Source organism: Canis aureus, chromosome 8 (assembly GCF_053574225.1).
Source record: "Canis aureus isolate CA01 chromosome 8, VMU_Caureus_v.1.0, whole genome shotgun sequence".
In the NCBI taxonomy this organism is placed as follows: domain Eukaryota; kingdom Metazoa; phylum Chordata; class Mammalia; order Carnivora; family Canidae; genus Canis; species Canis aureus.
The window spans coordinates 36,260,445-36,332,533 of NC_135618.1; the positions used below are offsets into that span (position 1 = coordinate 36,260,445).

A 72,089-nucleotide genomic window follows, 5' to 3' on the forward strand; every position below is an offset into this window, starting at 1 on the left:
ACCAACACTTATGGAAAAAGTGGAAGAAGAGGAGCCATGAGGAAGACTAAAAAGGAATAATACCAATGAGGAGAAGCAAGGTGGTTCAGTGCTATGGAAGCAAAAAAAAAATTAAAAATGGAGAAGTCAGGAGGGTAAAACCAAAGAAAAGGTTAGTTGGAGGCTGCCAATGGCCTCTGAGAGCCATCTACATATGGTTCTGGGATGGTGCCATAACAACAGGGTCCAAACAATCGTTGGTTATTGAAAAAAAAAGACTCTGTGAGGATGGAACATCGAGAATAAGGGAAAGTAAGGAAAGAGTAAGGTGGTACAAGGAAGAGGTGGTTCAAAGGGTTATGGGAACCTAAGAGTGTTTGTAGACTAAAGGAAGAGATGCACTGCTGAGCTCACCCTGTCCTGCCTACCGTTCTAATGCAGGAAATTAAGATCAGAAAAGAGAACAAGAGAAGGAGGCTGGATGGTTGCTGGACAAGAATATGAAGAAATTGATGTGAGTGGCAGAAATGGAGAGTAGGAGATGGCATATATAAACTCATCATTGAGAAAACAAAGGTTAATTACAAAATCGAATTGCCCAATTTTAAACTGAATACTGAATTGGTTAAAATATTTTATTTTTTATTTTTTTATTTTTTTATTTTTTATTGGTGTTCAATTTGCCAACATACAGAATAACACCCAGTGCTCATCCCGTCAAGTGCTCCCCTCAGTGCCCGTCACCCAGTCACCCCCATCCCCCGCCCTCCTCCCCTTCCACCACCCCTAGTTCGTTTCCCAGAGTTAGGAGTCTTCATGTTCTGTCTCCTTTTCTAATATTTCCTACCCATTTCTTCTCCCTTCCCTTCTATTCCCTTTCACTATTATTTATAGTCCCCAAAAGAATGAGACCATATAATGTTTGTCCTTCTCCGATTGACTTATTTCACTCAGCATAATACCCTCCAGTTCCATCCACGTTGAAGCAAATGGTGGGTATTTGTCGTTTCTAATGGCTGAGGAATATTCCATTGTATACATAAACCACATCTTCTTTATCCATCATCTTTCGATGGATACCGAGGCTCCTTCCACAATTTGGCTATTGTGGACATTGCTGCTAGAAACATCGGGGTGCAGGTGTCCCAGCGTTTCATTGCATCTGATAAACATTTATTCTTAAGGAACACAACTTAGATGATATCAAATATATTAAGAATGCTGGGTAGGCAAGGGGGAAGCAGTTTATGTTTCTCCAACACTGCCCTTGACCAGTGCTGGGTCTTTCTGAGAGTTACTGACCCCCCTCTGTCTCAGATTTTCATTTGTATAATAGGGTTGATTACAGTTACCAAGGTGGTTGCATTGTTGTAGGACTGTTCAGGAATCAGAATGCATGAGAGCTATTACCTCAGTGCTTTCCATGTTGTCAGCAGGTGAGCCGTAAATGCTAGTTATCATTACTGTAAGCTTTTCTTGGTTGTCTGTTAGTGCAGTCTTGGAGGGAGTAGTTGGGCAGTCAGGGCACTGGGATTTAGCTGGACAGATGCTAACACTTACCCTGGATAGATAAATGCAACTGGTGTAGAAGTGAAAGATTGTGTGTGACTTCACAAAAGAGAAAGGGGAAGAGAAGGGAGAGATTAGGGAAATAACAGAAGTATCTGTGTGAGTGTGTGAGTGTGTGTGTGTGTGTGTGTGTGGAGAGAGAGAGAGAGAGAGAGAGAGAGAGAGAGAGAGAGAGATAATAAAATTAGGGAAAGGCAGCATTTGATGACTGGTAGAAATGGGTTCCACTTCACCACTGCACAGTTAACTTCAGTACAGGAAAGCCAACCAAGTTGTGGTTTCCCAATTTGCATTTGTGAGTACTGGTGCCCCTTATCAGCTCCCCAGCCAAGGCTGCCAATATATAGTCCAGAGTCCCATTTTGACTTTGTAGCAATGTCTTTCTAATCAATGCCTATCTATTCCCCTCCTCCCCAGCCCCTACCTCAAGAAATGGGAGGAATACTGAGAGGATCAGACCCAAAGATTTGGTGTGGTTCAAATTCATGATCTATATTCTTCATGTGTTGGCTTTCTCCTCTCTGATGATGACCTACTATGTACCATTTTGAATGTCTACGGACTCACTAAACTTACCTCTCTCAGTATTTGGCTCAGGTGGGCACTCTTCTGGGATTTGGTGATCCAGTGTGCTTCGATCTCACCCAGAACCTTTGCTCTCATGCATTGTCATTGTCTTTTTCCAGTCCGAGGATCCCTTACTCTGCCTGGTGAGACAGCTTTTCAGTCTGGCAATATTCCTCCCTTCAGTCACAATATCAGAGTTCCTGAGCCCTGCCCCATGTGCATGAGGTCTGACCAGCAAGGAGGCAATAGAGTGAAAACTGTACACCAGGTGTATGTGGCCTGGCTTGCTACCCGCAAGATTATCTGTGGGTTATTTGGGGCCAGCTTTTAATCTCAGACTACTTTCCCTCTAACCAGCTTCCCTTTGCTATCTCTCTCAGAGTGCATGGAGGGAAATGCAATCTTACTTAAAAATTAACTCAAACATCTGCTAGTACTCTCCACTATAATATATCGTATGCATTTCAAAGTCTTAAAATGATATTTGGACAATCTTTTGTTTATCTCCAGCGTTTCTCCCCTCCACGAGCAGAAAAGATGTAGAATGGCTTGTGTATATCTACATAGATGTCTCTCTCTCTCTCCTCTGACACTTTCCACCCCTCCAACCCCCACATCCCCCCAAACTGAAGTGTTAATTAGTGGGGATAGTGCATGATTCAAGCTGACACAGGGTGTGATGAAGACAGACTGGAGATGATGTAAGCCATCAGCATTAATTCCATTCTCCAAGAGAGGTGGGAAATTCTTGCGTGCAAGAGAGTGCAATCACTTTATTTCGGTCTGTGCCACACACCAGGTTCCATGGGCTGCCCTAGGATTGAGTAATTCCAGATTGCTAGGGCTGCTCTCCCATGCATCAAATGAATGTGTGAGTAGTCAGTAACCTGTAAAGTGCTGTAAGTCCTTTTATCCTAGTTTCCCCCAAGAATATATTTTAGATTTGTTATATGTGAATTTATCTAATATGTAATGAGTGAATGGAGTTCTAGACAGTCCTGATCTTTCTTGATCTACTTGGAGTCAACTAACAATCCTGAAAAGGGGTGGGGATGCAGCATGGTGGTTACAGAATCAGTGTCTAAAAATATGCACAGAGTTCATGGGGGATAGGTCTCTGGTGATGTCAGGAGAATTCCTGCTTCCTTGTGAGATATATTCATCTCTCCATAAATCATTTGTTGAGGGCCATGTTGCCTGGTGACCTGTGTGGCTGAGCCATGTGGTAAAGCTGATGACAAAGATTTCCCTCTGCCAGGCTCCTTGCACTTTAAGGAAGGGCATCCCCTCGTGAGGCCCACCCTCTGCTTCCCAGCTCTTCACTCAGTCTGAAACTCGCCTCTGTCTCTCCCCATCTGTCTCATTCCATTTGAGATCACATGTCACCCAGACTTCCTCTAAGTTCCCTTTCTCTATTTACTATGCCTTAGTCTTCCCTGCTCTTTGAAAGCTAAGGGAGCGTTGAGTTGCTGTGGCAACCCCCACCCCCACCTCTTTTCTGTTTCTCAACAATTTTTCTACATTTTAATAAAATCACTATTTATAGTGCGCTAAGCTTCATTCCCCTCCACCGCAGCTCTGCAAGGGAGGTTTCCTGTCTGACCAGAATACTAATGACTAAAACACGGCTTTCGAGTGAGGTAGTGAGGGGGCCTTCCAGGGCAAGGACTTTGGTAAACATATGAGTTCAGGACCAGGGTTTGAGCTGTATACATGAAGAACCGGGCTGAAGTGTACAGGGCTGAGCACCCAGCCTTGTAAAATATACCATGCATACATATAAAATATACATGTTGAATTTGGCTGGAGGGGGAAGAAGCACAAGATAAGGCATTCTTTTTTTTTTAAGATTTTATTTATTTATTCATGACACACACACACAGAGAGAGAGAGAGAGAGAGAGAGAGAGAGAGAGAGGCAGAGACACAGGCCCAGGGAGAAGCAGGCTCCATGCAGGGAGCCCAACGTGGGACTTGATCCCAGACCTCCAAGATCACGGCCTGGGCTGAAGGCAGCGCTAAACCGCTGGGCCACTGGGGCTGCCCGAGATAAGGCATTCTTACCTTTGTTACACTGACAAAGGAAACTGAAGTCTTGGACTCTGAGTGCCAACTGGGATATAGCCAGCCTGTTAGGAATGGTTGGGATTTGCTATATAGAAGGTGGTTCAAAGCCAGCATGGAATCATGGGTGGCAAACACTGAGGCTTCATCATTTACTAGCTCTGAGACCTCAGTGTTCTCAACTGCATACTATCTATCTTGGAGGACTGCTGTGAGGGGTACAGATATCGTACCCCAGGCCTTTGGGGATAATATGGCTGCATGGGTAAGTGTCTGGGCTCTAGAGTAGGCTTCAGATCCCCACTCTGCCAGCCTCTAGGTTTTTTTGTTTTGTTTTGTTTTGTTTTTAAGATTTATTTATTTACTCGAGAGAGAGAGAGAGAGAGAGAGGCAGAGACATAGGCAGAGAGAGAAGCAGGCTCCTCCCTGGGAGCCTGACATGGGACTCAATCCCCAGATGCCAGGATCGTGCCCTGAGCCAAAGGCAGACGCTCAACCGCTGAGCCACCCAGGGGTCCCCCAGCCTCTAGTTTTATGACTTGAGGCCAGTTACTTAACCTCTCCATCAACCAGATTCCTCATCTCTAACATGGGGACAATAGAACCTGTCTTTTAGGGATATTTTGAGAATTCAGTAAGTTAATATGGTAGAGACTTGGTACAGTGCCTGGTAAAGTATCTACTGTCATTGATTATTGGCATTTGATATATAAGAACTACTATTTTACCAGTTTATCAACACTCATGAAGACTAGTTCAAACCTGGGGCTTTACCAAGAGTTTATATCTATTGAGGTATAAATTTGGTGGAGGGTCATTTCATTATGGAATGAAACATTTAGACTACATTAAGAAGTAGAATCTGATCCTAAATGGAAAAATACAGTAGCTTTTCTATTCTTAGTGTTTATGAATGAAAATATTCATTTTTGCCATGTTGTTTTCGGACTTTATAAAAACAAATTTATATAGATGCAAGATGGATTATTTTAATTTAAATCTGATTTGAATTTAAAATACTGTTAGCCACTCTGATGGCTCACAGGTAGAAAGTCTCTGAGTGAGGTTATGTAGTAGCGCACGGATGGCACTGCTTTTAAACTCTCATGTGCCTCTGATTTTATATTTATCTTTTGCCTCTGATTTTATTTTATTCATTTTATTTTTTTAAAGATTTGACTTCTTTATTCATGATAGACAGAGAGAGAAAGACAGAGACACAGGCAGAGGGAGAAGCAGGTTCCCCTTAGGGAGCCCGATGCAGGACTTGATCCCAGGATCCTGGGATCATGACTTAAGCCAAAGGCAGATGCTCAACCACTGAGCCACCCAGGTGCCCCCACCTATGATTTTATTAAAATCGGATTCTAATTCAGTAGGTTTGGGGTGGAGTCTGAGATTCTGCATTTCTAGCAAGCTCTTAGGTGATGCTGATGCCACTGGTCCTCCGGGACCGTTTACTAGTGAGATTATGAGGTTTTTGAGTCCAGCATTTCCCAAAGATGACTTTTTTTCCCTCTCAAAGATGACTTTAAACAGAAGTGTGGGTTTAGAGGAAGGGCTTCCTCCCATTTCCTACCACATACAAAGCTGGAATCACCCAATATTAATAGAGCTGGGCCCTCATGAAGGTATGAGATTAAGAATGATCTGTGGAAGCTAGAAGCTTCCTTTTTTCCCCTGAGATCTTTTTGACAAAGGAAGTAACACTGTATGCAGTTGTCTGGCTTTTGGCCAGAAAGTTCAGAGGTGCCCGACTGCATTATGTAAGTGCTTTCCTCTTGCTTACAAGTGTGATTACTCACTTTGTTTTGTTCTTAAAGTGTTTTCAGAACCCAATAAAGCCCATAATTTTTAGGGTGGCATTTTAGGATGGGGGTATTGTTTGATTTCTTTGAAGTATTTTGAAGGATGACTATTGGACTGAAACCCAAGTGAAATTGAGCCAAATAAAGACATAATTATTAAAACATTTCAACTCCTGCTTAAAAGCACTGCTTTCCTACTATAAATCTCTGGCAATCTGTTATTTCAGTTAAAGCTTTATTTAAAAAAAACACCTCAAAACAAAACTCTTGACATGCTTGTAACAACTAACAATAATGGTGATATGTAACAGCTGCAAGCTCACTTCCGAATTACCAGTGGAGGAATTAAAGGTCCGTGTTATAAAATGAGAGGTTTTGCTACTTTATAAGATGAATCAGCCAGTGACTCACAATTATCAGTTGTGTGACTTAAAAATCCCAGTAGTTGTGAGCTTCTCTTTGGAGAATGGGCAGTCTTTGAGGAAATATGTGACATTAGAGAAAGAAATACGAAGTATACTTCTTTAAATTCGAGACTGACCATGATTAGAGAGCACAGTAAGACTATATATGTGCATTTCATTAAAAAGATCATCTCAGTTGGACTTAGGCCCATAGATTGAGGCACCTGGATGATGCGTTTGGTTGAATGTCTGACTTTTGGTTTTGGCTCAGTTAACGATCTCAGCAGGGTCATGAGACGGAGCTCCAAGTTGGGCTCTGTGCTCAGTGCAGAGTCTGCTTGAGTTTCTCTCTACCTCTCCCTCTGCCTCTGCCTTTCCCCTTCATGCTCTCTCTCTCTAAAATAAATAAATAAGTCAATGTTTTTTTAAAAGGTTCACAGATCAAGAGATGTTGATGCCAACTAAGGGAGAATTGCCCCTTTAATGTCATATTTAATCCTTGCAGATGCCAATCTAGTCAGCTAGTAACAACCCAGGCAGGAGATGGGCATATATGGCAGAGATGGACAATAATATATATTTCAAAATACAAAGTTGTTTTTGCAGCATTGGATGTTAAGACTCTCTTCAAATGGAAACCACGCAAATACGATTCTAGCTTAAAGTTTCCTCAGCATATAACCACTGGGAAAAATTAAATGAGATTTATCTGAGAATTGCTTTTATGACCCATCCTTAAAACAGAAGAGCTTTGTTTCTTCTGAGCTAGTGGGAACCTGTTACAGTAGCAGCCTTATAATTTGTCACTGAATAAATCACCAACACCAAGTTACATTAATTATATCTTACTCTTTGGTTCCCTAAATTCCTCTTTAATATGCCTGAAGGAGTTGCAATGAATAATATGGATTGAGACCCATTTGCAATCTTTAGTTTTTCCTTTCCTGTAAATCTACATTCTTTCTCTTTTATCACTAGTAGGAAAATCCATAATTTGAAGTTTTGTTAGGAAGTTAGCTTGGAATTATCGGTAACTAAACTCTTTAAATTAATGGTGCTTGGTGACTGTAATGATCTAAAGTTTGGTGCCTTCTGTAGGCTTGCTCCAGGAGATTCTACATGAATAAGAGAATGTGTATATATTTTTTAACAAGGAATCATTTTGGGTTGACCAAAATTGACCAAGGGTTTATAGAGATATCAAAAGGCAAATTCTGTACAGTTTAAACACAAGAGTTCTTGTGCTAGTGGAATACTTCAAAGGCTTGGGGATTGAAGTAACTCTCTGATGAAGTCTAGAAACTACTGGAAATATTTAAGTGCTGAGGTTAAAATTACACTTGAGATAAAATCTGATTTCCTGTTTCTAAGTCTGAAAACTTACAATAAGGACCTTGAAGGTTCCTGGAATAATAAACAGTTATTCTAAAACAGCAACAGGATGAGGTAAGTGTGGCTGACTCGAGAGTACAGATTAAGTTCCTCAACACAACTCATATGTTTCAAAATTAAAAGGGAAAATTTCCAAGAGAGAGACATATTTGGAGTTTTATTGAATCCAAAATATTCTTAAGTACTGCAAAATTTTGACATGTTTTTTAAAGGGTTTCCACTGCTAAGACAATTATCTAGTTTCTGCAGAGTGTTTTACACTCTGATTTGTTTTACAAATCTAGAGTTGAGAGCCTCTGAACAGTGGTACATCAATGTATAGTGGCTTTTTCAATTTGTGGAGGACAAGTAGCCTTCCTGGGCTGCAAGGAGCTGAACACCATTCCCTTCCTCATTTGCTTCACTCAGTTCTTTCTACTTATTTGCCAAGCTTAAACTTCTGTTTTGTTTTCCAGAAAGCCCCAGGGCTGACCTGATAGTCTTCTTCGTCTTTTTCATAGTACCTGGAGTACCTGGTATAGAACTTGTCACCATGCCTTAATCAGAGGCTTTCTCATTTCCCACTAATTCTGTGAAGTCTTTGAGGACAAAAATTATGTCTTCCCAGTGTCCTATTTATTCAGCAAATGTTTATCAACAGCCACTGTATAGCAGGCCCTGTGAATACACTGATGACTAGGACATAGGGTCAGTTTTCCAGCTGCTCACAGTTTTGAAAAGGAAACAGAACAGTGGACAGTTATATTTTGTATTAGGTTCTTTGACAGAGTCAATTGAAGGTATGTCAGAAGGACATTTACCTGAGGTCTTCCAAAGTAGTTATCACCTAAAAAGTAAGTCTTGAAAGATAAGCAGCGATCACCCAGCTGAGAAGAACAGTGTATATGGGTGGCATGGGGCAGAAAACATGTGGGCAGAGGGAGCAGCAGATATAGAAGAGAGGCCATATTACATACAAGGAATTCACAGTAACTCTGGGTAACTGAAGTGAAGAGCACCTGTTACAGAGTGATAAGTAATGAGGTTAGGAAGGTCAACAGGAGCTTGATGATGAAGGGCCTTGGATGTCATACTAAAAAGTTTGGGCTTTATTCTAAAAGGGCAAGTCATTGAAGTATTTTAGGCAAGAGAGTCGTTAGCATATTTTTGGTTTCCAGAAATCATTTTGGCTGTAGTGTGAAAAATTTACAAGGCTGTGGCAACAAAATAGGCAAGAAATTACAAAACACAGAAGCAACTCAGAGGTGGAGGGGGTGGAGGAAGTTGCGGGAAGAATTTATTGGCTGTAAGGAGTGAGCAAGAAGAAGTCTGAGATTAGGTGATCCTCAGACTTCTAAATAGTAGCATTAAGGAGAAGTGGTTCTGTTTTCCAGATTATGGAATACAGTTAGGGTGTGATGTAATGCTGAGTGTGGGAAGTGAGTCATTCTGTCTTGGACACGTTGACAGTGAAGTCCCTTGGATAGTCCGGAGACTACTCAATAGGATATTTCTAGCAAAGAGATTGGTATACAAAAGATAAATTGTCTGTGTGGGTCAGAAAACTCCATAAGGCTGGCTAACAAAATCTTGGCTTGTTGGAAGGTTGTAGAAGAATCTCACTGAACCCAGTGGCAGAAGGTAGAGTTGGGGCTGCCACATGCTGGAAATTTATCTGTAGCTACTATCTACCTTTCATTTTTTTTAATTTATTTTTTATTGGTGTTCAATTTACTAACATACAGAATAACACCCAGTGCCCGTCACCCATTCACTCCCACCCCCCGCCCTCCTCCCCTTCTACCACCCCTAGTTCGTTTCCCAGAGTTAGCAGTCTTTACGTTCTGTCTCCCTTTCTGATATTTCCCACACATTTCTTCTCCCTTCCCTTATATTCCCTTTTACTATTATTTATATTCCCCAAATGAATGAGAACATATAATGTTTGTCCTTCTCCGACTGACTTACTTCACTCAGCATAATACCCTCCAGTTCCATCCACGTTGAAGCAAATGGTGGGTATTTGTCATTTCTAATAGCTGAGTAATATTCCATTGTATACATAAACCACATCTTCTTTATCCATTCATCTTTCGTTGGACACCGAGGCTCCTTCCACAGTTTGGCTATCGTGGCCATTGCTGCTATAAACATCGGGGTGCAGGTGTCCCGGCGTTTCATTGCATTTGTATCTTTGGGGTAAATCCCCAACAGTGCAATTGCTGGGTCGTAGGGCAGGTCTATTTTTAACTGTTTGAGGAACCTCCACACAGTTTTCCAGAGTGGCTGCACCAGTTCACATTCCCACCAACAGTGTAAGAGGGTTCCCTTTTCTCCGCATCCTCTCCAACATTTGTTGTTTCCTGCCTTGTTAATTTTCCCCATTCTCACTGGTGTGAGGTGGTATCTCATTGTAGTTTTGATTTGTATTTCCCTGATGGCAAGTGATGCAGAACATTTTCTCATATGCATGTTGGCCATGTCTATGTCTTCCTCTGTGAGATTTCTGTTCATGTCTTTTGCCCATTTCATGATTGGATATTTGTTTCTTTGGTGTTGAGTTTAATAAGTTCTTTATAGATCTTGGAAACTAGCCCTTTATCTGATACGTCATTTGCAAAGATCTTCTCCCATTCTGTAGGTTGTCTTTTAGTTTTGTTGACTGTATCCTTTGCTGTGCAAAAGCTTCTTATCTTGATGAAGTCCCAATAGTTCATTTTTGCTTTTGTTTCTTTTGCCTTCGTGGATTTATCTTGCAAGAAGTTACTATGGCCGAGTTCAAAAAGGGTGTTGCCTGTGTTCTTCTCTAGGATTTTGATGGAATCTTGTCTCACATTTAGATCTTTCATCCATTTTGAGTTTATCTTTGTGTATGGTGAAAGAGAGTGGTCTAGTTTCATTCTTCTGCATGTGGATGTCCAATTTTCCCAGCACCATTTATTGAAGAGACTGTCTTTCTTCCAATGGATAGTCTTTCCTCCTTTATCGAATATTAGTTGCCCATAAAGTTCAGGGTCCACTTCTGGATTCTCTATTCTGTTCCACTGATCTATGTGTCTGTTTTTGTGCCAGTACCACGCTGTCTTGATGACCACAGCTTTGTAGTACAACCTGAAATCTGGCATTGTGATGCCCCCAGATATGGTTTTCTTTTTTAAAATTCCCCTGGCTATTCGGGGTCTTTTCTGATTCCACACAAATCTTAAAATAATTTGTTCTAACTCTCTGAAGAAAGTCCATGGTATTTTGATAGGGATTGCATTAAACGTGTATATTGCCCTGGGTAACATTGACATTTTCACAATATTAATTCTGCCAATCCATGAGCATGGAATATTTTTTCCATCTCTTTGTGTCTTCCTCAATTTCTTTCAGAAGTGTTCTATAGTTTTGAGGGTATAGATCCTTTACATCTTTGGTTAGGTTTATTCCTAGGTATCTTATGCTTTTGGGTGCAATTGTAAATGGGATTGACTCCTTAATTTCTCTTTCTTCAGTCTCATTGTTAGTGTATAGAAATGCCACTGACTTCTGGGCATTGATTTTGTATCCTGCCACGCTACCGAATTGCTGTATGAGTTCTAGCAATCTTGGGGTGGAGACTTTTGGGTTTTCTATGTAGAGTATCATGTCATCGGCGAAGAGGGAGAGTTTGACTTCTTCTTTGACAATTTGAATGCCTTTAATGTCTTTTTGTTGTCTGATTGCTGAGGCTAGGACTTCCAGTACTATGTTGAACAGCAGTGGTGAGAGTGGACATCCCTGTCTTGTTCCTGATCTTAGGGGAAAGGCTCCTAGTGCTTCCCCATTGAGAATGATATTTGCTGTGGGCTTTTCATAGATGGCTTTTAAGATGTCGAGGAATGTTCCCTCTATCCCTACACTCTGAAGAGTTTTGATCAGGAATGGATGCTGTATTTTGTCAAATGCTTTCTCTGCATCCAATGAGAGGATCATATGGTTCTTGGTTTTTCTCTTGCTGATATGATGAATCACATTGATTGTTTTACGGGTGTTGAACCAGCCTTGTGTCCCAGGGATAAATCCTACTTGGTCATGGTGAATAATTTTCTTAATGTACTGTTGGATCCTATTGGCCAGTATCTTGTTGAGAATTTTTGCATCCATGTTCATCAGGGATATTGGTCTGTAATTCTCCTTTTTGGTGGGGTCTTTGTCTGGCTTTGGAATTAAGGTGATGCTGGCTTCATAGAACGAATTTGGAAGTACTCCATCTCTTTCTATCTTTCCAAACAGCTTTAGGAGAATAAGTATGATTTCTTCTTTAAACATTTGATAAAATTCCCCTGGGAAGCCATCTGGCCCTGGACTCTTGTGTCTTGGGAGGTTTTTGATGACTGCTTCAATTTCCTCCCTGGTTATTGGCCTGTTCAGGTTTTCTATTTCTTCCTGTTCCAGTTTTGGTAGTTTGTGGCTTTCCAGGAATGCGTCCATTTCTTCTAGATTGCCTAATTTATTGGCGTATAGCTGTTCATAATATGTTTTTAAAATCGTTTGTATTTCCTTGGTGTTGGTAGTGATCTCTCCTTTCTCATTCATGATTTTATTAATTTGAGTCTTCTCTCTCTTCTTTTTAATAAGGCTGGCTAATGGTTTATCTATCTTATTAATTCTTTCAAAGAACCAACTCCTGGTTCTGTTGATCTGTTCCACAGTTCTTCTGGTCTCGATTTCGTTGAGTTCTGCTCGAATCTTTATTAACTCCCTTCTTCTCTTGGGTGTAGGATCTATTTGCTGTTTTTTCTCTAGCTCCTTTATGTGTAAGGTTAGCTTTTGTATTTGAGTTCTTTCCAGTTTTTGAATGGATGCTTGTATTGCGATGTATTTCCCCCTTAGGACTGCTTTTGCTGCATCCCAAAGATTTTGAACGGTTGTATCTTCATTCTCATTAGTTTCCATGAATCTTTTTAATTCTTCCTTAATTTCCTGGTTGACCCTTTTATCTTTTAGCAGGATGGTCCTTAACCTCCACGTGTTTGAGGTCCTTCCAAACTTCTTGTTGTGATTTAGTTCTAATTTCAAGGCATTATGGTCCGAGAATATGCAGGGGACAATCCCAATCTTTTGGTATCGGTTCAGACCCGATTTGTGTCCCAATATGTGGTCTATTCTGGAGAAAGTTCCATGTGCGCTTGAGAAGAATGTGTATTCAGTTGAGTTTGGATGTAAAGTTCTGTAGATATCTGTGAAATCCATCTGGTCCAGTGTATCATTTAAAGCTCTCGTTTCTTTGGAGATGTTGTGCTTAGAAGACCTATCGAGTATAGAAAGAGCTAGATTGAAGTCACCAAGTATAAGTGTATTATTATCTAAGTATTTCTTCACTTTGGTTAATAATTGATTTATATATTTGGCAGCTCCCACATTCGGAGCATATATATTGAGGATTGTTAAGTCCTCTTGTTGAATAGATCCTTTAAGTATGATATAGTGTCCCTCTTCATCTCTCACTACAGTCTTTGGGGTAAATTTTAGTTTATCTGATATAAGGATGGCTACCCCTGCTTTCTTTTGAGGACCATTCGAATGGTAAATGGTTCTCCAACCTTTTATTTTCAGGCTGTAGGTGTCCTTCTGTCTAAAATGAGTCTCTTGTAGACACCAAATAGATGGGTCCTGCTTTTTTATCCAGTCTGAAACCCTGCGCCTTTTGATGGGGTCATTAAGCCCGTTCACATTCAGAGTTACTATTGAGAGATATGAGTTTAGTGTCATCATGATATCTATTCAGTCTTTGTTTTTGTGGACTGTTCCACTGAACTTCTTCTTAAAGGGGAATTTTAAGAGTCCCCCTTAAAATTTCTTGCAGAGCTGGTTTGGAGGTCACATATTCTTTTAGTTGCTGCCTGTCTTGGAAGCTCTTTATCTCTCCTTCCATTTTGAATGAGAGCCTTGCTGGATAAAGTATTCTTGGTTGCATGTTCTTCTCATTTAGGACCCTGAATATATCCTGCCAACCCTTTCTGGCCTGCCAGGTCTCTGTGGATAGGTCTGCTGTTACCCTAATACTCCTTCCCATAAAAGTCAGGGATTTCTTGTCTCTTGCTGCTTTAAGGATCTTCTCCTTATCTTTGGAATTTGCAAGCTTCACAATTAAATGTCGAGGTGTTGAACGGTTTTTATTGATTTTAGGGGGGGATCTCTCTATTTCCTGGATCTGAATGCCTGTTTCCCTTCCCAGATTAGGAAAGTTTTCAGCTAGAATTTGTTCAAATACATATTCTGGCCCTCTGTCCCTTTCGGCGCCCTCGGGAACCCCAATTAAACGTAGGTTTTTCTTCCTCAGGCTGTCGTTTATTTCCCTTAATCTATCTTCATGGTCTTTTAATTGTTTGTCTCTTTTTTCCTCAGTTTCCCTCTTTGCTATCAACTTGTCTTCTATGTCACTCACTCGTTCTTCCACCTCATTAACCCTCGTCGTTAGGACTTCTAGTTTGGATTGCATCTCATTCAATTGATTTTTAATTTCTGCCTGATTAGCTCTAAATTCTGCAGTCATGAAGTCTCTTGAGTCCTTTATACTTTTTTCTAGAGCCACCAGTAGCTGTATAATAGTGCTTCTGAATTGGCTTTCTGACATTGAATTGTAATCCAGATTTTGTAACTCTGTGGGAGAGAGGACTGTTTCTGATTCTTTCTTTTGAGGTGAGGTTTTCCTTCTAGTCATTTTGCTCAGTGCAGAGTGGCCAAAAGCAAGTTGTATTGGGAAAAAGAGAAAAAGAGAGGAGAGAAAGAAGGAAAGAAAAGAGAAAGAGAAAAAAAAGGGAAGAGAAAAAAAAAAACGAAAGAAAAAAAAGAAGAAAAAGAGAAAGAAAAAGAAAGGAGAAAAAAAAGGGGGGTGGGGGAGGAAACAAATCAAAAAGCAAAACAAAACAAAACAAAAAAAAAACAAGAAAAAACAAACAAACAAACAAACAAACAAAAAAGAACCACAGGGGAGTATCTTCTGATTCTGTGTTCTTTAAGTCCCTTGGCTTCTCCTGGAAGTTGTCAGTCTAGCTGGTGTTCTGGGGGAGGGGCCTGTTGTGCTGATTTTCAGGTGTTAGCAGTTGGGGGAGCTGCTGTGCCCCTGCCTGGTGCTGGGCTCGGTGGGGGTTGTTTACCCCGTGAGGCCGCAGGAGGAACAGCCCCAGTGGCGGGGCCAGCTCTGGAAACCTGGATTCAGCTCCGGCAGGAACTCTGTCTGCAGGGCCTGGAGGCTCCGGGGCGGGGCCGCTGATCTGCTCAGCTGGGGCAGGAGCGTCCTCACTGTCCTGGGCCCTCCCGCTCTCTGCCAGTCCCGGGGGAGGCGGGATCCTGGGCTGTGTCCCGGCGCCCTGTGCTCCGGGGCCTGCGCTGGTGGATTCGCGCTCCCGGGCCGCAGCCCCCTCCGCGGAGCCGCCGCCCGAGCCCCCCGAGCTGCTCCGGGTCCGCCGTGCGCGCTGCAGCCCTTAGGGAGCTCGGCGCACTCTCCTGGGCGCGCAGTTGCTGTTACTGTCCCCGGGAGCCCGAGGGCATCCCCGCCCTCCTGGGTCCTGCTCCAACTCCCTGCGAGCCCCTTTCCGCCCGGGAAGGTCCGTGCAGCTCCTGCTCCTCCGGGACGGGGCTCTCCTGTCCTGGGGACACTCGCCCCGGCCTCAGCCCGGCTCCTCGCGGGCCCCTCCCCCTTGGAGGCCTTTGTTCCTTTATTTCTTTTTCCCCGTCTTCCTACCTTGATAGAAGCGCGAACTCTTCTCACTGTTGCATTCCAGCTGGTCTCTCTTTAAATCTCAGGCCGAATTCATAGATTTTCAGGATAATTTGAAGGTTTTCTAGGTAGTTTGGTGGAGACCGGTGATTTGGGGACCCTACTCTTCCGCCATCTTGCTCCTCCCCCCACTATCTACCTTTCAGTGAGGCAGCCTGATTGTACCACTTCATGTCTGTTTTATCCTCTTTGCGTCCCTACTAGGCTTAGTGGTACTTCACCAGAACATGGATTACGTGCGTTTAGGGTGGTCAAGAGACAGACCTTGCCTCAACTCCATAAGACCTAGATTTCTGTTGAATTGTTTCTGCCTATAAATCTTCAAGTCTCAATTGCAAATTCCAGGGGGAGACAATCTAATTGGCTCAGTGTGGGTACTTACCTGGATACAGTAAGAATAGTACTCAGCTAGTGAAAAGGATTTAGGGAAGCAGTTAAAACTAAGATATTAGTTGAGATAACCTGGGGAAGAGGTTATCTGACCCAAGAGGTCAGGGCTGAGATCAGAACCTAGGGGAGCAGCAGGATTTGATTAGTGACAAGAGGAAGACAGGTCAGTGAACATGACTAGGAAGAGATGGAAAGAGAGGTAAGAAGAAGGACAATATCACAAAATAGAAGGAGGGAGGTGTCAACAGTGTCAAATTCTACAGAGATTGGGTAGGACGAGAACTGAAGGCTGACAAGGAAACCCGGAGTGAGGGACTATCCAATGAGGAGGTGGAGATAGAAGCCAGTGACAGTGGGATGCTGTGATAGTAGAATGTAAAATGAGGGGCTAGGGGCAAATAGGGCTGAAGATGGACACATGGAGGAAGCATTTATGTAGTAATCCAACATCCCAGCATGGAGAGATATTGACATGGCCAAGACAGACAATATTTGATGAAGTCAAGTTTGGGAGGAGGTTGAATGGGATGAACCAGAGCTCCAGAGGTTGGGACACCGCTTCCCCAAAGTGAGAGGGAGAAATGGCATAAAATACTGAATAGGGGGCATCTGGGTGACTCAGTCATTTAAGCATCTGCTTTTGGCTCTGGTCATGATTCCAGGGTCCTGGGATCAAACCCTGAGTCAGGTTCCCTGCTCATGGGGAGCCTGTTTCTCCCCCTCCTTCTGCAGCTCCCCCTGCTTGTATGCTCCTTCTCTCTCAAGTAAATAAATAAAATCTTTAAAAAGAAAGAGGCACTGAATAAATATTTTTAAATAATAAAAGAACAGACTCATAGAGTGGTGGTTGAGCCAGTTTGCAAAGCTTAGGTTTCTATTTCCCTTGGGATCTCACTTTCAGGCAAGGGGATTGGGTCTTGAGAGCATGCTGGGCAGGACAAAGCTTGCCAGCTTGATGTGTGTAGGACAAATACACTGGAAAAGCTTCCTTCTGCTCTTCCTTAAGATCCCCCAGTGATAACTCCCTCATCTGCCTCACTCTTAGGGCAGCTAGAATCCAAGATAGTAGGGGTGTGAGGGATGGAGAATGTGCACAAGAATCCTTTGGTTCAGGACTCGGAAAACTTTGGATTCTAGTCACTTTCTGAAATTTCCTGATCACATGAACTTAGACAAATTCCATAATTATGCATCTAGTTTCTTCATTTGTAAGAAGAGTGTGGTAATACTTTCTCTGCCTATTTTATAGATTTTACAGATTGCTTTTAATCATAAATCTATGTATCTACTTAAAATATTATAAATATTATAAAGCACAGTACAGTAACAAGGCCCCATTAATTAATTCTCCAGGCAGTCAGAAGATGTGGGCTGCTGGTGCAGTGTGCTCTGCAGAGCTGTCTGATCATATCTAACAACACATACATGTAGAGCATGGCCGTGGAGTACTGTTTGCTAGGTGCCTTTTGGGCTACTACATATGTTGAGAGCTTCGCCTGAGTGCAGTGCATTCCTGCGGGTATAGAAAGGGCCTGGAGGGAGAAGCATATTAAAATCACAAACTCATTACTCTCTCAAGACTAGACATATAAAGTTCAAACAGCTTTATAAACTGCCTCCAGAGATTATAAGGCAAAAATGAACTCTGCCTCAAAAATTTGCATCCAATATTATGAATGTCCCTTCTCTCTTTCTCCTAATGATTTCCATCTTCATCACCACAGACCAAAAGGCAACACAAGCATCTTCCTCTGCAGAGTTCCTCAGCTTCTCTGTAGAGATAAATGAAACCTACAGACATCAGCTATGTTTATCATCATTTAATCCAGCTTCTGGATTCCTATTTGGCCCTTGGACTAACTTCCCTCACACAGTACCTGATTGCTTTTAGATTCAGGTCATGTGGAAATTTTTTTTTTGTTTGTTTGTTTTGCAGGCGTAATAAATTGAACCAGCAATACCTGGCATCTACTTCTCACCAACATTGTAAAGGTTAATGAGATGTGCCTGTGAATCAACTTGTATTCTTCATCCTCATCTAAAAGCATTTATTTTGCCAAGTCGGACCAGACACGGATGAGGGAATATCCACATACACTCACTTCCTTGTCACTTATATGCTTTGGAATCAGATTTCTGGCTTATTTGCTTTGTTTCACCTCTTGGGGTTTCATTTCCAAAACAATTATGTCACTGACCTTAAATTTTAAAAGACAGTGTCATCCCCAGAGGGTTTAGTTCTTCATTTGGCTTTTCCTCCTCTGCCATGACTCAAGGCATCAGGTACTATGTCGAGAGAATGAAGAAGGATTTAAAAAAATATAATGTAACTCATTGGGCTGTGATTAATGGAATTTATAAATACATGATATATGAGCCTAAAGGAGAGAAAGGCACAATATTGATAAAGTTTGTAATACAAAAGAAAGTATAGAAAAGTGTACTGAGGATTGAGTATAGGCCCTAACCTATAGATGGTGCACAGCAATAATAATTATGCACTAATTTGTTTCTGCTGAGTCCAACAGAAAAGTGGACATTCTCATGGAGGAAGGCATGGTTCAAAGAGGGTATCTGTAATCCTGCATCTCTTTTTTTTTTTTTTTTTACCTTTTTTTTTAATCCTGCATCTCTTAATTCACTCTGTAAATGTTTACAATGGATTTAAAGATTTAGTTCCTTAACACGAAATACAAATTATGGCTCATGGAGTCCATCACCAAAACTACATGACCAGAAAGTTTAAAAACAGTTCTTTCTTATATCAACCAGAGGCCTGGAAAAATGTTTTGCTCCTTAGTAGCTAATTACTACATGTGTAAGGCAGCCTAAAGCTGCACTTTTTTTTTTTTTTTTTTTTTTTAAGACAAAGTAAAATTCCAGATGGAAACAAGAGGGCCTCTGTTTTGGTGATGTAGCATGTGTTGACATTCCAAAAGCAAACACGTTTGAGTAACTAGCTGCTATTTAGAAAAAGAATTAAGATCAACATTGCTAAGCACAAAATAACAACAATGGGTATGTACAGGCTGATTAGTAGAAATTATAGTCTGTCATGGTGCAAAAAAATACTGGACATAATAGTGAATATGTATGGAAAACAAAATGTCCTTATTTAACACTTGACTGTTCTGGATCTAAAAATGAGAATCTTCTCCTATAGGCTTAGAAATATGAATAGACATCACCTATTAGGCTCTAAGCTTCCTGAGAGCAGGGGTACCTTTGTATTCACCTTCATACATTTGTTTTGCTTCAGTTTTCTTGTAATACGGACACAAAGTATGAATGTACAGACTTATTAAAAAAAAAGAACATGTTATGGATAGCAAGAAAAAAAAAAAAAGAAGATGAAGACTCCTAACTCTGGGAAATGAACTAGGGGTGGTGGAAGGGGAGCAGGGCGGGGGGTGGGGGTGAATGGGTGACGGGCACTGAACACCAATAAAAAATAAATTTAGTATATAAAAAAATACATTTTTTTCTTCCTTGAGATTCTTCTGGGTCCTCAACAATGTACGATAGGGAACAAGGGAAGAAACTCAGGCAAAGTTGGCAACCACAGGATTACTAAGTGTAATGCCCAAAGTCCTTACCACAGTCATGCGGGAAGACACAGGACAGTCTGTAAAGATCAGTGATGCTTAAGCTGCTGACAACAACTCAGGTTTTGATGTTTCCTCTTTTGCAAAAATAAAACAGGAAAAAGCAGACAGGCAGACAGAGAGAAGAGAAAGAGTTTGAAACTCATATGAGTAATGGGATTTTTTGGGGGGGTATTTTATTGAATTCTGCACATAACATTCGCAAAGAAAACACTTTAAAGCCAATGACAAAATTTAAAAAATGGGTCAAAGAAAAAAAATCACATAATCAACTCACAGGTATTTACTGTATTTACTTAACAGAAGGTTCAAATTTATTATGACAAGAACATTAGGGAACACAGCATAAGAACTTACTTAAACTTTACATTAATAAGTGACAAATTAACATAATTCAATATTATTCAAAGAAGATGAATACAGCAAAAATGTTTGATTTTACATTTTATTAAGAATTCCATTACTTGTTATTATGCCATTATTTGAGAATGATTATTATTTCATTCCATACAAAATAATACCTGTTTGACTTAGCTGTTTGACAAAGAGAACTAAATTTAAGGTTAGAAAATGTTAGATTCTGACATAATATAGCGTATGTGCCACTTAATTATACACAGGAACACCGCACTGCTAGTCAGTAAAAGTACAGAATGTATCACACACTGTTGATTTACAAGGGAAAGCAGTAACAGTACCTCTGTGTTGTTTCAAAAAAGGATAAAAACGTATTCTATCATGAATTAGCCCGTGAATCTTCTCCATGCTCAAAGTGAGCAGCATCAGATTTTAATTTTATCTGGGAAATTAACTAGTTTTTAAATATGTGGATGAACTTTACCCTCTACTTAAACTATGACTAAATGATAATAATACTGCTATTTAACATTTGGTAACCAATTCTTTTTGAATAGTTACAAGAAATAAGGAGTTTACTTAAAATGAGTCCTTCTCCCAGTGCCCCCTTGCCTGTCTTCTGCTAATCACAGAATACTTGTGATGAGAAACAAGAGGCTGAAAGTCAGGGACTCTGGTCCATCTGACAGTATGTTTTCTCTAAATCAGAATGTCTGCAGTTTCTTGGATTATTGCTTCTTTCAACGGGTCAGTCATTGTGGTAGGTTTTGTAAAAAGGAAATTACGTCAGTGAAGAAGATAACTTTTCAGTCTAGCATTCTGACATCACATGTCAGATTTGGTGTTTGTGGTCAGGGTTTAGGGACTTAATATGTTCTAGATGGGAAATGTTTGGCTCTCACCCTGTGGGAGGACTACTTTCTGGAAGTATCCAAGAAGTTCTGACAATAGCAGAAAAATACCTTGTCCCCCAAACCTTATATTTCCCAACATATCAGTTAGAATTATATTTTAGTTAAGGTTTTAAAGATAATGGCAGTGATGGGGGCAACAGAACATGACAGATGGAGAACAGGGTAAAGAAAATGAGACTTGGAGCCATTTGCTGGCCAAATGATCTTGGACAAGTCACTTGCTCTTTCTATCGGTTGTTTAATCTCTAAACTTCAGATGGTATTATTACTTCATATAGATATTTTAAATAAGGTTAAATAAGATGTGAATGATCCTTGCAAAGTATGACACAATAAACAAATGATAGACATTGCTATGAAAACACTGCAGTTGGCTATCTGCATACTTACTATTTGTATAAGATTTCAAAAATGGATTGCTTATTATTACATTTAACATGCTACATAGAAATACTACATATACTGTTTGCTTTCCCTTGTAGGAACTTATAACTAAAAACTATATCGTATTATGGGGTAGTTCCAAAAATGGCCTACACTGAAAAAAGAGGAGTATATTCCTATTTGGTTTACAGTCATACAATTTATGGCATATAGGAAAAACACTTTGACAAGTAGTTTTAAATTAACTAAATACTTAACCTTCCCACCCCAAACCCAGCATTAAGACATCACACCATGGATACAATTTACTGGAAGAGATACTACTATGGTTAGTTTCTGTATGGTAGTTCACAAATTGTTGCAAGATACAATATTAACACAATTTGCTAGAATCACCACTGAGCAAATTTCATCAACTTTAAAATAATGGATACAATTACTTTTCACAAATATCACTAACACGAATATATAAGAGACTCAATTACACCTAAAGTGAAAATTCAGATTCACAAAACCAAAACCCATCAGATTAAACGTTTTAATGAATTGCTCAGCTAGTCAAAATATACATTTCCTACTATGATAGAGGCCTTTAAAAACTGCCCCCTCTTCTGAATGGAAGGATACAAGACTAAACCTCTGCACAAATAATATCATTATGACAAAATATTTCTGTATTACTTAAATGGACTGTTATCATTTTAACAATTCCCCTAGTGTCTATATTTTAGCATCTTTCTATCCTTTCTTCCATAAAACCAGCAACCAGAATATATTCTTATTTTTCAATGGGTATAATCATCTCTTATCTATGTTGTACAAAAGCTATAACCTTTCTTTTTTCCAACTGTCCACAAAAGCCAAACAGAAGCATTTGGGTTATCCCTGAATTTTGTTTCTCACTCCTGAGCAAAATTAATTATAGAATGGCTCTATCAGGCCACTTTTGTATTCACAAAAATTTACAAAATTTTGTGAATGTTACTTCAAATTATAGCCATTGATTCCAAGACCCAGATGGCATTACCTCTTTAGTGTGACGAAAAAAAATGCACCCTGCCATCAGCTACAGTTCATTGGCAAGGATTATATATTTAATTCTGGTTTGTCGAGTGTTTATAAACTACAAAAATTTAAACAGAGCGTTCACTTGAACAGAAATTTTGTTTAACTCAGCATTGAGAGATGAAATAAGTCATAATAGGTAAGCCATGGTCAAAATTAAAAGTAAAAGCTACATTTTCTAAGGTCTTGCTGAGGGTCAATCAGAAATATGAACGTTTGGATTTGTAGTCTATTCAGTCACGTGAACAGAGATCTGCGGCATCCTGGCGCCTGGAGAGGGGCAACAGGTACACATCTATGTGTATCAGGACATTCTGAAGATGTTATAGAATTTTCAAAAATGTAAAGAAACCAGGTTACTAAATTTAAAGTCTTCATTATACAGATAGAGAAGTTGGGGGGAGCTCAGAGAGGTCAAAGGGACTTTCCTAGGGCACATGAGTTATTAGCAGAGCCAACACTGAAGCACAGACACCGCTTAAGCTCTACCAAACTGCCTCTCGTGCAAAAAAGATCAAGAGATTGTAAGGTAACCACTCCCATCCCTCCAAGCTTTCCCCACCTTCTACTCTGGGATTATGATGTTGAGTGTGCAGTAAAGCTCTGGTACTGTTCTTAGCATATACAATTTCAAATCACATTAACATCTAATTAAATTTAACAAATAACCTCCCCTCCTTTCCAGTGATTTCATTAATCTGTTTCCATTGTGCAGAGTGCTTTTTCTACTTTTTCATGATCCCATTATAGGCCAGTGACAATTCTTAGAGGAGAAAAAAAAAAAAATCCTATTTCTTCTTCTCATACTCAATTTGAAGAATGGTATATTTATGACACTTTCAAGGTTTAAATCTTATTTCAATTTACTCGTTCCTTTGGAGATGCATAAGAAAATCTGAGTGCTTTAAGTATTCTTCAAAGCCTTTTTAAGGTATATAAATGAGGATTTGGGGGCTGGGAAAGGGCTTGGAGGATTATTTAACCCAGCATACCCATCTTGCAATTCAGGAAACTGTAGCCTAGCAATGCTAAGTGACTTATCTAGTATCCCACAGGTAGAAAGTGGGTAAGCACTCTGGTCTCATGCTATCTAGACCAGTGCTAGATTTTTGCTATACATTCGGTGAAGCATATTGGGTATGACAGTTTACTCATCTGGTGCCACTCTGAGCTTTTATCGCAAAGTCCAGGTTTTGTCTTTATTTGAAACTGTGGCCTGCAGCAATAATGCAGATATGATACTAAATATTCATAATGCTTAAAGTTATGTCATTAGTGTTTCCAAGGTAGTACTTATGTCTATTTTTGTAATGTCTACTGATACTTACCAAAACATCTGAATGTCTAAGACCTCTTCTAGGACAGTTAATGGGTCTGTTTCAATCATCCCAATAGCTGATATGAATTACTTTACTGCTGACCAGTCTATGATCATTAGTTATGAGTATTAGGTGGCTAGAATGGATTGATAATTCTCTGAGCTAGTGTCCCTCCTATGTGGGCTAACATAGAACAAAAACATAGTAGTGGCTTTGGCTATGTTTTCACCTCAATTACAAGTCATCCAGATGACAGGTTCATATTGCTCAAATCTGAGATACTTATCACACTCTTTTACTTCATTTTTACCTAGAGTGTCTGGTCTCAAAATTCTCACCATAGAAAAATTACCAGCAAATTGTACAGAATTCATTGTAGACACTGCCTCAAAGAAAGTTACTTAAATTATCTCCTACCCATCTGTTGCTGCTACTAGCTATCAGATTGTTTCAGTTACCGATTCTTATATATTAACAATGAAACTCATCACCTGTATTTCCTTCTACATGGCATCAAAAAGTATTATAATCTTGGCTTTGCTACTGAAATATTTTGATAGTAATTAAAATTCTACAAGCCCTCTTATTATAACAGCATCATTATACATTTGAATAACAGGAAATTGGTTATTTATGCACTTGTTCAGGTATGTTTCAAAAATAAAATATGAGAATGAAAAAAGTCTTCATTATACCAAATGTTCACAGTTTGACTTTCCATAAGGCTTATTAAATAATATACAAATAGCTACCATTCTGCTGAAATGTCACAGTAAATACATTAATAATGGCACAAAAGTGAAATGTTTCCCAAATGGGAAATCATCTTCATGACCTCCTTAATCTCTTTTCCAACTAAAACTTTGCTCTTTTTTATTGAAAAAAGTTCCATTTCTAAAGGAATAAAATACAAAAATAGAAAATAAGTCAAGAAATCTTTTACAGATATAATTTTGAAGGAAATTCTATAAACATTAGATGAAATATTATATCTTTAAGAATGTGCTTTTTCTCACCATACCAAACCACGTGAAAACTAACTTGAATGAGGATATTATATGTAAAATGCTGCAAACTATAACTAAATATTAAAATTTTAGTTAAAATAGGCAACTTAAACATATAATAAATACTAATATATTTTTAGGTTTACATTCAGCTAAAACCTACCTATGAGGCTAATTGTAAATCTATCATTTTGATCAAAAAATAAAAGGATGTTTAATTAAGCAAGGCACATTTCTTTTAGGCCAGTCTGTTTAATACCATTCATCTGGGCACAGTGTAGACTTCACTTATTTATGTGTAAAATGGGCCAATCTATGTAGGAGAGCCTTTGGTACAAAACACACCTTCACAAATAAGGTTGCACATAACTCAGAACACAGAAGATAACATTACTAAATCTCATGATTCAACATAGTCCAGTGATTAACTGAATGAAGAAAACAGTACCAGTTGGCTTGTTACAAACAAACATTCAGATTTTCTTTATCAGCAGTACCTGATTCGTTTTTGAGTGATTTGATTTCAGTAAAATGTCAAAAAAGTTGAAATGATCTCTTAATATTTTTTCATGTTTTTCTTTATCTCTTTATCACTATCTTTAATATTGCATACAATTTGAAGAGAATCCTCCAGCTTTAGAGCTGTTTCCTTTATATAAAGCATTCATTAAAGACAGGTTATTTAATGTCAACTCAAACAAACACATGTACTGGCAGACAGATCACTGCCCGTCAGTGATAGAACCAGCACTGCAGTCTTGATGTAGGCAATTTAGAAATGAACATCCTGTTGTTTAGTGCAGCTCTACAGTTCTCTATGGGACTCTTCAGGTATCTGTTAGACAAAGTAAACACAATAATTTACTATATATTTCGTGTTTAAAAAATCATAAACGTTATGCTAATATATTCTATTCAATATACTTTTCAAAACTTTTTTTTTTTTTACTGGTATCCTGAAAAGTTCAACCAATTTAATTTTCTAAATTTATCAATAATATACCAGAGCTTTTAGTTTATAAATTAGAAAAAGTTTCAGGGTATGCTTAAATTATGAACTTTTTGTTCTTACTAATATCCACTTTCAAATGTAGTCCAAATCAATGTGATTGTTTGCCTTTTGAACATAAAAAATTATCTTCACCTTTAGAATCATCTGAAAGGTTCCAAGTGCCTACCATTTTTTAGAAAAATATATGTATTGATTTTTTCAATGCATTTCCATGGGTTGGTTTCTTTACTGGCAGTACATCCCACTGTGGTGACCTAAGATGAGAACTCTTGAAGTGAATGGAACTCCCATGCTCAGATAAGTGTTATGGAGAAGAGGGGAGGGTAGGGGTGGGGGAGGCAGAGCGAGGGTGGGAGAGAGGCATAGGGAGAGGAGGAGAGAGGGAGAGGGAGAGGGAGAGGCAGAGGGAGAGGGAGAGGGAGAGGGAGAGTGGGAAGAGAGAGGGAGAGGGAGAGGGAGAGGGAGAAACAGTCTCAAAATGAGTATGGTGGTGAAAACTATGTTCTAGTTATTATGCCTATACTTTATCTTGTCATTACACAAATAACTTTTAAATCTATTGATCCTTTAAAATATAAACTCGACATAGTTATGTATCACTTCAAGAAATCACAAATTAAGACAATAACTGCTTGACCAGGGTCTGTGGAGTACCAAGAAATAAAAGTTCAAGGTTTGGTGTTCTCCTCTGCTAACTAGAAAAAATTTGTTAGAAATGCTGACAGTAAAAGTGTTTAAAAATTGCACAGGGATGGGCCGCCTGGGTGGCTCAGCAGTTGGGCATCTGCCTTTTGGCTCAGGGCATGATCCTGAGGTCCTGCAATCGAATCCCACGTCAGGCTCCCTGCTTTTTTTTTTAGAAGAATCATCCACTTACTAAACCTAATGTTGTATGCCTACTGTGTGCTGGGCAATCATCTAGTGAAAAGTTTTCCTTATTGGCCTGGATGATACTTGACCATCCTTCATGGAAGATACAACTTCTTGACAATAATTTTTGGCCATACACCAAGAGTATACTTTTGTATCACAGTATCCTTAATTTTTATTATGAGAATTTGAAAATTACAATGGTCAAATTGCTGATAATGACTACTAATTACAGGAAATTACAGGTAACATGAATGATCTGGCACCCATTTCATTTCCTAGGTGCTTAGCTTCTGCTCATTGCTACTGCAGCTCTGGTTACCTGGAGATGTTCCTATTAAGCTGTTCTTGTCTTGCTACTATTATATCCTTTTTATATAAGAAGCTGAGCCCCTTTTTGTCTTTAACCTCATGTATCAGTAAGACTCTTGGCGCTAATTAAATAAGTATGGTATATAGCTCAGCATCCACTGTAGATGTGGAGGAAGCTCCAAGTTAATAGCAACAAGTAATCAAACTCATATTTGGATGGTACATTAGTGGCTAGGAAATGGCTTGAAGGGCTTAGAAGAATAGATACTGACTTAAGCATCAAAATGTACTCTACAAAAATAGAGAAAGGAAGTGTCATAGAAAATGGTGAGACCTATAATTGAAGATATTTGACCAAATAAGTGTTCTAACATATGAAGCAAGAAAAGAGGATAAGAATGGTTAAATTTCTATAATTATGAAGCTTATGAAGAAGTAACACCTTCACCAAGGCCTAAACAAAAGAGGTACAGAAACCCAGTTTAATTAACTGCCAGCCTCACTAATTTGTATTTGATGAGAAAAGAGGTTACAGTCATTCCACAACACGGAATTTTGTGGGAACTTTGTTTTGATGTGTCTATACTTTGACATCTATTAAATAACTTAGAGTTGGCTGCACACCAACAAGCTCGAGAAATTCTGCCAACTAAATGGTAATGAATTAGCCCAAGGACTAAAAAAATTTCTCATTCAATTATGTATGATTCTCTGATTGGCCTCTTGGAAATTATGTATTCCTGGCAAGCAAAAATATTTAAACTCACTCAGTAATTAAAGTTAGTAACATGCTAGGATGTGAGCTTTGTCAAAAATCTGAAAGTCATGAGCTTGAGGTAAGTCACAGCTACTTTGAGCAGTATTTGGGTCTACTAATAATAAACATCTTTAATTCACATTGTGGTCTGGTAAAATAAACTGATCTTTTGAAATCAGTTAAAATGGCTACAGGTTAAAGATTTATAGAATATAGATATGAAGTAATTCAAACATAGTTCTTACCTGGTGAAATTATTTCTGTCTGTGGTGTTTAGTTTCCCACTACATTTTGAAATCTAACACAGAGTCACTCTTGTTTAACATACTTTTTATTATAATCTAGTGTGAGAAAACAAAGCTGAGACAGATAAAAGGGAGTGCTGTGGGGGCTGCACGTTTAAACAGAGTGGTCAGGGAAGGGCTCATTGAGACAGTGACACCTAAGGAGGTGACGGAGCAAGCCATGCAGACAGCAGGTGGAACAGCAAGTATACAAAGACCTGAGGTGAGGAAGAGCAAGGAGGCTGGCACAGCTGCTGCACAGGATTAAATGGGAGAGAAGTCAGAGAGGAAGTCAGAAGGGTATGGTGACGTGGAATAGGCAGGGCCCTGCAGGATGTCAGGCCTTTACCGTGGAGCCTGTGTGAATTGGAAAGCCAAATGAGAGAAAAAATAATAATAATAAAAATAAAAAAAAAAAAAGGAAAGCCAAATGAGGGTTCTGACCCAAAGAAGTGACATGATCTGACAAATGTTTTAAAGGTTTTCTCTAGCTGCTGTAAATGAGAGTAGTTTCAGGGTACTCTAAAAATCCAGGTGAGAGATAATGATGGCTTAGAACAGGTGGTTATAGAAGCTAGCCTCTGCAAACACTTTAAGAGTGGAGCCAACAGGATTTGCCAATGGCCTGGATAAAGGGTATGACAGAAAGAGAGGAATCTAGGATAATCCCAAGGATTTTAGCTTGCAACTGGAAAACTGAAGTTGCAGTGATACAGAGGGGAAAAAGGGCAGGAGACATAGGCTTGATGGTATGGGTCGGGGAGGGGTGGGGAGAGGGAAGCTCAGTTTTGGACATATTAAGTTTGAGATATCCATTCTATATTCAAGTACAGATGTCAAGTACATAGTAGAAATTCAATCTGAATTTCAGGGGAGAGGTCCAGATGGGAGAGAAAAATCTACATATAGATAGTCTAAAGCTATGAGGAAAAGACCTAATGCAGAATGAAGAGATCTAAAGACTAAGCTGTGGTCCATAGGGCTCTCAAACATTAAGACTCTGGGGAGATGAGAAAGACCCAGTAAAAGAGGCTGTGAAAGAGAGGCCAGAGAGAGGTAGTAAGAAAATACAGAATGTCATGCCCTGAAGTCAAAGGAAGAAATTCTTCCCAGGAGGGAGGAAGTATTCCACAACGCTAAATGCTTCTCATGGGTCGAATGAAATGAACACTGAGAAATGACCACTGGGATTATTAGCCTTAGGAGGTCACCAGTGACCTCAAAAAGTGTACTTCTGGTGAAGTGATAGGGGTGAAAGTCTGTTTGGAGCAGACTTGGGAAAAAAATGGGAAGGGATTCAATGAACAGTGACATAGTCCCTACTCTCACAGATGAGATAGACATTAATCATATAATGAATATAAAATGTCAAGAAAACATAGTATATTCAATTCATTCTAAGACATACTTTTCCAGATTAGAGCACCCATGAAATTGTAATTGACCTTAAAGTCACAGTACTTTCCCTTTAAAATTGGCAGTTTTTCTTTTTTTAATGGCACACAGAATAATGATGGTCCTTATAATAGAAGGTACCTTAAATTTGATGAAATGTGCCATAACAGGAGAATTGATAAAACCAGATTTTTCATGATAAAAATCTCGGAGGGAATACTGAAGTAAAAATAGAAGTTAATGAAGTGAGGAGAGGGCTGGCAGTGGGAACATCTGCAAAAATCCGCATAGATGAAGGCAAAAGGGAACTTATCCTGTAACTAGAAGAAGAGCAGGGCGGAGACAGATCATGTGGGGTCATGAAGGCTGTGTTAAGCCTTTGGGTCTCAGAATTTTATAAAGAGGCAGGTGATATAATCAGATTTGAGCCTCAGAATGATGCTTTTGGCTACCAGGTGGAGAACGGGTCAGACTTGCCACAGGAAATGTAGCAAGGCCAGTTAAGAGACCTTCATACATACCCTAGATAGAGATGTAGCAATGTGGATTAAAGTGGTGATGGCAGTGATGTTGAAAAGTAGATTATTTTTATGGGTATTTAGGAAGTAAAATGACTAAGCTCAGTGATAAACTGAATGTGTTTATTGCTTTTATGAATCCACTATTACATTAATAAATACATTGAGAACACTAGGCAATAAGTCTGCCTTTTAAGCAAGGCTATAAAAAACTAAAAATGTTTTGTAAATGTCTATGTAGCACATATGAATGAAAACCAGTATTTTGGAAATTCACCAATTTTAGACTTTTTAGATCTGTAGACAGAAAGTAAATATATCTTAGGCTAGAAAATAACAGGGGAGGTAGGTGTGTGTGTGTGTGTGTGTGTGTGTGTGTGTGTAACAGATTACCCTCACTGGCTTCTCTTCCTAATTAAATTATATGTTTTAATTTAAGGAACAAGTTTAAATGTATAAAAATAAGAACCTTAGGATTTAGAGAGAATTTCCATAAAGAACAAGAGTTTAAAATAAACTTAACAAAAAACCAGTGAAATAGCAGTGCTGATTGACATGTAACACATACGTGCAATGCTAGCTTTCATTCTAAAAAGTTAGTGGGAATCTCAACCAAGAGACTTTGTGCTTTGATGAAAGGGGGAGGGTGATGTTGGGGGTTCAATAGAAAAGAAAAAGCTTCTCTTCACTCTTTACCACCATGCTGGGGGTACTATCCCTGTATCTGCAAAATCAGAGCCTTGCATGCACAAATTTATTCATAATGTTCTTCAGATATGATGAATCATCATTTTTTGTTGTTGTTGTTCATTTAGGTGCTACCTTACTAACAAAATCCCAGGATTTACTTTTACAGAATCCCAGGATTTACTTTTTAGGCTAGAGCTTCTATTCTGCACTATTACAACAATAGTAAAATGGCTTCCAAGAAAATGATGGAGCAGCTTCTCCAGATCTCCTCTTTAATATATTTGATACTTAATGATTCAAAATTTGAAATGTACAGAATAACACATCCAGTACAAAAGAGGGGGGCAAGAAGAGAGAAAAACCATGAAAATGTTTCTGTGTAAGACATCTTGTCTTTACAATTCTGAAGACAAAATTAGTTTACAGCATCACTGAAGACAAAGACAAATATTTGAAAACTTTCTAGCCTGTTTGAATAATTTAAATTAAATCTGCAAGGTGAATATGAGCATATAGAGAATATTATTATCCTATACTCTAAGCAATGGCCATTTTCTGGCAGGAGGTTAGGAGCTGAGTCATGATAGCACAGGGTTTGGGTTCTGCATGGCTTCCCTCCCTTCTTCCTGCCTCCCTTGATTTGCCCTCTCTCAAAGGTTTTCTACTACTCCCTGCAAGTTATAGAAGACAAGGGATTTCATTAATAAGTATAAAATTGTCAAACAAAATATAGGAAATTACTAGCACAAATATAATAGTCTTATCTTCCGTTTAAAAGGTGAAATAAAAAACAGAAAGAAGAGCCCCACCCTAAAATGCAAGCCCTGAATGTCTTCTGCTCCATTCCTATGCTCCTCACCTCTGTCTCACAGTGTTTCCATAAGTCTTCAGATTTGGGGGGGAGGGGGATGTGTACTTTTCTTTATTTCTTAGTGGGAAGGGTTATCAATTCTAGTCACAACTGAGAGGTGTGGAACTGCTGTAGAAAATGTTGAAGTTTTAAATGTATGGAAGTCATTAAATTATAGTTATGGCTCTTAAAGGAAAAAACTATTGGCTATATATATATATATAATTTACATACTCTGACCAGAGCAGTTGCTTGAGTACGTTTTATGCCAAAGGTAAATAACAAATTTGATGTAAACAAACCATAACTTTAAATCTCTTCATAGTCTGCATTTAAAATTTCAATCCCAGAAATTTTATCTCAAAATTCAGAAATAACTGATAGAATGCTTCCTCTTATTTGTAGCTGTTTGTGATTACGTCAGCATAGTTGGTGGGTACTAAAGTTTTGTATAATATCAGTTTAAAGCACCATAAAATAAATAAATGACAATGTTATTTTCATCTCTGGATTCACCAGCTGTAGGGTATATACATTTTCCCCAGGGTGTTGGTAGACATGCACGGATCCAGTCACACCTCCTCCCATGAATCTTCTTCTGTACACACAGACATATGCATACCTTTCAACATCCAAGATGTGCAGTTGAGCTCAACAACGAGTCTTTGTTTTGGCAAAGCTAAATGGTATGTGTAAACTTAGACTCATTTGTATCTTGCTGTAAGCCCAAATCACTATCCATTTTAGTTTTCTAAATGATTTAGGACCTCAGAGAAGGGGCTACAGCTATTATGTGGGACGAAATTATATTCTAAAGTGTTTCTGAGCACAGATGCTCTTAAAGATCCATAGAGTGATTGGGTAAAGCAATAATGTCACAAATTTCAATGAGCTGGCAATCTCCTGTTTTCAGGCCTTTTGTTCTAAGTAATTTCTCCTTTCTTAATAAGGGAGAGTCAAAATATTTACACTATTTGCTGGCACGGTTCTTTGGTAACCTAAGCAAAGTATAAGGAGATGGAAAAATAACAATTTGAGTAATACTATTATCTATTGTGGATTAAAACACATGAAAATAGGAAATTAATCTTAAAACTGAAAAATATCTATTGTCCTAGCAGGTATCACTGCTATGACTGATTATGCTTTCAGAGTATAATATTAAATGCAGACAAATCAAACATATAGGAAAATAGTCTTTTATTATTAGAAAAGTCAATCTCTTTGTTCAATTTAAATACCTTATATTTGATCCCTATGTTTAAAAACTCTGATGATTAGGAAAGGGTTAATTTTCAATATACTGCATAAAATAGGTTTCTGGAGATATATTCATTACAGGAATTCATTAATTAGTAACATGGGATGAAGTAAAACCTAAAAGCAATAAGAGATTTATTTTTTCAATCTCTTTCAAGTCACCTAATAGAAGGAGCATGGGTTTGGGGGCCAGAATGACCTGGCCTTAAATCATAGCTGGGTTTCTTGCTAGCTGTGAAGTCTTTGGGAAATCACTTAACCATAACCATCTATTTTTTTTAACCCTCCTAAAGTGGGGTGAATACCACTTACCTTGCAGAACTGAGAAGTGAGGACATGGTAATTACATGGTAATTATTATAGTTACAGAGAAAGTAAATAGGAAGATACTGATTACTTATGTATTTCATTATCATTCACAAAGCTTCATATTTATCATACAATGCTTGTAAGTAATGATCACAACAATAATGTAATCTCTTAGCAAAATCTCTGTTGCATATCATGCAGCCAGTTTTTCTATTATACCTGTACCAACATTTAATATTCACAGCAACTCTATGAGGTACTATTTACTATCCTCATTTTACCAATAAGGAAACTGAGGCACAGAGAGGTTAAGTGTTTGCTCCAGTGTCATACAGCAGAGTCAGGATTCAAACCCTGGCAGTGTGACTGCAGAGCTTATGCTTTAAATCACTTCATTAAAAACTGGAAAATAACATTAATGTAAGATTATAGTTATTCACTCATAAAATATATCTTGAATACATACAAAGTGCTACAATTTGTGTGAGGCACCAGTATCCAAAATCTGTATTTGTCAAAATACAGAACCTATAACCTTTAAGGAGCTTATAATTTGACAACCAGAGGCAATTATACTATCTCAGTATAGAGATAGTATACAAAAATACTGTATTTTGAAATACAAAAAGCTGTATTTCTCTGGGTTGAAAACAAGGTCTTCTTCATAATAACTAATAACCATATAGTTCTAAAAATTATGGTGCAACCATTATTTACCTATAGAACTAAGCAGGGCTTCTATAGCTTCTAAATAGAAGTGAATAAAAGTGACACTGCACTTTGTTCACCTTCACGTCAAGATCTTTTAAGAACAGATACAGAAGTTATTCTTCCATTATTACTATAGTGTATCTAACATATTACCACCAAAATGGGTCACAAAAACAATGTCTGGTCATTAAGAATACTAAGAATTTGATCAAAAGGTAGGCAATGGTAAAAGTAACTCAAACAAGTAGTAAAGGACACTAGATGAAGGAGTCCTATTTTGATGCACAGAGATAAAAGCAGTGACCCATTACCAGGTATATAGATTTCTTGCCTCTATTACTTTTTTGTCTTTTCCTTCCTCTTCTCCTTCTAGAAGTCTTCACCATTCTTTTTCACTGTATTAGCTACATAAATGATAAAGTACGGTTCTGATTATCTGAAAATACTTTATGAGTTTTAGATAGTTATATCCTATCAAAATCAAAACACAATTGTGCACAATGTATAATTGTGGAAAATATAGTATAATATATATAACATATATAAAATAAAATGGTTTTGTTCAAATACAGTGTTACCCTTGTTGTAAGCTTAACCATTTTTGTTTAAAACAACTGTGCTACTGCATACTATAATTATGTAAATTAAAATTGGGCCAATAATCTAACAGCAGTGGGTTCTGCCTTTTATCTTTTTTTTTTTTTTTTAAAGGGGAAACAGGTTGCTCAGAAACTGAGAATGTTAGGAAAAGAAAGGGAATCATTTTCAGTTCAGTTTGGGTGAAGGTTATTCTAAAGAGCCATGACTCCTCCCACCTACCCATCCTTTTGCTATAAAGAACAGAAACCAAGGGACAGTTTACAACTTGGAAATCAAATGGAAAAGATGTTGTAAGTGATCTTTAAAAGGCATTTGCATGTAACTAATATGAAACTATTGGTTTTGCAAGTATCACCAATCTAGACAGGAACAGCATTTCCCTGGTTCCCTGTACAAAGAGGGAGAGCTCTCAGTACCCCCACACAGTGCTCACCTGTTTCTGTTTGTCTTCTGGCAACCCCTGGTATATGGCTGAAACTTGCAGGTATTTTCCCAAGATTTGGTTACTTCCCGTCCCTCCTTTCTATTGATTGTCTGCAATTCCCTTAGTTAAAAAACACGTATCCTTTATATTTTTAAAGTTTATTTAGCTTTTCAAGTGCTGTTGTGGGATCTGGATTTTTTTTTTTTTTAAAGAGGAAGTCTGAAGGTCCCTTGTAGTAAGGTTTCAGGTACACTGATTGACTCTTTCATCTGCTTATGTACAGAACACTTTTACATTTGCTTTTAAATTTCACTTGTTAGCTTGAAACTTCTTGGAGGAAGAAAACAGTATCCTTTTAAATTATTGCCTAATTATTGGCATTTAATTCAAATCATGCCTTATTGTAGTATAGATCTAACATCCCAAAGGCAATATTTTCCTTTCCGATTCAGTCATTATGAGATGATGTCAATGATTTTCTGTAGTAAAAAAAATATGCATTTTGTGATTCATTTCACCACCTCAGATTTTCAGGCATAACTTTATTTGTGCGGTTTATCCAAATAGTGGTTTTCCTTATGAAATCCCGTAAGGAGGAACCATCTGGAAAGGTTATTGTGGAAACGGCAGGGGCTTGGGGGTGGGGCTAGAAAGCAAGAGATGCCATGACAACCTTTTTCGGGTTTCCCAGGAAACATGGGTTGCTATGGGAACTGCATCAGTCAGGTCCGAATTAGTAACTTCCGCTGGAAGGAGTGTCTGCCACTTTAATCTTCTTGTGATACTGCAGAAGCTTATCTCGCAGGCGCATTAGAAATTTTGTTTCTCTCAGCGGCACTGAAAACATGTGTTTCCACACTTTGATAGATGTTGCCGGGAACACACACACACACACACACACACACACACGGAACATCACAGGAATCTGCCTGTCCATCTCTTTTGAAATGCTGAACAAGCCCCAGAGAGTTCAACTAATTAGATCGGGACACCTTGGGCACTTCCCTTTGTTCACAGTTGTAGAAATCTTTAAGATTCCAGGAAGGGGTTCGAATAGAACTTCCAGTCAAAAACCAAATACCCTTACGGTGGGTTTACAAGTCATTGCCCTAATCAGACTTCTCATCCAAGTATCCACAGCATAGGCAACTGAACTAAAGATTCAATAATGTTCAAAGGTCCAGCAAACGGAAGCATCCTTTATGCATGTGCCTGCTTTACTTAGTAAAGAACAACTGTCTTTCAATTCCGAGGTTAGGCAGTTACTCTAACTGTTCTTTAGTTTCGTTTCCTCCCAGGATGTACAGTTTTTTTTTTTTTTTTTAGAGGATGTGTACTAGAAATCAAGTTTAAAGTAAGTTTGTTCTTTGCAATATTCGAGGGAGGGGGAGGAAAAAATGGAGAGCTGAGAGAATGCAGCCCACTTGCAACACAGACACCTGTTTCAGTATGAAGCAGTAGGGCGAGGGAAAATGAAGTGTGCTTTCCACTTCTTCATGTCCTTTCTTTGATGAGTGGTCTGGAAATGTATAAAACGAGGGCATACACAGACCAAGGGGGCACGGTCCACGCAGTACTTGAGCACAGCATGTCACTCGTAGCATATATTAAACGTCAGTAAATATCTTTTTGATGTTGACACAGGAGTTGGGATTATTGTTCGTGGTGCAGGTGGCAGTGGAATTGCCCGTTTTGAAGGGGGTCTGGGGGAAAGCGCTATGGTTCATGCCCCCCTCTTCGATCACCATGTAGTCCGACTTACTCAGAGTCGAGTTACTCCTTGCTTTTCGGAGCTCCTCGGCCGAAGAGGAGAGGTGCTGGCAACTTCCCACGTGCATGTACTGGGCTTGCTCTTCCCCCTCCGTCTCCCGGTGGTAGAAGTAATTGAAGTTGGAAACGATCACGGGCACCGGCAGAGCGATGGTCAGGACACCAGCGATGGCGCAGAGCGACCCCACGATCTTGCCCCCTATGGTCACCGGGTGCATGTCGCCGTAACCTACTGTCGTCATGGTCACCACTGCCCACCAGAAGGCATCCGGGATGCTGCTAAACCCCGAGGTGGGGTCGTCTGCCTCGGCAAAGTAGACGGCGCTGGAGAAGAGGATGACCCCAATGAAGAGGAAGAAGATGAGCAGCCCCAGCTCCCGCATGGACGCCTTGAGCGTCTGGCCCAGGATCTGCAGCCCCTTGGAGTGCCGGGAGAGCTTGAAGATGCGGAAGACCCGCACCAGCCGGATGACCCGCAGGATGGCCAGGGACATGGCCTGCTGTCCGTTGCCCTGTCGCTCGGCCAGTTCGGTGCCCAGGGTGATGAAGTAGGGGATGATGGCCACGATGTCTATCAGGTTCATGATGTTCCGCGAGAAGGTGGCTTTGCTGGGGCAGGCGAAGAAGCGCACGAGCAGCTCGAAGGAGAACCAGATGATGCACAGGGTCTCCACCACGAAGAAGGGGTCCGCGAAGCCGGCGGCGGCGGGGGGGCCCGACGTGCCGTTGCGCGCCGCCTCGGGCTGCTCCTGCGCCGCCGCCGCGTAGTCCTTGTCGTCGCGGAACTCAGGCAGCGTCTCCAGGCAGAAGATGACGATGGACACGAGGATGACGAGCACCGACACGATAGCGATGCCGCGCGCCGGCCCGGAGCTCTCGGGGTACTCGAAGAGCAGCCACACCTGGCGCTGCAGGGCGCGGCGCGGCAGGGGCCGCTCCTCCTCGCGCAGGAAGCCCTCGTCCTCGCGGAACTTCTCCATGGCCTCCTCGCCCAGCTGGTAGAAGCGGATCTCCTCGGAGAAGACGTCGATGGGCACGTTCACCGGCCGGCGGATGCGGCCGCCCGACTGGTAGTAGTAGAGGATGGCGTCGAAGCTGGGCCGGTTGCGGTCGAAGAAGTACTCGTTGCGGAGCGGGTCGAAGTACCGCACGCGCCGCCCGGGGTCGCCCAGCAGCGTCTCGGGGAACTGGCCCAGGGTCTTGAGCTGCGTCTCGAAGCGCAGCCCCGAGATGTTGATGACCACGCGCTCCCCGCAGCAGCCCTGCTCCCCGGCGGCCGGCGGCGCGGGCGGCAGCGGCTCGTAGCGCTCCCGCTCCCGCTCCCAGCCGCCCGGGGCCGGGCTCCCCGCGCCGTCGGCCGCCTCGGGCTCCGGCAGGTGCTCGCCGGGCACCACCGTCATGGCGCGCTCGGCGGGGCCGCCGCTCGCGGGGCGCTGCGCAGGGAGGGCGCGCGGGCGGCCGGGGCCGGGGAGCTCGTCCATGCGGCGGGACCGGCGGCGCCGCGGGCCGGGCGGCTCCTCCTCGCGCGCCCCGCCCCGCGCCGCCCCGCCCCGCCCCGCCCCCGAGCGCCGCCGCCGCCTGTTGCCGCCGCGGCCGCCGCCGCCGCCTGGCTCCGGGGGGGCCCCGCGAGGTGCGCCTGGCTCCCGAAGGGGACGCCGCCGCGCCGCCGCCGAGCCGCCGCTGCGCCCGCTCCCTCCCCTCCCCCTCCCCTCCCCTCCGCGCCGACCCCCTCCCTCCCCCCTCCCCTCCCCCTCCCTCCCCCCTCCCCTCCTCCCCCTACCCTCCCCTCCGCGCCCTTCCCCTCCCCTCCCTCCACTCCCGGGGCGCGCGCCCGCCTAAGCCCCGCGGCCCCTCGCGGCCCCTCCAGGTGCCCGCCCACCGCGCGGCCGCGCGCCCCGCTCCCCCGCGCCCCTGCGCTGCCCGGGCCCTAGCCGCCCGCCGCCTCGCCCCTCCCGCGGCCCCACGGCCCCGCTGCGCACCGCCGCGTCCTCCGCGAACCCCCGCCCGGCTGAGGCTGCTTCCGGGGAACCGGCCCCCGGGCCCCACCAGCCCCTGGCCAGCCCCCCGCCCCGGGACCCGCGAAGCCACGGCCCAGCGCCGGGCTTGTGTCCCCGCCACCGTCGCCCCGCACCCAGCGAGCGGCGGCCTCCTCGCCCTGCAGGCACCCCCGGGGCGCGGCCGGGGCGCGGGTGTCAGCGGGTCGGGGCGGGCGAGGAGGGGATGGGGTGCGCTGCGGGCCGGGAGGGAGGGCGGGAAAGGCCAGGTGGGCGCCCTGGGGCGGAGGCCAGCCCCCTGCCCGCACCCTGAGCCCCCCGCGGCTACAGGCCGCCGCCCGGAGCGCTCTAAGCGGAGTGGCTCCCGTGTCCCCGAGAAGCCCACGGACTCAGGGGCGCTCGGGAGTCTCGCACCTGGGGGCTGGGGACGCTGGGTCAGTAGAGGCCCTCGGGACTTCGCTCCTGGAGCGAACAGTTCTCGCGGACTCTAGCCGTCGGGAGCAATCGAGGGCCAAGTTTCTGGCTGGGGTTGGCGACAGCAGCCGGGTCTTTTCCCAAGCGCCAGGTTTCCTGTCGGTGGGAACCTATGAGGAAAATGAGAGGGGATATTCACCTCCCCCGCGAAGTCCGTCCTGGGAGGACCCCCGACTTCAGGGCCTGCTGCTGGCCTAGAGGTAGGGTTGGCCGCGCTCTGGCTGTGAAGCTGGGAGACCGTCCAGCCAGCAGCCCGCATCTCCGTTGCTGGATTTGGGCCTACAGATAACAACTTCATGCCCTTTCAACCTTAACTGTTTCTTCAAACTGTTGTGGTCATCTTGAACGCAATTTGTTTCTAGACATTTTAGCAACTCCACGGGCACCCAAGAGCCAAACCCAAGGCTTTAAAATGCATCTTCTACTGTCTCATTCAAATCATTTACAAAAGAAGAAATGTTGTCTGGACTACTCCCTCGCCCGTTGTACCTTAGCTGACAATTCCACCGCAAGTAACTGCAGTTTGTGGTCACTGTTTCCAACCACCACTTGCAACCAAGGCTCTCTAGGGCAGAGACTAAGTCTTACCCAATTTATATCCCTAGAAACCACAAAGTGCCTGATAAATATAGGAGCTCAGTGTGTTTGCCGACTTGAATTCCCCAACAAGTGATTCTTTGCATTTCTATCTGCTCTGGAGTGTTGGCATTTCTGCTTTCTGAACCTAGGACCACTGGGATTCCCGGATAAAGACTGAGGGGAAGCAGCTCACAGTATGTACTACTCGGTTAGATCCCGCCTCTGCCTTTTCTGGGTACAAGCACTTATGTTCTCTACTGTCCTTTTACCTTTCACTTCGCCTCTAGTTTACTGCTAGCCACTGCAGACGTTGGCATATGTCGCAAGATGGAAAAAGTAGGCGACCATGTAAAACACGGTCACAAAACTGAACATTGTTTTTGAGCTGGTGATTAGGGTAGCAGTATAATCCATCATTCACATATTTAAAGCTAAGAATAAGCCGGCTTGCTGCAGGTTTGGCTCATAGAAAGGCAAAGGCCCTATTTTTAAAGACCAAATGTTTCATGCACTTCTGTGTCTGACCTAGAAAGTGATTTATTTCTCCATTTGCAGGAATTAGTACTGGAATTAATATTAATCAATGGCAAGGAAGACTAGAACAGAGGATGGTCCTGTCTGTGATGGATGGTCCTGTGAAGTATCTTTCCTTCAGAAATGACTCTTTCCATTCCTCTCATGTATTTGCCTTGTCTGGAAGACTGATGATGAGCTTCTTAGGACAGCTTTATACTTTATATTCGAAGCCCAGAGAAGTTTAGCAGTTTGTTCAAGCCCACACAGCTGGTTAGTGGCAGAGCTAGGCCTAAAATCTTGGACCATTTCCAAATCCACTGTTCATTTTACTGTATCACAGTGTGAAACTCTTATGTTGTTCACTGTGAGTGCTTAATAAATATGAGATTTCTAACAGCAGCCCATTTGCTTCTGATTGCTGACTAGTTCAATTCATATTTATTTTAATGGAAAACCACTGCCTTCTAACAGCTAGTCTGTTGTTTATAAGAAATGAGTTGGTGGGCGAATTCCAGCCCTGTTGGGCAGCAGAACCCATCATAACAAATCAATGTCCAAAATGGCACTTCAGGAGGAACACATACCATTTATTTAGTACCCCCCAGTGGAGTAGCTCAAAGTAATTTGAAAATGTCTCATTAATCCTCATGACACCCCTGTGGGATAATAATAATATTATTGTAATGTTTAAGCGTAGAACTGTGGCAAAGCCAACAGCTTCTTTGAGCATGTGCACATTTTCCTCATATTTCAAGTCCTCAAATATTAGAGCCTAAGTAAAACCACCAGATTTGCAAACAGCAAGAGTAAATCTTGGTTTGAGCTTTCTGTGGTGCTCTGGACATAGCCTGAATTTCTTACTGATCACAACAGCTAGTACTAGAAGTAGCTCACCAATGATTTACCAGATGGTTAGCAACTTCTGGAACAGGTACAGAAGTGTGTGAGACTGGGACAAGGCAGGTCTAGAGATTCCCACTAGTTTCAATGATAGATAAATGAGTAAAAAAAACCCCACCTACCATGTGCGAGGCATTGTTCTAGGTGCTGTGGGAGTATGGGCTTTGACCATAGACCTTGCCCTCAATAGACTTGCGTGGAGTTGGGAAGATAGGAAGGATACAAGTCCGTGAAAATGTTTACAATGGCATCAGTTAACAAAACAGGCGATAGTACCAGAAATGTCACAAGATGCCCTGAGACTATCTGCTGTTTTCTAGCCAAGCTGCTACCTGCTGTTTCTCAATCGTACTAACCTGGTTCCTACCTCAGGGACTTTGTACTTTTTTCTGCCTTCTGCCTGAAACATACCTCTCCCAGAGTCTCGCATGGCTTTGTCCATCACTTTAGGTGTCCACTTAAAATATCCCTTCATCAGAGATAACTTCAAGGACCACAACCACCTGATTTCAGAGTTCCCCTTTCTCTCTCCCCTTGGTAACTTTCTGACCTCTTACCTGCTTTCTTTTTTCCTTACTCTGCTTATTTACTTGAAATTACATTTTACATTTTTTTGGTTTCTTGTTTACTATGTCCTGTGCAAAAACATAAACTCCCCGATGGCAGCATTTTGACAGGATTTTGGACCAAAATCTAGACTACTACCTGGCACGTAAGAGATGCTTAATCAGTATGTGTTGAATGGTGGAAAGAAAAGGCTCGGAGTAAACGTACAAGGCATATTAAGGTACAGTGAGTGAAGCAGTTTGCTGGGGGGTTTGGGGGGTTTATTTTGGAGAGGTATTGTATCCAGAACCAGCGAGAGTGTGCAGATATGCATGTCGTTTTTTAAAGCATCCCTTCCTCTTTCTCTACTTCCCTCCTCTCCGCCCTCCCAGATGGGTCTGTCCTGCACTCCGGAATTTTATTCTAAACTGCTCCCTTAAAAATAAATAAATAAATAAAATAAATAAATAAACTAACTGCTCCCTTGAATATTCTTCCTGAAGAGACCCCAAACTTCATATTTATTACACTGAACTCACTATCTTTCTCTCCAGTGTTGCTTCTCTTCCTGTGTTTCGTATTTCGTGGCGAATACGAAGTCATCGGGAATCACTCCCCTGCCCCCCACACCCAGTAGGTCACTAAGCACTTTGTGTTCTCTCTGCAAGCCTCTCCTCTCCTCGCTGCCACTGCCCCAGTTCAGGCTGTCATGACCATGTCATAAAGCTCGCAGTCTCTCTTTCATGTACTTCACTCTCCAGGAGGTAGCTGAGTTATTTCTGTGAAACACAGATTTGACCACATTGCTCTCTAGGGCTGCCATGCTGCTCGAACCCCGGTGGCTGACTTGACCTTCTGGCAGCAGCTTCTGTGTTCTTTCCACACCACTTACTGGTCCCTCGACATGCCACCCACTGGCACACTGTTATGCCTCTGCCCATGCTGGACACTCATGCTCTAGCCCACTGGACACCCCTCTACCTTTTTCCCAACCCTCCAGGACTGTCAGCCATGAGTACCACTGCCAAGGAAACTCAATAAAACTTGGCTGTAAATGAATTCATGACTCTCTTTCTCATCAGAATCCTACGGCATTTTGTTCAGAGGTCCATAAGAGGGCTTTGCTGTACTATATTTAGTGGGAATGATACGGACTGTTTCCCTATGAGAGTGTGAACTCCTTAACAATAATAACTAACATACTGAGCAGTGAGCACACTGCACTAAACCAGGACTGTGCTAAGCATTTTACGTGCAGTAACTTCCAGCCCACCTACCAACCTGCAGGCAGGTGACATTACTACTATACTACTTCACACCTGGAGAAACAGAGCAGGGTGGGAAAAGTCACTCCTGCAAGGTCCCGCAGGATTAGGACTTGGAGGAACCAGGATTCAAACTGAGAAGTCCACATTCTCAAGAATGTGACCACCTCTGCTGGGGTTAGAGGGCTTGCCTCATTCATCTGTGCATTTCCAGTCTCCAATATCGTACCGGTATATGATAAATGATTTTTGAATAGCATAATTGAAGAAAACCAATTATGAAGCATGGGTGCTTGTTCACTAAAAACTGACAGGTAGATGTCAGTCCTGTACCTCAACACAAAGAGTATCAGTGGGCTTTCCTGTATTTGTACCATTTTTTAAGAAGATGCTGGATAAAGGGAGGCGATTATTGCAGAAATAAAAGCAGATACAGATCCTGCCTGGGGTTAAGATGGCTCTCAGAATGAACCAGTGGTCTAGTCTGTGTTCTCACATGGCAGGATGATTTTCAGGAGAAAAAAAAATTCTATTCAGAGAAGCCTGCAATTCTGTCAGCAGGGACGGCAGCCAAAGAGGTACGAGTATTATGTCGGGTCAAGCATGTAAATGAGTCCCATGTTCCTTCTTGAGCTTCTTTGCAGGAGAGAGTACAGACACTGGAATACCTGCATGGCCTTTGCTGGTTCTGGTTATTTATTGAAAAACCGGGCACAGTCACACCTCTAATCATAGATAAGATGTGCAATTAATGATGAGACAAGCAGTAGAGCCCTCTGGTAGGCATCAACTGTTTGTTTGCAGACAGAAATCTTAACATTTGTAGAAACGATTGACTGGTTTTTAGATCAACAGTCCGAAACATATTAACTTTCTTTTAGCAAGATGTACATTACAAATAATACTTTCACCATGTTTTCTCTCTAAGTCGATGTGATGAAGAATGTTTAAAAAGTATCTAGAAAATTCCTTTTATTTCTTCATGTTTCTTCTGTGAGGTACTTGTTGTGAGGCTATGGGTGAACCACAATATAAAATCAATTTCTAGAGATGAAAGGAGCTATTTTTTGTCACATGACTGAGTTGATATTAATGTGAACTGTTGAACATAAATTAACATGAAACTGTGAAACTTTAGCAGACATTTATAGGAGTCTATTGAAATACTGTAAGGCCAAGGGTAACTTTCTTTTTTTTTTAATTTATTTTTTATTGGTGTTCAATTTACCAACATACAGAATAACCCCCAGTGCCCGTCACCCATTCACTCCCACCCCCCGCCCTCCTCCCCTTCTACCACTCCTAGTTCGTTTCCCAGAGTTAGCAGTCTTTACGTTCTGTCTCCCTTTCTGATATTTCCCACACATTTCTTCTCCCTTCCCTTATGTTCCCTTTCACTATTATTTATATTCCCCAAATGAATGAGAACATATAATGTTTGTCCTTCTCCGATTGACTTACTTCACTCAGCATAATACCCTCCAGTTCCATCCATGTTGAAGCAAATGGTGGATATTTGTCATTTCTAATAGCTGAGTAATATTCCATTGTATACATAAACCACATCTTCTTTATCCATTCATCTTCCGATGGACACCGAGGCTCCTTCCACAGCTTGGCTATTGTGGCCATTGCTGCTATAAACATCGGGGTGCAGGTGTCCCGGCGTTTCATTGCATCTGTATCTTTGGGGTAAATCCCCAACAGTGCAATTGCTGGGTCGTAGGGCAGGTCTATTTTTAACTCTTTGAGGAACCTCCACACAGTTTTCCAGAGTGGCTGCACCAGTTCACATTCCCACCAACAGTGTAAGAGGGTTCCCTTTTCTCCACATCCTCTCCAACATTTGTGGTTTCCTGCCTTGTTAATTTTCCCCATTCTCACTGGTGTGAGGTGGTATCTCATTGTGGTTTTGATTTGTATTTCCCTGATGGCAAGTGATGCAGAGCATTTTCTCATGTGCATGTTGGCCATGTCTATGTCTCCCTCTGTGAGATTTCTCTTCATGTCTTTTGCCCATTTCATGATTGGATTGTTTGTTTCTTTGGTGTTGAGTTTAATAAGTTCTTTATAGATCTTGGAAACTAGCCCTTTATCTGATACGTCATTTGCAAAGATCTTCTCCCATTCTGTAGGTTGTCTTTTAGTTTTGTTGACTGTATCCTTTGCTGTGCAAAAGCTTCTTATCTTGATGAAGTCCCAATAGTTCATTTTTGCTTTTGTTTCTTTTGCCTTCGTGGATGTATCTTGCAAGAAGTTACTGTGGCTGAGTTCAAAAAGGGTGTTGCCTGTATTCTTCTCTAGGATTTTGATAGAATCTTGTCTCACATTTAGATCTTTCATCCATTTTTAGTTTATCTTTGTGTATGGTGAAAGAGAGTGGTCTAGTTTCATTCTTCTGCATGTGGATATCCAATTTTCCCAGCACCATTTATTGAAGAGACTGTCTTTCTTCCAATGGATAGTCTTTCCTCCTTTATCGAATATTAGTTGACCATAAAGTTCAGGGTCCACTTCTGGGTTCTCTATTCTGTTCCATTGATCTATGTGTCTGTTTTTGTGCCAGTACCACACTGTCTTGATGACCACAGCTTTGTAGTACAACCTGAAATCTGGCATTGTGATGCCCACAGATATGGTTTTCTTTTTTAAAATTCCCCTGGCTATTCGGGGTCTTTTCTGATTCCAGACAAATCTTTTTTTTTTTTTTTTTTAATTGATTCCAGACAAATCTTAAAATAATTTGTTCTAACTCTCTGAAGAAAGTCCATGGTATTTTGATAGGGATTGCATTAAACGTGTATATTGCCCTGGGTAACATTGACATTTTCACAATATTAATTCTGCCAATCCATGAGCATGGAATATTTTTCCATCTCTTTGTGTCTTCCTCAATTTCTTTCAGAAGTGTTCTATAGTTTTTAGGGTATAGATCCTTTACCCTACCCTCTTTGGTTAGGTTTATTCCTAGGTATCTTATGCTTTTGGGTGCAATTGTAAATGGGATTGACTCCTTAATTTCTCTTTCTTCAGTCTCATTGTTAGTGTATAGAAATGCCACTGATTTCTGGGCATTGATTTTGTATCCTGCCATGCTACCAAATTGCTGTATGAGTTCTAGTAATCTTGGGGTGGAGACTTTTGGGTTTTCTATGTAGAGTTTCATGTCATCGGCGAAGAGGGAGAGTTTGACTTCTTCTTTGCCAATTTGAATGCCTTTAATGTTTTTTTGTTGTCTGATTGCTGAGGCTAGGACTTCCAGTACTATGTTGAATAGTAGTGGTGAGAGTGGACATCCCTGTCTTGTTCCTGATCTTAGGGGAAAGGCTCCCAGTGCTTCCCCATTGAGAATGATATTTGCTGTGGGCTTTTTGTAGATGGCTTTTAAGATGTTGAGGAATGTTCCCTCTATCCCTACACTCTGAAGAGTTTTGATCAGAAATAGATGCTGTATTTTGTCAAATGCTTTCTCTGCATCTAATGAGAGGATCATATGGTTCTTGGTTTTTCTCTTGCTGATATGATGAATCACATTGATTGTTTTATGGGTGTTGAACCAGCCTTGTGTCCCAGGGATAAATCCTACTTGGTCATGGTGAATAATTTTCTTAATGTACTTTTGGATCCTATTGGCCAGTATCTTGTTGAGAATTTTTGCATCCATGTTCATCAGGGATATTGGTCTGTAATTCTCCTTTTTGGTTGGGTCTTTGTCTGGTTTTGGAATTAAGGAGATGCTGGCCTCATAGAACGAATTTGGAAGTACTCCATCTCTTTCTATCTTTCCAAACAGCTTTAGGAGAATAGGTATGGTTTCTTCTTTAAACGTTTGATAGAATTCCCCTGGGAAGCCATCTGGCCCTGGACTCTAGTGTCTTGGGAGGTTTTTGATGACTGCTTCTATTTCCTCCCTGGTTATTGGCCTGTTCAGGTTTTCTATTTCTTCCTGTTCCAGTTTTGGTAGTTTGTGGCTTTCCAGGAATACGTCCATTTCTTCTAGATTGCCTAATTTATTGGTGTATAGCTGTTCATAATATGTTTTTAAAATCGTTTGTATTTCCTTGGTGTTGGGTGTGATCTCTCCTTTCACATTCATGATTTTATTAATTTGAGTCTTCTCTCTCTTCTTTTTAATAAGGCTGGCTAATGGTTTATCTATCTTATTAATTCTTTCAAAGAACCAACTCCTGGTTCTGTTGATCTGTTCCACAGTTTTTCTGGTCTCGATTTCGTTGAGTTCTGCTCGAATCTTTATTAACTCTCGTCTTCTCCTGGGTGTAGGATATATCTGCTGTTTTTTCTCTAGCTCCTTTATGTGTAAGGTTAGCTTTTGTATTTGAGTTCTTTCCAGTTTTTGAATGGATGCTTGTATTGCGATGTATTTCCCCCTTAGGACTGCTTTTGCTGCATCCCAAAGATTTTGAATGGTTGTATCTTCATTCTCATTAGTTTCCATGAATCTTTTTAATTCTTCCTTAATTTCCTGGTTGACCCTTTCATCTTTTAGCAGGATGGTTCTTAACCTCCACGTGTTTGAGGTCCTTCCAAACTTCTTGTTGTGATTTAGTTCTAATTTCAAGGCATTATGGTCTGAGAATATGCAGGGGACGATCCCAATCTTTTGGTATCAGTTCAGACCCGATTTGTGACCCAGTATGTGGTCTATTCTGGAGAAAGTTCCATGTGCACTTGAGAAGAATGTGTATTCAGTTGAGTTTGGATGTAAAGTTCTGTAGATATCTGTGAAATCCATCTGGTCCAGTGTATCATTTAAAGCTCTTGTTTCTTTGGAGATGTTGTGCTTAGAAGACCTATCGAGTATAGAAAGAGCTAGATTGAAGTCACCAAGTATAAGTGTATTATTATCTAAGTATTTCTTCACTTTGGTTATTAATTGATTCATATATTTGGCAGCTCCCACAGTCGGGGCATATATATTGAGGATTGTTAAGTCCTCTTGTTGGATAGATCCTTTAAGTATGAGATAGTGTCCCTCTTCATCTCTCACTACAGTCTTCGGGGTAAATTTTAGTTTATCTGATATAAGGACGGCTACCCCTGCTTTCTTTTGAGGACCATTCGAATGGTAAATGGTTCTCCAACCTTTTATTTTCAGGCTGTAGGTGTCCTTCTGTCTAAAATGAGTCTCTTGTAGACAGCAAATAGATGGGTCCTGTTTTTTTATCCAGTCTGAAACCCTGCGCCTTTTGATGGGGTCATTAAGCCCGTTCACGTTCAGAGTTACTATTGAGAGATATGAGTTTAGTGTCATCATGATATCTATTCAGTCCTTGTTTTTGTGGATTGTTCCACTGAACTTCTTCTTAAAGGGGAATTTTAAGAGTCCCCCTTAAAATTTCTTGCAGAGCTGGTTTGGAGGTCACATATTCTTTCAGTTCCTGCTTGTCTTGGAAGCTCTTTATCTCTCCTTCCATTCTGAATGAGAGCCTTGCTGGATAAAGTATTCTTGGTTGCATGTTCTTCTCATTTAGGACCCTGAATATATCCTGCCAACCCTTTCTGGCCTGCCAGGTCTCTGTGGAGAGGTCTGCTGTTACCCTAATACTCCTCCCCATAAAAGTCAGGGATTTCTTGTCTCTTGCTGCTTTAAGGATCTTCTCTTTATCTTTGGAATTTGCAAGCTTCACTATTAAATGTTGAGGTGTTGAACGGTTTTTATTGATTTTAGGGGTGGAATCTATTTCCTGGATCTGAATGCCTGTTTCCCTTCCCAGATTAGGAAAGTTTTCAGCTAGAATTTGTTCAAATACATATTCTGGCCCTCTGGCCCTTTCTGCGTCCTCGGGAACACCAATTAAACGTAGGTTTTTCTTCCTCAGGCTGTCGTTTATTTCCCTTAATCTATCTTCATGGTCTTTTAATTGTTTGTCTATTTTTTCCTCAGTTTCCCTCTTTGCCATCAACTTGTCTTATGTTTCACTCACTCGTTCTTCCACCTCGTTAACCCTCGTCGTTAGGACTTCATTTGGATTGCATCTCATTCAATTGATTTTTAATTTCTGCCTGATTAGCTCTAAATTCTGCAGTCATGAAGTCTCTTGAGTCCTTTATGCTTTTTTCTAGAGCCACCAGTAGCTGTATAATAGTGCTTCTGAATTGGCTTTCTGACATTGAATTGTAATCCAGATTTTGTAACTCTGTGGGAGAGAGGACTGTTTCTGATTCTTTCTTTTGAGGTGAGGTTTTCCTTCTAGGCATTTTGCTCAGTGCAGAGTGGCCAAAAAGCTAGTTGTATTGGGAAAAAGAGAAAAAGAGAGGAGAGAAAGAAGGAAAGAAAAGAGAAAGAGAAAAAAAAGGGAAGAAAAAAGAAAAAAAGAAGAAAAAGAGAAAGAAAAAGAAAGAAAGGGAAAAGAAAGGGTGGTGGAAGCAAATAAAAAAGCAAAACAAAACAAAACAAAAAACAACAACCACCGGGGAGTATCTTCTGCTTCTGTATACTTTAAGTCCCTTGACTTCCTCTGGAACTTGTCCGTCTAGCTGGTCTTCTGGGGGAGGGGCCTGTTGTGCTGATTTTCAGGTGTTAGCACTTGGGGGAGCTGCTCTGCCCCCTGCCTGGTGCAGGGCTCAGTGGGGGTTGTTTACCCCGTGAAGCCCCAGGAGGAACAGCCCCAGTGGCGGGGCCAGCTCTGGAAACCTGTATTCAGCTCCCACAGTAACTACGGAGCTCTCCTCTGCAGGGCCTGGAGGCTCCGGGGTGGGGCCGCTGATCTGCTCAGCTGGGCAGGAGCGTCCTCGCTGTCCTGGGCCCTCCTGGCCTCTGCCTGTCCCGGGGGGAGGCTGGATCCTGGCTGTGTCCCGGCGCCCAGTGCTCTCGGGCCTGCGCTGTTGGATTCGCACTCCCGGCCGTGCAGCCCCCTCCGCGGAGCCGCCGCCCGAGCCCCTCCGAGCTGCTCCCGGAGCCGTGCAGCCCCCTCCGCACGGAGCCTCTTCCTCCGTCCGAGCCCCCCGAGCTGCTCCGGGTCCCGCCGTGCGCGCTCCAGCCCTTAGGGAGCTCGGCACACGATCCTGGGTGCGCAGTTGCTCTGTTACTGTCTCAGGGAATCCGAGGGCATCCCCGCCCTCCTGGGTCCTGCTCCACCTCCCTGCGAGCCCCTTTCCGCCCGGGAAGGTCGGTGCAGCTCCTGCTTCTCCGGGACGGGGCTCTCCTGTCCTGGGGACACTTGCCCCCGCCTCAGCCTGGCGCCTCGTGGGGCCCCTCCCCCTTGGAGGCCTTTTGTTTCTTTATTTCTTTTTCCCCGTTTCCCTACCTTGATAGAAGCGTGAACTCTTCTCACTGTAGCATTCCAGGTGTTCTCTCTTTAAATCTCAGGCTGAATTCATAGATTTTCAGGGTAATTAGAAGGTTTTCTAGGTAATTTGGTAGGGACAGGTGATTTGGTGACCCTACTCTTCCACCATCTTGCCCCTCCTCCCAAGGGTAACTTTCGATGGAGGTTTTTTTGTATTGTTGGTCTGGTGAAAATGAAAACATAATTTATTCACCTATAGACCAAATGTTACAGTGTTATTACTTTGTCACTAGGTTTTGCAATCATGTGGACATAGTAACTCAACATGTCTGTAGAAAAGCATTACAATTTTATTGAGTTTTACATGGTAATGATGTTAATGAAAGTATATAAAGACCCACAATGAGCCAGTTAATACTGAGTCGTATAATGACAAAAGAATATGAATGCGATTCTTTGGGGGTTTCACCATACCTAAGACAAAATGCAATGGATACATTACTTGGTTGTAAAATTAATGCAAATAAAACTAAACCATGTTGTGAGGTGTCCCTCGCCGACCCAAACACAGCTACAAGTATTGAAAATCTTTATTTATAGTTTCCACTCAGGATAACTCAGTTCTTGAGCCAATTCTAACCAAACTTATTGGAATATATTAGGAAATCTCATCCTTACCCACACACAGTGTGATAGGTCTAGAATCTATCTTGTTTTCCTAAGCCCTGGGTGCCTGGGATGGGCCTCTCATTACCTATAAAGCTTCAGGCTGGCTCTGCACCCTTGCTCTTTTGCATGACAGCAGGACCAAGCCTCTACTTAGTTGGCTACTGTTCTCTCCAGTTTTTGAAGACTGAAGCCCTACCCTGAAACCCAACTGGCTTGTTTGAGATTCTCTATCTCTCTTTAGCCCTTAGTAGGTTCTCCAAAGGCTGAAACTTGCCATAGGCTGGAGTTCTTATTAGACCATATGGACCTCTTGGAGCTACAACAGTTTCTACCACTCACCTGACTACCAAGATTGCCATCACCTACCCTGTGGCCCTGCATCTTCTTCTAGTTTGGGCCCCATGAATAATGAGGCTTTCCCAGCTTGCACCCTGATTTCATTCTTTCCCCTAGAACTTTATTATTGTAGAAGTTGACCACCCTCTTTTGGGACTTGTCCTAAAGCTGAATTTATTCCCCTAGCTTCAGATCTCATCACTTCCAGCTTCCCTCTATATCTTTACCAGTCTACCATAGTCCTAGAATGCCTTATGACTGAGTTACTAGGTTGCTATGCAGAGCTGGAAATGCTAAAACAATTTCAACTGAAGTACATTGTTCATATAGTTCTTCAAATGAACTGGTGTATAATCAGATATGTCAGTTTATTTAAATATATGTTAAATAATGTTGGCAAATCGAACTCCAATAAAAAATATACAAAAAATAAATAAGTAAATCTGACAGAGAAATATACAAAGACAACTACAGACCAATATCATTGAATATTGTTATAAAATTTCAAAGTAGAATATTAACAAATAGAATCCAATACCATATTAATAAATTGATATGCTATTACCAAATGGGATTTATTCCAGAAACACAAATTTAGGTCATTATTAAGAAATCTATTAGTAGGGTGACTGGGTGATGGGCACTGAGGGGGGCACTTGATGGGATGAGCACTGGGTGTTATATGTTGGCAAACTGAACTCCAATAAAAAAATACATAAAAAAATTTAAAAATTACCCATCATAAAAAATATATGTTAAATATATATCAATTCAAGTAAATACAAATTTGGAATATAATATAATATAATATAATATAATATAATATAATATAATATAATATAGATAAATTGTCTTGATTTTCCACCCCCATCACACTCCATTTGAATTTAGGAATCCACCTGTAGAGTCCCATCCTCAACATGCATGTAAACAGCTCTTTTTTTTAATATATATATTCTTATTTAAGTTCGATTTGCCAACATATAGTATAACACCCAGTGCTCATCCCGTCAGGTGTCCTCCTCAGTGACTGTCACCCAGTCACCCCATCCCCCCACCCACCTCCCCTTCCACTACCCCTTGTTCGGTTCCCAGAGTTAGGAGTCTCATGGTTCGTCACCCACTCTAATTTTTCCCACTCATTTTCACATCAAAGCAAATGGTGGGTATTCATCTTTCTAATGGCTGAGGAATATTCCATTGTATACATAGACCATGTCTTCCTTATCCATTCATCTGTTGATGGGCACCGAGGCTCCTCCCCCAGTTTGGCTGTTGTGGACATTGCTGCTGTGAACATCGGGCCGGGGGGGCGGGGGGCAGATGGCGTTTCCTTGCATCTGTATCTTTGGGGTAAATCCCCAGCAGTGCAATTGCTGGGTCGTAGGGCAGGTCTATTTTTAACTCTTTGAGGAACCTCCACACAGTTTTCCAGAGTGGCTGCACCAGTTCACATTCCCACCAACAGTGCAGGAGGGTTCCCTTTTCTCCACATCCTCTCCAACATGTGTTGTTTCCTGCCTTGTTAATTTTCACCATTCTCACTGGTGTGAGGTGGGATCTCATGGTGGTTTTGATGTGTATTTCCCTGATGGCAACTTTCTGCCAAATGCTTTTATGTCAATGATTAGCCTTCAGAAAAAGCCTACTATTTGAGCATGTTTATCAGTTATGTTATTCAGAACCAGCTAATTTTAAGATGTGCTATGCTGTAGCAGAAGGGGATTCAGACTATCTGAAGTTAAAGTGCTCTGGGTGAATCCACTTCACCTCTGGCTCAGTTTCTCACCTGTAAAATGAAGAAGATAATATCTGAGCCACATGCTAGGAGAGTTAAGTGAGATTCTGTATGTGGAAAGTATTCAGTTACTGATCTTGCAAACAGTAGTGCTCAATTGTTCATTTATTCACACTTTCCACACCACACAAATGCATAAGAGGGGAGTGGGTGAGATACACTAAAATGTTCATACTTCTGATTGCAAAAGGCCACATGTGATACAAGTCTCTTATCTATTGTATCTCAAAATAAGACAGTCCTCTCACTTGGCTTTAATTAAATGTGGTCTGAGAGCACCCACATTTAGCAGGTCTTACAAAACTAGCCAGAGAACAAAGGCTTCCTTTAGAATCAGAACTCTGACATTTCCTGGTTATTAGTACTCTCATCTGTTTCTTCAACACTCAGTGCATGGCACTTAGTAGTCACTCAAAATATACTTCTTTAAGAAAGCTTTTTAAAAAAGACTAGCCTAACACATTCACTTCACAGGCAGAATAACGATGGTCTCAAGATACAAATAACTTCTATCTAAAGTCCAGTGTTTGGTTAGTGACAGAAACAGAAAAGAATCTAATGTTACTAATTTCCAGCCAAGTTCAATGGACTTTTCTTCCGTTTCAATTCACTCATTCATTTTGTTCCTCTTTCCTTTCCTTTCCATAATGCCTATACTTGCCACACATGGGGAATTGAAGATGAATGGGACATGTGCACCTGTCCTTCTGCATGCCGGTGACATCCTGCCTCACCTGACCTCTTTGGAGTCATCCTCAGTACTGCCGGTACGTATAGCACCTGCTGGACTCTTCTTTTCTTTTCTTTTTTTTCCCTTAGCTGACTTCTCTGCCCAGATCTTGGGTTCCCTTCCTTTTCTTTCACCCTTTTCATGCCTACAAACTTTGTGCAGCTTCCTGATTTATCTGTCAATCCATAAAGCAGGATTTCTTACCCAGAACCCCTCTCCTTAAATCCTGGAGCAAGCACGATGCCTAAATGGAGCTTGAGATCCTGTCCTTTTGGTGACACACCCCCTGCTGAAGAGAATACAATAACCTCTGCTTTTAACCACCACACTAGAGAGTCTGCACTTGGACAAAATCAATGCTACACAATTCTTAAACTCATTCCAATTGGAACAGCCACCTCAATAATACCGGTTTATTGAGACCTGGAGTAGGTCACAAACCCTAATTCTCATATACTGTTTGAACCCTTAAGTATCTACCTGCCTACCAAATTGTTGTCTGCCCAACCTCCTGTCCTTTCAACCTAGTTCTTAAGGCTTGAGTTCTGCCTCATTTTCCTTTTGTTAAAATTGGACTACCTCCCAACCAGCTCCTACCAGGCTTCTCCTTGAGAGACTAGAGCTGCTTCTGTGTCATCAACTGCTGCCTGAATCCTGCTCTCCAAAGGCCACCCTCCTAAACACCAGGGCCCCATTGCCTAGTTAATGTCAAGCTGCCTGGATTTACACTGCTACATCAACCCCATTATGAATACGCCTGGACATAGTTCTTCATGCCATGGATATGGCTGATCCCCCTTCCTCTGCAACCATGTTGAGGACATGCCCTATTAGGCCAGACCTTAGCAGGGCAACAGGCTGCAGAGATGGGCAGAGGGAACACTGCTTTCTTGCAAGAAGGAGAATAGAATGGTGAAAACTGAAGAGAGATTTAATTCCCAAATATCAATATCTGAGAGATGTAGGAAGAGAATGTGCTGTGGTAATACCTATTATTAATGGATATAAGTGCCCCTTTGTGCCTAGGAAACACTGGCTGCATAGCTAATGCACTGCTGAGTCCTCCTGACACCCTACTGTAAGCTTGATTTCTAAACAAATGGGCTAAAACTCAATTATCCCTAATTCTGAAGCACAAGAGCTCTGGACCCACCTCAGCATGAAGAATAGAGCCAAAGGTGACAACCAAAAAGAAAATTCCAGATGCTCACATTCAAATATGCAATCTGAGAGTGTTATAAGTGCATCCAAGCACTCTAGCGCTTGGTGAATGGTCCAGCTACATTATCAACCCCAGATACTGAGGAACTAAATAGCTCTTACTTTTTATAATGTTGTGTGCCTGAGTCAGAGGGAAAGCTGAGGGTATTTAGGATACCGGAATATTCCTTTTTGGGTCAGTTGTTACTTTTAATACAGTTGTTACTGTATCCAGATAGACTTTGGAGGTCAAAAAAGACTTAACTATAGATCATGTAAAATATACTGTAAATATATTATAAGTGGAGTCTTTTGAGTTTATTTTCTTAAGATAGTAGACATGGTAACAAAACTGGTAGCAAGGCCAAGAAACGTACATTTAGCATGCCAGGTTTTCTTAATTCACCCCATGAATGATATCTTGGTTCAGTAAAGCAACATGTTTAAGAAACTCCAAAACAGATTGGCTTTATAATCTCTCCATCTAGGTAATAGGAGCACGGGCATGTCTTCTTCATCATCACCTTCCTCAGTGTCCAGTATAGTGCCTTCTACATGGTAGACTGCCACAGATATTCATAGAAGGCTTAATGAATTATTCATTGCCTATATTGACCAAAGGGACTCACTGATAAATTTTTAACATAATTTTTTGCTGCTTAAATGCAGGCTTGGTCAGTCTGCAACCACTTATAAAATTTCCCCCCATTTTAACATACTTAAAATTTGCATTATGTCCCAAGTCTATGCAGTCTCTGAGACAGAGTGTGATGTGCCAGGTTCATGCTTATTTTACACCCAAACAGAACCCTCAGGAGAATAAGGTAATGGATTTAAGCCATACATTTCAATATGATGATAATTAAAAACAGACTGATAAATATTTTTAACCATTTTCCCTAGAGCTTTATCCTCACCCACCCTTCCCCAAGGCCTCATAGCAGCTTCAGTAAGATATTTACTAATTGAGATGCCCCTTATACACAGTATGAAATTTGCAAAAATGTAATAAAATCCATAGCACTCCTGTATAATACAGGGTAAGGGAAAGCAGGGCCCTTCTGCTCCAGGGTTAGAATATAAAGCAGTTCCAGTTGCTAAGATAGATTAATTCTTTAGAGTCAGAAAACAGTCTTCGGGCCACATCAGCCCAGTTTCTGCCAAATGACCAGAAAGATAAATGCATCATTCTTTGAGGACAGAAGACATGTTGGAAATCAGGTAACTTAATTTCAAATATAAAATATATCTAATTGATTTGCAATACTGTCCCTGGTGTGCTGCCCATTGAGGATGCAATATTCTGAGGTTTCTGGACCTGTGACACTGGCTAGAAAAAACGTCAGCTGCCACTTCTGCTTAGGGGAAAAGACGACATAGAAAAACATAAAGGACAATGATGCATGACCATTAACTCCTGTTGGCTGCTGCATTTTCTCAACCAGAGACTAGCAGCACACAAACATATTATGGGGCCGGTTTTGTCCTCAGCATCATCAACTAGTGTATGTGGAGTTTTCCGGCTCTGAATGGGAACCCTTACATACGGTTAAGAACAGAATTTAGATTAGGATATGAGCAGGCCAAAGAAGCTGTCTCTGGCAGGAGATAAATTTGTCTTTTAGCTTACCCTTATCTGGCATATGAAATAATATTACCAAGTAGTGATTTCTTTTCTTTTTTGTGGTTTGAGTTCGGTCATTTTTCCCCCCTAGAAACTGCATTAAGCTAAAGGAATGGAACTTCAATTAATATTACAATAATCCTCATTGCTGATAGTGCTTTTTAAGCTCATTGCCATTAAACTTCTGCATGATGTTTTAAAAGATGCTCAAGAGATTAAAAAATCCTGATTAAATATTTCCAGTTCTAATACAAATCTGTACAGCTTAAATGTATTAACATGATAACTGCCAAGAATAGCAACATCCACAATAAATATGTTGGATCACTGTAAATTGCTCTATTTATCTGATTTATTCTTCTAAATGTTGCCTCTGGCTCCAAAAACAAGACTATTGGAGAGTTCTGCCCTGATATAAAGGCTGTCAGAGATGATTTTGGCTAGCTGCATGAGGAACCGTTTATGCGTTCATTACACATCTGCCAAGTATTTAGCATAACAAATCTATATAAAATAGAATGTGAGAAGAGGCATATTGTTATAAAAGTAAAAATTAAGATCATACTTAAGCTAATGGTTGATTAAAATGTGACATTTGTTATGCTGCTTCCTGAAAGTCGAACAATCAGCAAAAAGTACTGATGCATTTTAGCATTTACAAGTTGTTGTTGTTGTTGTTTTTTCTTTTTTTTTTTTCATTTAAAAGTTGTGATGATGGCTTACGTGGATACTTGCTTTTTGAGAAAGGTTGAGGTTCTATCCTAGGAATGGGGAAACTGACCTGAACATTAGAGCTACCTTTGAGAGAATCAAAATCCTCAACTAGCTGTGTAAAATGTAAAAGATTAGAGATAATATACTCAAAGCATCAAAAGACTTCATACAATGCAGGGTTACATCTATCTGTGTATTTGTCTACAATATATTTATACATATATATGTTATATATAATACATATGCATGTGTATACATGCTATATTTAAATTTATGTATGTGTGTATATATACATATATACACACATACATGCTCTTTTAAAAGATTACTACTAATAATATTAATGCTTATTGTTTTCTACAGCTTTTAAATCATTTTTATACATGGTTCTGTTGGCTAAGTGTAATTATAGTATTCTATTTGTGGCACAAACCTTTCATAAAGATGTAGTAAGTATCTTATCTTCTGAGTTTACCCCAAAGCAGTGCAGAGCCTCAGTCCCCAGACATCAAACGGGACACAGCAAGCTGCCCCAGTTTTAGAGACAAAGGGCTTCTCTTTGATATTTGTAAGTTTCCATGGTTGCTCCAGCCTCGCTGCCGGAGCACCACACTTATTCTTTTGCATATATGTTTCTGATATTTCTACTCTGGAAATAATTAACTCCACTGCATTATCCTTTATGAAAAGGCACAGAGGCTGGACTGATTTGCATGCATTCTGAAACATTTCCTTATGGCTAAGTTTTAAAATGTTCTAGGTCCTCTTTATACTATACCACTATTAATTCATCCTCAAATATACACTGGGGATTATGTTCTAGGGCATTATTTGAACATCATCACCTCCAGTGGCATATTGTTTGTTGGTTTCCTGGGGTGTGTGTTTTTTTATAAGCCCAAATTTACTAAGCAATTTGTATATCATCTTCTTTTATCAAATCTCTTTTAAAAATACAGGGGATCCCTGGGTGGCTCAGCTGTTTAGTCCCTGCCTTCGGCTCAAGGTATGATCCTGGAGTCCCGGGATCGAGTCCCACATCGGGCTCCCTGCGTGGAGCCTACTTCTCCCTCTGCCTGGGTCTCTACCTCTCTCTCTCTCTGTGTCTCTCATGAATAAATAAATAAATAAAATCTTTAAAAAAAATAAAAAATACAGAAAACTGTAAACACAAGTATCTAAAACCCTCATTGCTAATATCCATAACATATTTTCATTTTACTATTGGTATAAATTGCTTCAAACAAAAAACAGAATTTTATATTATCAGCTTTGCCTACTATGATGGAATAAGGTATGATACGCTAATGCTTATGTTCTTGCTGTTGGCTTGTTTACAGGTTATTTCATTAGGTTGTCCTCTAATCCAAGCTTTTATAGTCTGAAGCATACTAAGTATATGTACAAGTAGAAGTCTGGAGGAGCTTTGGGATAACAGGAAATGCTCAGGACTCTAAGTCCAGAGACAAGGGTTTAAATCTTAGGTCCTGGGAGTCCTAAATCTCTCTGAGCCTCCAATTTCCTCATATGTTATAAGAGGATGATAACAGCCAGTTTATAGGGCTGATTGTGAGGATTGGATGAAATAAGACCTTTAAAGTACTTAGCACAATGCCTCTTATGTGTCTAATCTGACATGCCCTAGAAGTGTTTGCCCATTTTTGCTAGAAGTAAAATCACCTCTCACTTGAGAGGATGAACTGACTACCAGATATAGACAGCTGTGGATCAACAGTTTGGCCCTGGGTGAGTTTAATTCAGTTCGAGTCAATGAATAATAAGAGCTCACACAGTACTTTGTCCATGACTCACACATTTATCCTGTCCTAACTTCTATAGTGGCATCCCTGACTCCAGCGTCCCTGGATTTGCCGAGCTAAACCCTGTTCCGAAGCCTGGGTTGAAGAGCCACCTAACTGGCAGGAACTGATTGAGAAAACTTTTCATCCCATCTGAGTCCACTTCCACTCAAAGGGTGCTGGCTGCTGAGAACTATGCCATCAGAAGAACAAGAGAGATGATTTGACACTTAGGGCCTGTCTGGAGATATGAGATTCACATATTCATCAGGAAACCGGGTGAAGAAAATCATTAAGCATAGAAGTAAAATCGGAGCACCCTGCTGGGGGGGGGGGTGTGCCCTCTACAAACTGCCCATTCCAGCTAGTTAGTTCTGTCTTTCCCAAAGATGATGTGTTCCACATAGTCTATCACTGGGAAATAAGATCGATGTTTGCCCTGCCTGCCTTTTCCCTTGTCCATCAAGGCTTGCGGCCTCCTAAAAATGTGACAAACAGGGGAGAAGAGGGGTGAGAAGGAGAAATCAAAGAGGTCTCAGGAGGCTAGCTGGTGGGGGCTGGGAGAGAGGGCAAATTCCAGTTTCACACGAGGTTGACTCATTGCCAAGGAACCCACAATTGACAAGTGTGAGATACTGCTGAGGTTCTCAGTGGCAACTGTTGCTGGTTAGCAAAAGAGCAATGCTTTTGAAACCAGATTTGGAGAGCAGATTTTGTGAAAAATCTAGGATCTGCTGTCTCCCAGGACTTGGTTCTAATTTTGGTTTTGGGCTGTCCTCAATGCTCCCACCTCTCACGCATCCATTCTATTTGGGGGCTTATTGTGGAGGAAGCCAGCTAATGCTACAGCCAGAAAGAGGGGGGGAAAGTCCAAATATATATATTTTCTCTTTTTGAAACAGAAAACAAACTTCAAATTATCTGGGTTTTCTAAGTATGTTTACAGCTGTCCTTGGTCGCCAGCCGAGCTCATCAATCTGCTCAGCTCTGCCTCCTGGGAGTGGAGATTTCACTGACAATTTGTTTTTTCTCACTCACAGAAGTAAATCTTTCTCCAGCTCAGTGCTGATTCCCCACCTTGCACCCTCCTCAGACTCTGTTCTAATCCCCCTGCCTTCCCAGGCTTCCTGGGGCTAATGTGAGGACAAAGGAGGAATCCAGGAGTCTAACAAGAGGCAGCTTCTGATATCCACAGCTGTGCATCAGTGGGAGGGATGGCAGTGGGGGGCTGTCAGGGAGGGGTGACACCACTGTGCTCCCTGCAGGCATGGCTCCTCCCTTGAGCTTAGCATGCCTGCCTTGTGAGCTTGTGCTGGACCTTCTGGGGGCCCATCCCTTATTCTCAGAACCTCCCATGTTTGTTAGGGCTCCTAAGACCTTTAGGAGTGAGCTCTGAGGCAGGGGTGAGCCTGAGACCCCCTACAGCAGGACAGCTACAGTCCCAGTTTAGTTCTAGGGACAAACTAGTTGTGTAGGACAATAGACTGATTTCCCCTGCCCCAAGCCTTTGGGAGCTCTGGCTCCTTTCAGCATGTTGATATATGCTGGGTTAGGTTCCAGGGATTCCTTGCCTGCCCAATGGAACGTGTTCCATCTTAAGGCCAAGGAGAAAAGGTGGTTGGTGGAATTGTTTGCAATGGCATTTTCCAGACCATGTGATTGCTCTGTGAGTTAGATTAAAGATTAAAGATAGCCCTGCTCTGTGGATCTAAAGTGACATACATGACTCTTCTCTGCTTGCTGAATTGCTGCAAGCAGAGTTCCCCTCCTAACTCCTCATCTTTTCAAGGATCTAAGGACTCCTTTCCTGATCAGGACATAATCTGGGGCTTCATTCTGGATTTCTCTCTGTCTTTATCTCTGGAGCCATGAGCATCTTGGCTTGGAATTGAAGTTGTAGCTGGGCATCAGTACTTGACTGGGCTTTCCCCATGTTCTGCAGTGTGCATCTTGTTTTGGCCGGGTTTGGAGGTTTTCCAGCCAATTCCCACCCTCAGAGATGGTGCCATGGCTCCAGCCATTAGCAAAGCAGTCGGGAACTACAGTAGCAGAAGTGTTCTCAGCAACCACAGAAGATTAGGGGGGTGAAACAGAGAAGGAAAGGTCCTTGAGAATTAGGATTTTCTTCTTTTCCAACAAGAGGTTCCATCATCTAGACTACATTTTCCCCCGCTCTTGCTGCACCTCATGCAGCTGCTTTAGAGGCTCCAAATCTGATTCTAATCTATTTGAAAAAAATGTCCGCTGGAATCATTTACCACTGTATTCCCTTGACATTGCTTCTTCTAACAGATGGGCCTGGAGCTGTGATGAAGATTACAGCTTTGACTCAAACGGTGTTACTACCCATAATAGTTACGAGTAATTTATTTATTTTTATTTTTTAAAAGATTTTATTTTATTCATGAGACACACACACACACACACACACACACACACACAGAAGCAGAGAGAGAAGCAGGCTCTGTGCATGGAGCCTGATGTGGGACTCGATCCTGGGACTCCAGGATCATGCCCTGGGCCGAAGGCAGGCGCTAAACTGCTGAGCCACCCAGGGATCCCCAGTTATGAGTCATTTAAAAGGCAGGCATGTTTTTGTTAGTGTTTTGTAAAAAGTTTTTGTAAGGAAATTTTTTGGCAAATATTGGGAATGTAAGGTGTCAACTCCATTTTAGAGATAGGGAAACAGCCTTAGGAATCATGGAAATGTGAGGACAGAATGAACTCATGTCTGAAAAGTGCTTAGAACACAGTAAAAACTCAATATATTGTTATTATTCTTGGTTTATCCATAGCCATTTGAGGATGACATGGAGGGAAACAAAGGTCATCATTTAGAGAGTGCCAGCTGGTTCTCAGCCAGCCCTTGAAAGATAGCCTTGACCTATGTTTCTCAACTGTTGGATTACATCAGAGTCAGCTGTGGACAGAGTTTAAGAAACAGATTCCTAGAACCTAACCTAGACCTTTCAAATAAAAGGCTCCAAAGATGGGTCTTAGAAACTCATATTTTTTAAAGATTCATTGTTTTATTTTATATATAGAGAGAGTGAGAGAGGGAGAGGGAGCATGTGCAGTGGGTAGGGGAGGAAGGAGAAGGGGAGAAACCCTCAAGCAGACTCCCCACCGAGCATGGAGCCTGATGCCAGGCTTGATCTGATGAGCCTGAGATCATGACCTGGGCTGAAACCAACAGTCTGACGCTCAACGGACTATGCCACTCAGGTGCCCCAGAAACTAATATATATATACATATATATATGAACACTTGATCAGATGATACTGCTGGACAGCAAATTTTGGAACAATCTGAGCCTGACCTTTATTTTAGGTCTCGGATAAAAAATACAACATAGTTGATTAGCTTTGCCCCTTTCTAGTTAAAATCCAACCCAAACGCCCATAGTTAGCAAGGGTTTTAGAGAAACATAATCTTATACTTGTCTTGTTGCCAGGAAATTGTTATAATCTTTCTGGAGAATCTTTTAGCATCAAGGGTTAAGCAGCTAGAAGGATGTTTCTTGGTGCAATTAATGATCCTGAAAAATTGGAAGCAAACTTTATGTCCAATAGAGGTATATAAATTCACTATTATAGGTACACACATATAATGAAATGATATATAGTTGTGGTTTAGAATAAAATTTAAGTACATGAAAAATACTCATAATATAGGTAAATAGGTAAAAATATTCTTGTGTATGTGAAAGAAGACATTCAAATGTTAACATAATTTTCTCTAGATGCTTGGATTACAAATGATTTTTCTTACTTATCTACATATTTTTATTTTACATTTAACTACATTTTACTATCTACATATTTTTAAAATTAATCATAAGAATATATATTGATTTTATTATAAGAAGAATCAAAAAGTATCTGGGACCCCATAACTATATCACTGGTGGGCTTTAATTATAGACTTGGGGTTTGTGTTATTTCTGTATATGGTGATCTGCACTAATGCCATTCACTGGAGACAATCCTAATTTCAATTTTGGTGTTCACAGCTGTCATCTCCTGGTGCTGTGTACATAATTTAGCCACTGCAATGAGAATATCCATCCAATAAATATTTATTGAGGACTTTCTCTGTGTCAGACTTTGAGGATATGGACTTGAATAATATATAGTTACTGCCTGAAGAGTCGAGTAGGGAGAGAAAGAAATGTGAAAAAAATTATAAGTGATTTGGGATCCCTGGGTGGCACAGCGGTTTAGCGCCTGCCTTTGGCCCGGGGCGCGATCCTGGAGACCCGGGATCGAATCCCACATCGGGCTCTCGGTGCATGGAGCCTGCTTCTCCCTCTGTCTATGTCTCTGCCTCTCTCTCTCTCTGTGTGACTATCATAAATAAATAAAAATTAAAAAAAAGAAAATGCTTAAAAATTATAAGTGATTTAATAGAGTTGAGAATGTGAGAGTCCAGAGGAGGGAGCATCTCATTGTCACTGGGAAAGTAAGGGAAGGCTTCATAGAGGAGGCAACTTTTCAGGTTGGTCTTTAAGAATGAGTGGGCATTTTCCACGTGTAGAAGGGAGGGGAGGTCATTTCCAGGCAGAGAAAGCAGCTGACTCAGAGACACAGGGTTGAGAAAAGGCACAGTGGAGAATGTGGAGAAATCTGGTGTGGCTAGGGCTTGGAGTATTAGAGAGAAAGGAAGGGTAATGGGACTGGAGTGTCAAATCCATATCTGATAGTAAAGAGTGTCAAGGACCATGGTGCAGAATTTTAATCTGATCTTTTGGGCAGTGGAAATTGACAGAGGTTTGTAAGCAGGAAAATGACATGATTTTTTTTTTTTCAGGATAAAACTCATAGTCCCCCAGACTATGTGGAAGATGGACTAGCTTGAGGGAGAAGCTCTTGTCCACTAAAGAGGGATGGTAGGGTCTGGTCTAAGGCAGTGGCTGTGGTAATAGAGAGGGAAGGCTTGACTTGAGAGGTCTCTGTGTTTTTCATGCATTCTGGAGATGTAAACCTCCATACTGAACATGATCCTGCCAAACCCAAACTTGAATCAGTGCATAAGCACCTGTGTTTGACAAAGCCAAGTGGATCTGAATCCATTTTGCCTTGAGTGTCTCCCAAAAAATGAGTAACTGTTGCAGTTACAAAACAAAGCCTCCCCCAACTCACATGTGTTTCTGTGATTCCTTGAGACACCAGAAGAAGATGAAAACAGTTACCAGTGTTGGTTCTTAAGAAAATGTCAGATCCAAAACATTCAACCATGTTCTCCCTCTGACTCAACACCCCTGTAGTTTTCAGTGAAGCACCTTTTGAAATGATATACTTCTTTCACTTGGGAGCTTGTTGACTCATGAAAGGAATATAAATTTTGGATCCAGACAGACCTGAATCTGTAATAATTGTATGACTTTGGGGAAGTTACTTCATTTCTTACTCATTTGCGAAATGGCAGTAGTTACACTTACTTTTCCAGGCTGTTGTGATCTGTACATGGTGTACATTCCAGATAGTATATCTAAAGCATCTTGCACATTCTTGGTCCACAAAAAATACTCAGGAAATTGCTTTTTAGTTAAGGCTAATTTACTTTTTTCATAAGCCTATTTTAGGAAAACTATTTCTGGAGGGTTATGTTAATTTCTATTTGCGACAGTTTAGGGAAGACAATGTGAGCTAGAATGCTGGTAGAGAAAGATGATGAGACTAGAGAAGAGTCTAGAAACAGCTTTTGTATGTTTTTTTGTTCTGGTTTTGAGAGCTATGTAAACTCATCCTATTTTCCTTTTTTTTTTTTTGACTCCCAGGAAACTCAGAGCCATATTTGATATTCCAATCCTGTAAATGTGTTAACCCTTTTTTTTTTAACCCTTTGGTTTAGTGTCCTTGCCTCATCTTTTTGCCTGTCGCCCTAAATCTTCTTGGGAAAGAGATAGTGCATAAATAAATTCAAGAAATAAAATAAAACATGACATTAAAATTAGAGAAGAGGTTGAGTGGTTTTAACACACAAAATAGAAGTCTAAAAGGGGAGTCAATGATTGTCTTCAAGTATTTGAAAAACTGTCATGTGGAAAAGAAGATAGACTTAATTGTACTGTTCTAAACATCAAACACCTAAACAATAGATAGAAGAGTCAGGAGAATTAAGTTAAATAAAGGAAGGGCATTTGTTTTATAACTTCCCTAACAGAATGGAATTTCTATTGGGATGATGAGTCCTCTATTACTGTAAGCACTAAATTTACCATATATTCATGAATTTGGCCTTCAAAAATTTGTCTAACCCCAAATCCCATGATGATGTTTCCAAACAGCTGCTTTGGAGCACTTTGTAAAGATCACCATCCATTGGTGGCCTAGGAAACTCTCTACTAGGACTATTCTGAACCTGTTGATCAGCTTTTTGGCAACCATCACAGAAAATAAATGTTATGTCTAACATGCCATTTTTATCTCTGGTAACCCAACTGATTACTTGGCAAATATCTGTTGTATCCCACAATAGTTAAGCATTCTGCAGGATTTGTGGGTTTCACAGAGAAAGAAGACTCCCTTGCAGCCCCATCACATAGCACTGGAGACTCCTCCACAGGGTAAGAACATCTTGTATTAAATAAATGCCATTTGAATTGGGTGGATCCTGCTCCCAGAAGATGACAAGGTGACTTATGTAATGATATTATACAATACTTAAAATATAATACAGAATAATAATACTCAAAATAACTTATTATTTTGAGGCAAGTTCAACTCTGGGATTTCATTTCATCTTCTTTCAATGTTGTTCAGTGTATCGGGGCTGGATGAGAAAGCTAGGTGGTAGAAAGTCTGTATTACTTACTCATGTTGGCTAGAACAGACCAACTGCAATACATCAGTGACATAACACAAAGTATTTTCCATGTCACAGATGTGACTCAGTGGTCTTCCTCCATCTTGTAGTTATGCCATCTAGAACATGAGGCCTCCAAAGTCACAGCAGAGAGGGACTGAGTTTGCACACTTGTTCTTAGCCTTAGCCTGAAAGTGACATAGGGCACCTCTATCCACATTTCTTTGGCAAATGGCTAGTCACATGATCCTAACCCAACTCCAAGGGGGGCTGGGGAAGGTAGAAGAGCCCATGTTCTTTTTGAGCTCTACTCTGATGTGGTAACTAAGGCCACTTAGCTAGTTTATGGCTTAACTAGAACCAGAAATTAGATCTGCCAATTTCCAGTGTTTCATCCTCTGCCTTGAGGTCTACTGTTGGATCTTCCTATTCAAATGGTATATAGTGTTTAGGGATCAACCTAGTGTATTTTGGGGGCTGAAAACCTTAGAGCCAGATCTTTAAGCACAGAGTCTTGGGGCCATGCTGTGGCATCTTATGGAGTTTTCTTTCTCGCTCTCTCTTTTAAGATTTTATTTATTTAGGGGATCCCTGGGTGGCTCAGTGGTTTGGCGCCTGCCTTTGGCCCGGGGCGCGATCCTGGGGTCTTGGGATCGAGTCCCGAGTCGGGCTCCCAGCATGGAGCCTGCTTCTCCCTCTGCCTCTCTCTCTCTCTATCATGAATAAATAAATAAAATATTTTAAAAATATTTTATTTATTTATTTGACAGACAGAGAGAGAGAGAGAGAGAATGAATGAGAGCACAAGCAGGGGGTGTGGCCAGCAGAGGGAGAGAGATAAGCAGGCTCCCCTCTAAGTAGGGAGCCTGATATAGGGCTTGATCCCAGGACTCTGAAATCATGACCTGAGCCAAAGGCAGATGCCTAACCAACTGAGCCACCCCTAATGGAGTCTTCAAATGTATTTCATTCTAGACTGACTGGATCAAGATTACCAAACCAAAAGGAGGGGTTATATGGGCTGTCATGAACACCCAGAACTACAGGGACCCACTGCAGGAGAAGGCACTAAGTGAAAGGTAGGGAAAGATAATAAACCTAGAAAACTCCCTGCCTTGAGGCATGCCCAGGGCCAACCAGACTGCAAGCTAATAATGTGGCTATTCTTTAAACCTATATTTGTTAAATATTTGCTCATCATTTATTTAGAAGAGAGGATGATGTCCCATGGAGAGAGGCAGAGAAAGAATATATCTGGTGGTAGACAGCACATATTCTCAATCATCCTGAACAATTTACCTGTGGCCCAAATAGGCTCATCCTTCTTGCAGAACAAAAGCCCTGCAGCTAAATGGACTGCCACTTAGAAAGCAGTTAGCAAATGAGCATGACTCTTGAGACTCACTCCCTTAACTCCAAGGGAATTTACAGAGTGTTAAAATTCCAGAAATACAATTTTCTCCATCTTACTACCTTTCTACAGATGTTTTTGTGTCCATTATCATTTGGTGCTCTAAGTATACTCTTTCTGTAGATGGCTCAGAATCCCCAGAGGCATTACGGGAAAGATTTGGGAGTAGATACCCATTGCCTTTTTCTATTTGGGACACCTATGTCCAATTCCTCTAACCTGGTGAGTATTATCTACAATGAGGGTCAGCTTTGACATTGGCCTATTTCCTTTGACCTTCTACATTCTGCACATTCAAGGACGCCTGGACGGCTCAGTCAGTTAAGTGTCTGACTCTTGGTTTCAGCTCAGATCATGACTCAGGGTCCTCAGATCAAGCCCCATGTCAGGCTCTACACTCAGCGAGGAGTCTGCTGGGGATTCTCTCTCTTCTCTTCTGCTCCTCCCCCTCTAAAATGAATGAAATCCAAAAAATAAATAAATTCTGCACATTCAAGAGGGCACAACTACCATTTCTGCAATGTATCAAGACACTGTTCTCAACCAGAATCATCCTTAGACATCTAGCAAACAAAATATGGAAAACTGCAATGATGAGGCTCAGAGTGGGAAGTGTTTATGCAAAAGAGAAGTTAATATGGCTAGGAGAACTCTGATTTGTTGCATTTTTTGACTTAACCTTACTCAGCAATACATTGTCATAATTTTATATGGGAGTCATGTACACATATACACATAGCTGTCTGTCTTGGTTGCTGGGAGAAAGCAAGGCAAAATAACAGAATACTGTCTTTCACTTGTGTGTGTCAAAGAACACTAAGCAAAAATATGTGCATATAAGTGGATTCTTTCGTGACATAGGCTCTGCAATTGGAATTTGGTTTACTCAGGAAAAAATCAGCTACTTGTTTTTCTCTCACACAGCTGTGAGAAAATGAGCCTCCCAAACTATACAGAATGATTGAGAACATTTGTTTCTCAGCATTTCAGGCCGGCTGGTGGCAATGCAGAGTGAAATGGTCTTTAAACAGTACTTTCCAAGCCTTCATTTTCCTTACGAGGCCAGAAGTAGATGGTGTAAATGTCTGAGATGTACTTCCTTGATTTATTCACTGAGAAATGAATTTAGAGATGTCCCAGGGGAAAAAAATAGTAAAATATGCTTCTAGAGAACAGGCTACTTGCTCCACCATAGGACAGAACAAATTCCCACAAATAAATGAATTTTTAATTCCCTTATTAATTTAATTAATTCATTCATGAATTCCCTCTTTCATTATTCAAATAGATGTTGAATTTCTACAATATGTTCTACCATTGCCTTACTTTTTTATTCCTAATACCCAATAGTAAGATGTGGGGGAGATGTCACCATTAAACAACATACCCTCACCTTTTTTCTTCTCTGTCAGCAAAGCCTCTCCACACTATCCAATGTGAAAACGGCATGCAACGGGTTCAAGAACACACCGGATCCTTACTGTGTGAATGTGTGTGAGGGAGGGAGAAGGAGAAGGGAAGGGAGAGAGATTCAAGAAACCCCTACCATTTGTGGGAAGACACAAATAAGCCTTCACATTATACAAGGATCTGGTCTCATGTTCGCCGCATTAAACAGCTCATTTCAGGGCTCATTCACTCTCTTTAGTCTATTGGTATAACTTTTGGGCTCTGATTCTTGTGGCTAGGGAAATTTTGGCCCTATCCTATTTGCTCTCCTATTGGACTATTGGAGGTTGGGTTATTGATTTTCTTTCTTTCTTATCATTTTTGCTCCTCCCATCAAATTCATATGTCTGAACTTCTACTGCCTTACTCCCCCGGACCAACCAGATAGCTCTCTTGTGCACCATATTGCATATCTCTTTCCCTATCGCTAGTCTTGGTCAGAGCCATGGCCAGTTCCGAGATCTCTTGGACTCAAGCTGCCTTGGTAATGGACTCAAACATTTTCCTAATGCTCATGCCCAGCATGAGAGAAATCAGTAGAGGAGACGGACTGGAGAAAGAGTAAGGCACAAACACCAGCAAATGTCTAAGTGCCATTTACTAATATTCACACTAAGGCAGAGTCAAGGCCACTGGGATGTTTGAGATCCTCTGGTGTGGCCATTTTGTTTCACAGAAAAGGAAACTGAAGACCATAGAACCGAGAGACTGACTCAAGTACTTACCGCTGGCAAGCATCTCAGTAGCCCCCATCTCTTGGCTCCTGTCTCAGCACTCCTCTGCCACCCATAGGAGCCTCTACACTACTACTTCACTACTTCACTGACCAAACCTGAGACTGAGAGTTCTCCTATTTCTACCAGGAGCAGAGCAGGTGTTGTAACCTTCTACTCAGATCTGCTGACTGGAGGTCAATTTATTATCCGTGTAACTCTTTGAAGCTGAGTGAAATCCCTCCAAAGTCAGGGAATTGAGAAGAGTTAGCACTAGGATTGCTAGGCTGTATATCAAGTGCTCCTCTGAACCTGAGTGATTGCCCCAGCATTCCCACAATGCCAGCAAGTCCTCGACATTTTCAGAAGCTTGTTTTTTGGATTTGTACCTGCTGATTAATTAATTGAAAAAAGTTACTAGAGCACAAACATAATCTCACCCCGTGTTAGCCATTCCTGAATGGGGAAGAGGGAATCATGTTAATGTTGGCAATTTCTATTCTGCTCATGACTCCAGAGCCCATCTCTTTGGCCCACAGAACATGAGCTCATGAGCTCATGGTTTAATTGGGTTAGAAGTTAAATGAATGCTTTTTTTCTTCTTAAGGGGAAGGAGAGCCGCCCCATACCAAGACTAGCAATTAAAACTGCAACAAGATACTTAGCAGGAATGTCAGCAGCAAGGCACACACTAAGTGAAAAGGAACAAAAAGCTCTCACCTCCAGAAAGAGCCAGAAAGTTCAAAATAAGACAATTATCAGTGTTGCTATGTATGGGGTGGGGGATGAAATGGATTTATAAGAATCTGGATAGTCTGAGAGAAACAAGAGACTAAATTATGCTGAACTCATGTGTTTTATTTTTGCAGGAAAATGGCTGGAATGACTGGTTGAGATGGTTCTAAAGCTCCTTCTAAATGTAGATTCTGCAATACCATATAAAACTAGCCTCACCAGCCCTTGGATGCAGATGGGCTGCATGCTCTGTTTCCTTCAAAGCACCCCGCATTATTTTCAGGGGTTTCTAAGTGGGTATTTCATGTGTGCCCCCACCCCACAGACTGTGAGATGCTTCCCACTTGCCAAGGATCCCCTTGAAGAATCATCACTACTGAACTGCTTACTCTTAGATGTCAACTTCCACCCAGGGATGCTACCTCTCAAAGCTTCCAAAGATGCCAGGCCCCTAGGCAAAGGTGGGGAGAAGCTGTTATTCAGAATCTCAAAAAGCTCCCAAGAAAAAAAATTCTGACTTCAACTCATCATCTTTCTAGCTCTATATATTCAGACTCAGACCAAGGGGCTACCAGGAACAATTCAACAAACCAGTCTTTATTGATTGCCTTTGTGTGCCTGGCACTTGTAAAGCTGGGGGTATAGAAATGAACACAGAGACTTGGTTCCTACCTTTATTACAATCTTCCTCTTTCCCCTCCTCTGCCCCTAGCTCCCATCCCTCCAAACCCTATTATTCCACCTTTCCTAGGTGCAAAAGTTCTCATAGATATTGATAAATGAAAAAGATTTCACTTCAGTTATGGGATAAGTCACAGGAATTTAAATTATAGTGCCGGGAATTAGAAAATTTTTAAATAAAAAGATCTCAGATCTCAACTCAAGAAGAGTTGTTGGGAAAGGAGCTTTGTGTAGTAGCAGTGTTAGAGCTCCAGTCTGACCAGCTCAGATGCCCTGTACATCTGAAAAATTCACTAACCTAAGTCGCATAGACAATCACATTCTATCATATGCAACCAGTCAAACATTAATTAAATTGACCTGAAAGAGTTAGTAGGTGGACAGAAGAAAGGAGTTTGGAAAAACAGTTTAATACTTACAGTGAATATTTTAGTTTTGTACACTTTGTATATTTGCAAGATATGGTATGTTTGTAGCAAAACATGCTTCTTCCTCCCATGCCAATTCATTATTTCAGAAAGTACATATTGAGTAACTATTATGCATCAAACATCCATCTAGTTGATTGGGATGTAGCAAAGGACAAGATGGACAGAAAGGCCTGCTTTTGGAGAGTCTACATTGTAAGAAACAGTCAATATAAACTATAAAGAAGTGAAAAGAAAGAGTATGTTAGTTAAACGTGGGCAGGAGAAAAATAAAACAAGAAAGTTGAGGGAGGGGCTAGCAGGTAAACAGGGAAGGCTTTCCTGAGAAGGTGACATTTGACCCCTGAAAGTGACAAGGAATAAGCCATGCAAATATCTGAACAAAGAGAATAGTAAATGCAAAGACCCTGAGTTGAAGAGGCACCTTGAATATTGAAGGAAGAGCAAGCAGAGTAAGGGAGGCATCACAGGGGCCAGATCCTGTGTACTACTGGGCAGGTCCTTGGCATTCATTCTGAGACGGGATGTCATTGAAGGGTTTTGGGCAGAGGGTGACATACCTGACTCTTATTTTAACGAAATACTCCTAGGCACTCATTGAGAAGTAGACTGAAGGGGGTAAGGGTGGAAGCAGAGAGTCTAATCAGGGGACAGTACCGAACTAATTGAAGTGGTAGGAGGCCTGCACTGAGGTGGTAGCAGAGGAGGTGCGGGGAAGGCACATGTCCTATTCTCTGATAAAGCAGAATATTGTTTTCATTACATTACATAGCATTTGGCTTCTCTGGCAGTATAAGTATTTGTTTTTTTGGTGATGAAATGAGTTAATACATATAAAATGCAGAAATGGCTCCTGGCAAATATCAAGCATTTGATTTGTGCTAGTCACTGCTTATTTTCTATATTTTCCACCATAGCTATTTTTTTAAAAGATTTATCTATTTTTTGGGGGGGGGACAAAGGGAGAGGGAGAGAAAGAATATCCATCAGACTCCCCACTGAGCCAGGAGCCCAAAATGGGGCTTGATCCCATGACCCCAAGATCATGACCTGACCCGAAACCAAGAGTTGGACCTTTAACCCAATGAGCCACTCAGGTGCCCCCCACTACAGCTACTATTTAAAAGGATTTGCTACAGCTAATAATAAAAACTGTGTA

The 72,089-nt window shown here is 41.2% G+C and overlaps 1 protein-coding gene and 1 long non-coding RNA gene across 4 annotated transcripts; one reads left to right on the forward strand and one right to left on the reverse strand.

The window, feature by feature from the left end:
- Window positions 1-19,934: 19,934 nt before the first annotated feature.
- Window positions 19,935-37,711, reverse strand: KCNA3 (potassium voltage-gated channel subfamily A member 3). 3 transcript variants are annotated; one of them, XM_077905825.1, is made up of 3 exons: window positions 34,551-37,711; window positions 33,858-33,921; window positions 19,935-25,384 (listed from the first exon to the last, which is right to left on the reverse strand). In XM_077905825.1, the coding sequence occupies exon 1, from the start codon at window positions 37,709-37,711 to the stop codon at window positions 36,149-36,151; it is 1,563 nt and encodes a 520-aa protein (XP_077761951.1). In that variant the 3' UTR covers window positions 19,935-25,384; window positions 33,858-33,921; window positions 34,551-36,148. The 3 variants fall into 3 exon arrangements, with proteins under 3 accessions (XP_077761951.1, XP_077761950.1, XP_077761949.1); XM_077905824.1 differs by having other exon boundaries at window positions 33,829-33,921; XM_077905823.1 differs by lacking the exon at window positions 33,858-33,921.
- An 831-nt stretch (window positions 37,712-38,542) lies between these two features.
- On the forward strand, window positions 38,543-40,273 carry LOC144318675 (uncharacterized). Its single transcript, XR_013384731.1, has 2 exons — window positions 38,543-39,552; window positions 39,914-40,273. It is a non-coding gene; the product is annotated as an uncharacterized LOC144318675 (long non-coding RNA).
- Window positions 40,274-72,089: the final 31,816 nt, after the last annotated feature.

What these genes read in the sequence shown, in the direction of transcription:
- KCNA3 (XM_077905823.1), bottom strand. Translation starts at nt 37,711, where the DNA reads ATGACGGTGGTGCCCGGCGAGCACCTGCCGGAGCCCGAGGCGGCCGAC.